We start from the raw sequence: 72,089 nt of genomic DNA, 5'->3' as shown, positions 1-72,089 counted from the left end.
CCCTAAAAATGTGCTATTAAGAAATTTTTAATGGCAGTTGCCATATAAATGTCATTCCACAAAATTTATGCAGGCATTTACTACATGCTTGCCACTTTCAATGTCTTTGCATATTCCGCGTGAGCTGGAGTAATTTGCAAAGCAGGAAGCTCAACATACTTGGTATTGACGCATTAATAAATAATATTATTTTATGCACAACAATACAGCTCATATTTTTAAGTACTTGGAAAATAATTTGATTTTAATAGTATTATCAATTAAAATGCTGCAAGGAATTAAATAAGAATGCGGTTAATTTCACAGAATTCAATTGAATATCATATGTCCAAAATATTAAGCGCACAATAATTTATATTCATCGCATTCTGTCTTTTCAAGGTTCGCCATAACGGAATGCACATAAATCTTTACTGCTGTGTGTTAACCTTCGTCTTTGTTGGTAGACACGAAGACACATAGAGACACCCAAAAGAGCGCTAAGAACAGTGGGTACGCTTAAGATAAAGTTTGAAACTTAAAAAACGGTTATTCTTATTCGTTCTTGATATGCAGGCAAGGAACTTACTTTCAGCATGAAAGTTAAAAGGTCGAAGGTTTTATAACCAATATCACAATATATATTAGGGTGGAGCAAAAAAAATCTCTTTTGGGCTGGCTTTTAGCTAGCGTTCTCTTGAGATCTGAAAACACGAAAGAGTCGCAAAAGGTCAGGAATGAAGAAAACGGTGAATGCAGAGGCAATGGGAGGCGTTTACATTGACTTGAGATTGATCGTCTCCAATGTGAGCACACACGGCATTCCCTATGAGCAAAATTCTTGAAAATTTCCTTTGATATCTTTAAAGTATCATTTATCTCAATTAAATTCATTTTTGGATAACCCAAAATCATTTTGTGGACGTCCGGATTCATCGCCGGGACTATTGTGGTTTGCTGTGTCTGGCATAGAGCTCAGGCGATACTCACTTAGCTACAGCATTTCTATTTACATTACAGACAATGATAAAAGAAATAGCTATAGAACATTAGACCAGGGTCAACAATTTTGGAATCATCTTTTTGAATTACCTACCTTTTATTTCGTAGTAGCAGTAGTAAAAAAGCAGTTTTGAATCGTTTTGAAGATTTTCTGAGAAAGCTTACCATAGAATATATATTTATTTTTTACATCAACAGAAAGTAGAGACTTAAAAAATATACAGAGACTTTAAAATAATACAGATATTATTACAAAAGAACTTTTTTCTGAAAATTAGGTTCCTCATCCGAAACTAAATTAAAATATGATTAAAATAAATATTTTAAATAAAAACAAATAAAACGTATTTGGAAAAAGATAAAAAACTGTTATTTGGTACCATAAAACGCTTTATTCACCTTCAGCTGTTATTTAACAATTCTTTAAAAAGTGGGCGTGGTTCGCCTAATTTTAGGTTTAATGGGCATATCTCCAAAACCACTGAAGCTGAATCAACGAAATTTTCCCAAACCATATATTTTTCTTATACCCTCCGACAGTGTAAAAATGCATAAAACCCGCCCACTCTCTTTATAACGGTTTTGTTAAAAACTAGTAAAAGTAAGATAAATCAGTAAATAAATGAGTTACAGATATTAAATTTTACAACCGAGATAATACAAGAGGGTTTTATAGAACCCAACGTCAAAATGACACGATGGTCGTGGTACCGCCCACGTTAAAGTGAAATTACATATCTGCGGTCCTACTAGACCAATATCGACTAAATTTAGTAGGTAATATTAGCCTGACATTTCCACATTACAGTGCAGAAATTGGCAAAATAGGACTATAAGCAGGTAAATCAACTTATAACCAAAAATAGTCAAAATCGTACTACAACTGTTCAAGCCTCTGATACCGAATATGTGACGCCAGTTCCCATTGCGAAATTTTTACCGAGAATATCGTACAACGTGTCAGATATATATTGAAATTTAGAAAGAATTTTCCGCTGATTTAATTTTTGCAAGTTGCGAGAGCATAAAATGTTCGGTAGCACCCGAACTTAGCCCCTTATGACTGGTTATTATTATTTCCCTTTCCTAATGGGTTTCATCTTATTATTACGTTTTATTATATATTATATAAAGGATAAGGCTGATGAGACGTGTTGAAATTCGATTGTTTTTTATCAAACAAAATTCATTTTTGTAAAAGGGCGTAACCCCATAACTGCCATGCCCACACAACGCCAATAATCGTCAAAACTGCCATCCATTCTCGATCTTGATTTTCATGCAGTCTCTGAAGAAATTATTCAGATCGGACCATTATAGTATATAGCTGCCATACAAACTAACTACTATATGCTACAGAGTCCGATTTGACCAATTTACAAAGGTGTCATTGACTCCATAAAATGTAAACAAAAGGGTAATTGGGCCCAATTGTTAATAAAGGTTGTTGATTTCGCTAAATCTAAAATAGGTTGTGGACTTGGCTAACTGTTAACAAAAGGTTCATTGACCTCATAAATGTAAACAAAGGGGTCATTGCCTTAGCAAAATGTAAACAATAAGGTCATTGACCCCATGTAAAGGGTCACTGACCATAAATGTAAACAAAAGGGTCGTTGATTGGCAAAATGTAAACAATAAGGTCATTGACTTCATAATGTATACAAAGGGGTCATTGATAACGTAAATGTAAACAAAAGGGTCACTGACCCTAAATGTAAACAAAGATTGTTGACTTCGCTAAATGTAAACAAATGGTTGTGGACTTCGCTAAATGTAAATAAAAGTTCATTGACCTCATAAATGTAAACAAAGGGGTCATTGACCTTGGAAAAACGTAAACAGTAAGGTCATTGACCTCATAATGTAAACAAAGTTGTCACTGACCTTATAAAATGTAAACAAAGGGTCATCGATTCCATAAAATGTAAAAAAAAGAATCCCAAATGTAAACAAATATTAGAGAATTGGTTAAATGTAAACAAAAGGATACCCCAAGAAGGGTATTAGTGCCTCGGTGCAGCTGAAATTAACATTTTTCTAATTTATTATAAAGTTCTGCTATATGTGAATGTATTTTCCTTACTTTGATCTTCGCAAGTTGCAAGAGTTTAAAATGTTCGGTTACACCCGAACTTAGCTCGTTTTTACTTGTTACCATTTACAAAGGCTTCAGCTCTGGTCTATATGCCAGTTTCAGAGAGTTATAATTATGAAATTATATCACTAATATCACAAATCGCAAATAAACTTTATTTTGTGAAGATAACTTAATAGTCAAGTATGTACAGCTCATGATTTTTGAGATTTTTTTTTCTCTTCAATTACATTTTTGATTCACTCTGTATTGTAATAAAGCCATTTTTTGCGGTGCCGAAATCAAGGTGTCATCTACCTTCAAATTTTTACATTTTCCTCTTCTTTGTGAGTTGAAGGGCTCCAGAAATAACACTTCACATGTCTGAGAAGTGTGCATCATCTTATATAATATTATATTCTGACTATTGTTTTGCGTTAAAATTTGTTGTGTTTACTGCTCGCCTTAAGCACACTGTGCACCGCGTCGAAAAAATATATTGCAGTTGCAATGAAGGAGATGATGTGCCAGCAAATTTATATTCTAACGAAACGCAACTCAATTTAGCAGAACCTTCACCAAATAAGACACACAATATTCTTCGCAAAAACACTCAAATGATACATATACATGCATAGACGTGTGCGGCAGCGTATGTGCGTGCAACTTCCACAAAGGCCAAATAAATAAGAATAGAAATTAAGCTGCAACTGCACATGCAACGGTAAATTTGGCTACTTTCCTTGCTTTGTCGGTGTACCTTGGAGATTTTCATTTCAGCAAGCAAACGTAATGCGAAGCGCAAGCGAAATAAGAAAGCAGCGCAAAAGACTGGAGGTGTGAAACGTTAGGTAGTCTTTGTGGGATTTAACTGTAAAGCACAAAATTTATTTGAGGAAATCCTTATCGCAGTTTGTATTAATGAAACCAAGCTCCTCTGCAGAGTGGCGCAAATAAACGAAAGATGCAAAAAAGTCTCCACCAGTGGAGCGTGAAAATAATTGTTGAACTCTTTGTTTTGCTTCTGCCGGTACGAGCTCAAGGAGACCAAACGAAAGCGCCAATAAAATAGCACAAAGTGATACAGTTAACGCAATCATTGCTGGGGAAAGAGTTCACATTGACCTTCGCGTTTATGTTTCATTTACTTTCATTTTTATTTGCAGCTGTTGGGTGTTGCATGCGATTTTAGCAGCTGCGAAGTCCGTATTTGGTATTAACCACCAAGGGTGTATCAGCATGTGTGTGCTTGAAGGCCACAAATTGAAGCGTTTGATTTATGATGTGCGGCGTATTAAACGAACCATTGCACGCAAGTAATGCAATAAGGACTTAGCGCCTTAAAGGGCAACGCTGCATTGTGGCCTTGTGGTCAGTCGATACAACAGCGCCAGTTTGAAGACCCATTTTCCTAAAAAAATACCACTATAAAAGTCATTCGGTTAAGCAATAAGCAGAAACATGAAAAAATATGCGAGAATCGAATGGTGATGATGATAGTATATGTATTTAATTTTATTAGGTAACTGTTATAACTTCGTGATGTCACTTGAATACATTTAGAATATTTTTGTGATTCTAAACTTTTCAAAGAAATCAAATACATAGCATCTGATCAAATTTGACATGAACTTACATAAAAACTACATTTTCACCTATTTTTCTACATATTCCTATTATCGCCTCCAAATAGACTTCTATTGAGTCCCTACAAGCATACCAATGCTTAATACTATTTTCCATACACTTGTCGTTATCCTCGGCCAGGATGGAGCTAAGTGCCCTCAGCAATTTTGGGTTTTTCGGTTTCGGTTAGTTTTGGATAGACGAATAAAACTGTGCAGAGGGCGTGCTTACAATGATACTAAATAATTGTTAGTAAGAAAAAGAATTTGCCACTTTCGTTAACGAAATACCAATATTGAAAGTAATTTAACACTCGCGTATAGGATTCACAAAACTATTTATTATTTGCGTTTGCGGTGAATGTCTAATTAAAATTCATTGCCATCGTTTCGACACAAAATCACGCTAATCAGCGATTAGGTGAATCAGCCAGAAGTTTACACACATACATACACAATCTTGTTAAGAAATGCCCATGCGTATAAGTAACCTCGACCACCACACTTAACAAAGGAGCGAGATGCTCTTTGCAAAAATGTAAAAAATACACGAAATGAACGATGGAAAAGGTAAAAGAAAATAAATTTCCATCCACCCTCGTAGTAAGAAACTTGTTTGGTAATGGCCAAATAACATTGGATAATGTGTACCCATATTTATGAGGGTGTTGCATATTTATGTGTGCAAGATATACAAACCTACGTATATGCTGAGCGAAAGCGAAATAAAATACTGCTCAATAATAACCACAATTCACCGAACAGTTCATACTTTCGAAACAAATACTACATATTTGGGCCATTGATTGTGCCATAAACAAATTTTAAGCAGCTCAAGCAGAGCTACAAACATACTTGGACGTACATGTATGTGTGGTTGTGTGTGTGTATGACAAACTTAGCAGCTAAATGTAGCACCATGATATCCTTGCTCCGTGCAACAACGTCTTGCCGCACTGCATTATTTACTGCTGCTGCCGCCACTGTTGCTTCCCACACGCACACACACAGACACATGTTCACTAGAAAACCGAAATAACAGCAATAAGTTGTTACTGGTTGTTAGTAGTATTATGCAGACATTGGCGTTTGTCGGCTCATCTGTATTTCTGTGTGTGCGTGTGTGTGTATGCGAGTGTTTGATAGCAATCCACACGCAATGTGGCCATTATATGCTCATTTTATACGTCTTATTACATACGATTATGCCGCTATGGTGCTGGCAAGACAAAACGTGCGCAGTTATATAACATCATTTGGGGGCCAAGGGATGACCAATAGGGCTTATGATGACGCTGCAAATGGATTTCGGTAAGCACTGTCCCAACAAACATACAAACAGCTATACACAGACATAAGCACATGTGGCAAGTATAGCAAAATCTAGAGTGCAAGCGCATAATCCTTGTGTGGCCGCCGTCTTTCCCTTTGCTTTCCCCATTTGAGTCGTTTATAAGATGCCCAATAAATAAGCTTTTTGCGGCTAAATGGCGCTACTGCCTCCAGTCCCCGCCCGCACCCGTGCTACGTTCGCCGCTCTGTGTCACAGCTGCCGTTCGCCCTGCTTTCGATTTCTTTTGCTGAAATTTGGTTTTCGCATTTTGCGATCATTTCGGTATTGATACGACAATTGAACAATTGTTATGGTTGTTGTTACTGTTGTATTATTATGCGATTATTGCGTTCGGGTGGCTATGAGCTGTAACATCTCGCACAGCCAACCCAACACTTGCACATATATATGCACATCCGCCTTTTCTTTTTTCGCTGCAACTCTGCTTTTTTAAATGTGTGTGTGTGTGTGTGCTTGGCAGATTCTTAGCACAAGCATTTGTCGTATTTGCAGCTCTTACGTAATAAATTTTTATTTTTACACAATCGTCCTTGTTAATCCGCTGGCCAAAGAGCATGTGACTGTCGCCTTTGGATGTGCGTACATGAGTGTGTGTGTGTGCACGTATATAAATGTGTGCATTAGTGTAGTTTTGGGTATGTTCATGGTATCAACTGATATTTATTGCGCCACACGCATTTGCAGCAACAGCTGCTTATGCCACTTTTCTGTCACCGACACAGTTAACTTTGTGTGTGTGCGTGTGTGTATACTGTATGCCCTGTATCTATGTTGAAGCCAAATTATCTCATATTTCACGTCAATAAATTTCAAGAAATTATTTTATTTTAATTTTGAATTCACTTGGGTATGACTATCAGGTTAACGGAAAAAATATAGTCCAGCTATACGGCCGTTATTTTATTACTATTTAGTATTTAGCGTGGAATATTAAGACATTTTGGTTAACAGTAAACTTAAGGACCCCTATACTTTCTACCCCGTGGAAGCTTTAGTACTATGAAAGTACTGAAAAGAACCCGTGAGGTACAACATATTTTTATGGATGCTGTAGTGATCCAATAATACCCATATCTATACCAAGCGCTTCAGAGTGCTCAAAGAATATTTATACCAAGTTCCACCAAGATACTTTGATTTTTTATGAATTTTGTCAATCTTCAACAAATAACCGTTATGTAAAAAATATTAGCATAAACTCAGCTCAGCTCTAACAACTTTTCACACACTTTCAAAACTAGTTGAAAAGCCAGTCCAATGAGCACAGCGTGCGTTTAGCATCGCTCACAAATACAATACACATGCCGCCACATCTTAGGAGTGTTTAGGAAGTAACCCTAATCGCCGAGTATCAATTGTGGTAGTTGTACTGCCAAAAACAGCAAAGCTGCTAACCGCAACCTCAAAACATTTCTTGGCGAAACCAGCCAAACCAGCGTTGCTGACAAAGCCAAGCCACCAACCAAATCAACGTGGCGTATACGTAACCTCAGTTTTCTTGTGGAATTGCCGTTACTGTCAGCAGCACTTGAGCGAGCACAAACACACTCACTACACATATTTATTTGGCTATGTAAAGCGAAGTGCGAACGCGTTTGACTCCTTTCACACACACGCATACGCGTGCAGTTGGCAATGGCGTACACGCAAAAAGGAAATGTGCGCAGACATTCCGCACTTGAGCCGAGTAAGATGAGCAGCTGAACGCGCGCCATTTGTTGCAGCTGTCAACGTTGTGCAGGCTGCGACAATGCTCTCCTATGCGGTCAATTGTTGCGGTGATCGTGTATATGTGTGCTGCTATGTTGGTGTTGCCAGCGCCAGGAGGTCACTGGGCCGCACAAGAATGCCATCATACATGGCAATTACATATGCGAATATGTATGTGAGTGTGTGGATTTATTTGGTAAACATTGTGCGCATAACTGCAGTTGTCCATACGCTTCCACAAACAACGACACTAACACACACATATGTACGTGGCATAAATTCTGGAAAATGTCAACGTCAGTGCTGTGGGTCTGTGCAATTGTTGCTGTTTTACGAAGAATTTTATTAAGCTGCAACAACGCGGCGTTTTTGTTGTTTTATGCTGCTGCTTCTTCGGTGCGCTGTAATTGCAAACAGACTTGCCACTTTCGCAATTACCGCTTGAATTTTATTCGCACGCAGTTACATAATTCTTTCATGGGCCTAGAACCCGTCGGTGTTGTGCGGCTCTTTGCAATATAAAACATTTTTATTCCACGGCAAGTATCGTGAGAGCAAATGACCAACTATTCATTTATTCATTTAAGTTAGAAATCTAAGTTGCACAGAGTTTTACTTTCTGATCCAATACTTTCTCACACATAAAAGAACATCCTCGATTTCCAACTTCTTATCATAGGTCTGGTGCAAATAGACCCCAAAGAAATGGATGAGCGCTCTAACTCTCTAAACAAGCTGGATGCAATTTGAGAGCTTTCTCGGATTCGCCGGTTTTGAGTAAGTTATGTTCGCAGACGAATTTATGTGTAATCGAAATATTTTTCAACACAATGTAGCTCTATTATTTAACCTCTAAAATTAGTGCTAATATACCATATAAGTATAATGCTATCTCACACGATTCGATGCATGCAGAGACAGATAAGCCAGCTTCGCAACTATCATGAAACAGTTATGCTGGTATTATGTTGGTATTGAACCATAGGTGACAACTGTATCGAAGTTTCCTCTACGAACTATCACAAAATACGTACTAATTATTCGCTTTTTAAATATAATTACTTTAATATATATATATAAATAGATGAAAAAATAGATATATATATACATACAGTATAAGATTAATATCTAAAAATTTTATTTGCTAACATTTATACTGGAAAGTTCGCATTTTTTCTATGAATTGTTGTTAGCTTGATTATCAAATGTATTCAAGTGGATACGCGCAGAAAAATAGGCCACTTTTTTGTGAGAGTAGTTGGCATTACCCAAAATGTGTGCTTGGTATATGTATCTACTCGAGCGAACAAAAAAGTCGATATTTCAAACCAATCAAGGTAGTTGCTTAAAACACATTCATATGTGTATATTAAGGTGGAGCGAAAAAAAATTTTTTTTTTTGCTTAGCCTCAGGGTAAAATTTGTAAATTTTAAAAAAAGAAAATTTATGGAAAAAAACGTTTAACATCTAGAGGCCCAATCACTTTTAAAGTAAAGTTTCGAGTTAAAATTTTTATTTCGTAAAAAGTTTTTTTGATAAGTGCTCTAGAAGCTGCGGAGAGTCCTCTTTCGGGCCAATTAAAAGTTATCAACTTAAAAAAAATTTTGTGATCATTATTGGAGTTTTAAAAAAAGTCTTAAATGACAACATGCTTTCCTTAAGCGTTAAAATCAATTTTAATTCAAAAACCGTTAAATTCCGTAATTTTTATATATGTAAATGTGAAGAGTTTAACCAAAAAAAATTTTTTTTGTCCTAAAAAAATTTTAACTTGAAATTTACTTCAAAAAAGAGTGGGCAGTCAGATGTTATAAAAAAAAAATGTTTAACAAAAATTTTCATTTTTATAATCTAGTAATTTTACCCTTAGGCTAAGCAAAAAAAAAAATTTGGTTTTCCGCTCCACCCTAGTACAAATGGACGAAAAAATTTTAGATGATAGATAAAAAGGTTACACTTTAAAAAATTAGTAGAACATAAGTATCTTAACTAAGTGCTAACAACGCTCTCGACAGACGCTTCAACCGTGCATGTATCAAATGACCAAACGCTTAGAAGTCAAACTTGACTGTCAACAAGCAAACTCTTTTAAAACTTTAACACTTTGCATTCTGCCGAAAGCAAAAATATGACAACGAAAACTAAAACGAAGGAGAAAACGAGAGTGATTGTAAACATGAAATCTCACTCGCAAGCCAAATTCGACAACAGCAAACGAGAGTGCGCGCTGAAGGTCGCACAAACTGGAGGCAAGTGAAGGGAAGTGAAGGGAAGAAAGTAGAGTTTTGAAATATCAAACGGACTAATCACTTTATTGGAAAGTTTTGCTCTTAAAGCGTGTTACAATCAAGTACATAGACAAACACAGAAAACGCACACAGGCAAAACCAACATGAAAGGCGTATAAATCAAGATGTTAGTGTGAATTTGACTTTCAGGCGTTTAGAAAAAATAATCTGACAACAAAACAGATAAATGTAGAAATTGATGATTTAAAAAGCCAGGGAACACCAGCGTTGCGATCGAGTAAACAGTATACATACAATAGAAGGGTCGATACGTCGTCTAGCGGTAAGATTATTCGGTATATGCCGCTTTTGGCGTTACAACCGGCGGAGCACACTGCCTCGACACAGTTGGAAGGTAACGGCCGCGCACTCCTCGATTCGTGCAATATATCCGGTGAGGCGGTGCCTAAGAAGAGCACCAACATAGCAGCGTTTACTAACATTTTAGTTTATGAAATAACCAACTTGTATGCTTTTGTTCAACTGATCGCTCGAATATAAATCTATAAATATTTATGAGATTTTATAAAGAGCATCACGATCCTATACGAACTTAATACTGTCAAACTCTCTTGCCTCTTCCAACAAGTATACCAGGTATAGTTTATACAAGTGTTCGTAAGTTGACTGTAGGCAAAGATAAGAAACGTTTTTTGCTGTTTTGATCATGATGTTTCTTAGTTAAATATAAACAAGTAAGGAAGCGCTAACATTAAAGTTTATACCCGCATAATTTGAGGGGTTCAGAGACAGGAAAAATTCAAAAAATTCCGCGTAATTTTGTCGAAGCATCTTGCATTGAAATGTATGTATAGGTGATACAATTCCAACTAAAATTGCAAAATGTAATATATTGGGTATATGAAGATATATAGTCAACCAGAATTAGTGTGGAAATCATTATATTATATTAGGGGTAAAGAAACTAGACTAATTTTAAGAAATTTCTCTATACAATATGATATTTTATGACGGCAACCAACAAAAAAATTAAATTTGTTATTTGAATATTAATAATATAATATAATTTTTAATAGCATACCGACAACCGCTAGATACGTTTGGTGTTTAGGGTGTAACAAAAGCCTGCGTAACCCACTAGACGTGATTGCTTCCAAGCTCTTGTTATCTCTTAAAATAATCAAGTTCTTAAGGCGCTCAAGTTACGAAATCTCAAAAAAAATGAGTATAATTTGAAATGCTCAAATGAATTGAATTCTTGTAAGATATTTTCAGTCTAGTATGCGAACTCTTTAAAAAAATTGCTTTCAACGCAATCGAGCAAACTTTATAAAGAGCCAGAAGTAGTTTTCTTTTCACATTCAACGCCGTCTACAACATAAAAGCCCCTTTCAAACATACAGACAACTATGCCTCGTGCCTGATAGCTCATATGACTAACGAATCGTTTTGTCGTCGCTACTCTAAAGTACTATTAAATGGTATAATAACTCAAGCAAAGGCAACCAAAATCTGTCACATGAAATAAGCAGAAAAGAGCACAGCACATGAGTCCACAACAGCCGACGGCCACTGTTTTTGTTTTGCATTATTTGCTCCGAATTTCTCGCTGAGGAAATTAAAAATAAAACGCATACATTATGGGTAGGAAAGAACTGGCAGGAGGCGTGTGAAGGTCAAGCGAGATAAATTTTATGCGGTATATGTGTGAGTAACACGCGTTGATGGGCCACAGCTGATACAGACGCTGATGACGGACGTGACACTTGCAGAATGAACGAAAATGAAAGCACAACCGCTTCAGCTTCAGCCCCGACCCACAACCGAATAATTGGGTTGCAGACAAATACTTGCCATGCACTATATGGTATATAAGGGTGCATCGCTTTGGACTTCAGAAAAGCAATTTTTGGACGTACTTAACACTACGTTTTCGAAAGGGAAATCTCGTAGAGTAGGTCTGGCATTTTATTGGTTTCGCTTTGACTACGTCCACCACCCGACCAATGCGCCGCTGTTTCGAGGCTCTACTGCAGCTCTAAAGTCTCTAACGTTATATTAAAGAAACCACACGATCAGAGGAGGTTGAGCTGTAACATTCCTTCACAACAAATGGAAAGAAAATATGATTTTCCTGCACACAATGAGAATTCTCGGCAACTCCTGATAATAATGTGATATGAGTAATACCTTGAATACCCTCGACATAACTAAATATATGCCTATCATTTTATCGATGGAATTGGGAGTGCAACCCTGCGTTTTGGCAGTCACAGCAGTTGCCGGTAGTGGTTTAACAAATGATTTTATTTGAATATGATACACCAGTCTACGAATGTTGTTGGCGCTCGACTTGTGCGCCCTCATTATATACATATGGTGCATATGTTAGCTGCCTGCGTCCATTCGTTTGCCCCGTTACTACTCCCCCCCATTTCGTAATTTTATGTACTTTTAGCACAACTTCGGCTGGTCAATGTAACACATTTCGTGTGAGTTAACTTTTCCCGAGCAAAAGTGAACATACCCTTTTTGGTTTTAGTTTTTTGTTTTGCATATTTTCGCTCGGGTCCATTTGAGTTTTTGCCCAGCGCAAGGACCACAGGTGGTCATGGCGAATTGATGTCAAGAATTACAATTACCGAAAGTCAAGACCGTGCAGTGGAAACTAATGAAAACGGCATATGAGCACATGGGCACAGTGCATGATTAATGAAATGCCAGCTGAAAGGGGCGCGGCGGTTTCGGTTTGCTACGAATATGACAGGTTATGCAAGGCAAATCATGTTTCAAGTTTCAAGAGCAAACAAGAAAATGACGAAGTGTGTTTTTACATTCTGACAGCCGTCGTTTGTCTAACGACATTTAAATGTTTTTTTTTTCATAATTTCTAAAATATGGAAAAACACAGCCAAATGACTGCGATATTAAGTCGTAGAAGCTTGCACACCTGCTTTGATTGCTATTATTATTTTCTAGTTTTCACGAGCATGCGAATTTTTAATTCGCTTGTACTAAGAAGTGCGGGGACGGAAGGAATTTTAATGTATTTTTAAACTAGACAAAAGTGGTTTTCAATTATAGCAGTACATTTACATAAGCACTTACACTTGCAGCTGGTAACGAGAGGTGTGCAGTGGATCGCATAGGTACACAAAGATTTGGCTCATTCAGCGTAAGGACTAAATACCAGTTGGATATCACTAAAGAATTGTATACGATGCAGTCAAAAGAACATATCGCAACTGATCCTTGGAGAGTCGCAGTTTTTTAGCTCTTATATCCGAGTTAGAACAAACTGTATGAGCTACGATTTGAAGTTATTAGACTGTCTTTTATTAACGGCTCTCTGAAATAGTCAAATTTTGTAAACAAACTATTAATCATTGAATACTGAGAAACTTAATAAAACAAATTTATCACGAGACCCTGACTAAGCTCTCGAAAAGCTAAAAGACGTACGTGTAATTTTCGCTCTTATGCTTGAAAGCGAGAATTTATATAGAATGTCCATTTCGGAGAATGTTCCAAGAGTATGCAACAAAAGTGCGATAAGTAATGCGGAAAAGCTTTTAATGTTAGAATACATATATTTTATATTTTTTTTTTTGTTTTTTTTCAAGTACAGTGAACCAAAAATGAAAACTATGCAATATATATAAGTTGTCTGAAATTATTGTTTTTATCGTCTGTTCCATAAATTCTACATCTTATACAGTCCATAGTGTGAGATGTAGAACTCATGAATGTATGTATATAAGCTTAAATGTGTGTATTTATTTGCATATGTTTATGTGATGATTTATATTCATTTATATTCCGTTATGTAAATATTGTTATTTAAACTCGTCACTAAGCCGATTATTTAGTTTGATTGCAGCATTATTAAAAGTGTGGCAATATGCCAGTGTTTAACTGAACGATAAGCGTATAAATATATATGTGTGTAGCTATGTTTGAAAATCTATTTATTTTATAATATAAAAGCTATAATATGATTGGTTACGGTTTTTTCTAATATTTTTTATTATTTCCATTTTGTTTTTTGTTCATATATATTTATTTATTGAATCATTTTTTGCTTCAAAACTTTTGTTTATGCTAATGTACACTGCACCATATTTTTTTATTTATTGGCTAGTATTTAATGAAAAAATAAAAATAATAACTGTATGTTTGAGTGTAACGAGTATTTATTATTAACAAAATAACTGTTATTTTTTGGAAAACACAACACCGTTTGATGGAAGTTATATGAATGAAGTAAATATATTTTTTAAGGAACTTATCTTAGATAATGCGATAACTTAGAAGCGAGTTTCGCTCTATTAAGTTTCGTCAGCTTATTTCGGAACGGTTGTGAGACGGTTTTGGCTTTTTATCTTAAATAATTTGGACCCCTACCATTATTATTATTATTATTGACGGACATTTTTGTGATTTCTTAATTAAAAGTTTTAAAATTTCATTGCGTTACCGTGTAATACATATGCTCCAACCAAAAGCTATCCTTAAACTAAGAGCGACCTGGCATTTGAACGGATATTACGCTTTTAAAACCATTCTACGTTAGTTTTTTGCAATAATTTTCCAACATTAAAAATAATAATATTGTACATAGGAGCTATTACAAAGTATCATCTTAGAAAGTCAAACATATGGGTAGATAATGATTTTTAGCCTTCCAATCACTTAAAATAAATTCACGCTTTATCTCGTTTATCTCGTTTGATTTCATACATTTCCTTTCGTTTTGACCGACCGAGTTTACTTTCACTAACCAACTATGAAAACTCACACACACACTTTATGGCATTTGTGTAATTGTGTGTGTGCATAACTTTTTGTGGAAATGCGGAGTTCTCTCGGATTTAATTTCTTCAAAACAAGTTTTGTATAAAAACTTTGCAAACGCTTGAATTTTGTGCTTCCAGAAGCTAGCTTCTTTCTCTTTGCGCCACCAAACTGATTTCGTATTTTATGCCAATATGTACAATCCAAAATGATGTGGTGCCCATTTGCCGCACTACAGCCATTAGTAACCAGCCACACGCGCATGCAAATAACCCTACGATATATGTATGCAAGTATATTAGCACCCAGACATAAACAATCGAGGGGTTTTGCCAACGTGTACGAGCTGCTTTTCTACTCCGCATTCTACTAAACAGCTGAGCACAAACAAATTCGCTAATATTTCAACTCAGCAACCACAATCGGTGATGTCTGATAGAACTAGTCTATTCAGATTGAGAAAGCCCTTAGGAGTGACAACAGCACTTTCGACCGTTAGGTTCAATGAGGATTTGCGAATAAGTAACGAATCTCTTTCAAATATTTTCTTATCGATTGCGAGTCATAGAGATGGGCTGCAGAGTCTTTATCTTAAGAGAAAATTTTTTTTAATAAAAATATAGCTATATTCTTCAGCATATTATACCCCTATAGCTGTAGAGTAAAGCTTTGCAGTAGCTAAAATCTAAAATTTTGTATCCGTTTCTGTGGTGCGAACTTCGAGGCCTTCAAAATAGGAGTGGAAATAAAGATGGAATTATCTCCGAATTAGAGTTTGGATTTTTCGCATCAAGCCAATTTTTGAGTTTCCTATTTCCACAGTTTGCAGTGTCTGAATCTAAAAATATTAGTGGTACCGTCACTTTGAGGACAATAAATTGAAAACCATTGGATAAAATGTCATGAAACTTTGACAGCACTCTAGTTAAGATTATTGCGCTATGAGAAAGACAGAGATTTTTTGGACTTTTCAGCCCATACAATAGTAATCATTTAGCTGGGAGCGATATCAAATCTCACAACTCTCTTTAAAATTCTTTATACAAAACAGAATATTATTGAACATAATGTATAGGCCAGAGGACCAAAAAATGCTACGACGTTGAACTACAAACTCATGTCAATTAGCAGGCGGTATAATAAAGAAACTGGATTTCACTTTGGAAAATCTTGACTGTAAAATAATTTAAAATTTCTATATTAATTAAATATTGATATAAACCACGAGTTTCTTAAACAAGCCACATTAAAGTTTTGATGAGTATGGGTAAAAATATAGAAAAAAAAATTTTAACTTCGGAAGCTGTAATACCTTTCATAAATATTAAATTTACTTACACGAATTTGATTTTGATCTTGTTCGTTCAGTTTGTATGACAGCTATAAGCTATATTGGTCCAATATCAGCCGTTCCGACAAATGAGCAGCTTCTTGGAAAATTGCAGTACAATACCTCAAAAACTGAGGGACTAGTGCGCGTATATACAGACAGACAGACGGACAGGGCTAAGTCGACTTGGCTCGTCATGCAAACATTTACATATACAAATATATATATATTTTATAGGATCTCCGACGTATCCTTTCAGGTGTAACAAACTTCGTGGTAAACTTAATATACCCTGTTCATGATATAAAAATGAAGTTTGTGTCTTCTCTTGAGTGTTTAAATAAGTCGAATTACTTTGACTTTATAGCGGCTTTGTTTCCAAGCGAATTCACTCGGCGCTTAAAACTCTGTACGCTGTTTGGCTCAATTTACATGATGTTATGATCTGCCTCAGTTGTAAAATATTGTTTGACGACGAACAAGTACTGCTTTCTTTGATATTACTAGAAAACTTGATTCGAACATCCGCTAAGCAAATCTTTATTCACTGCATCACTTTATTAGCTCGGCTGCTATGCATACACTCTTACATAGAGTGTTCGCTCTTAGAAATTAAAATCGTTTCAATTATGTCGGATTCTGCTTTTGTCTGTGATTTGAACCCACGACCAACTGTGTGTTAGTTACGCGTACGGTTACTGTGAGTTCACTTACTTACGTGAATTATTTACCTCGATAATATTAAAAAGCCGAACTGACTCATAATTTGTATTTGAATTGCTTTTTTATTACTTTCTTTAAATAATGATGCGAAAAAAGAGAACAGTACGAAAAAACTTAATTGTATGAATAAAATTCGTGAATTAATTATTAATATATTTGTCTGCATAAAAAATTACGCAATATTTTATACAAACATTTAAACATAAATATATTATATTTTTTGAGTGGCAAAATTATTGCGCGTCATTTGTGATTTATAAACCAAGAGCAGCAAAAAATATGGTCCACAAGCGATTATATTCTATATATATATATTATAGCTATTCTACAGTGATAATATCGGTCACACAGCGACACACATAAATTTTAATAATTTTTGGCACATAACTGACTACGTTACTTCGTTGGATTCTCACATTCGATGTGGAAATGGTTTGTACATAATTAATTTAATTACAAGTGCTGTCAAAAGGCAATGCGGAAATTATGGCATGTTTTCAAAATCACGCGTAAATCATTAGCGCACTACACACATACAACATACTAACTAGTCTACATTTGATTTAAATTTTTTTTTTTTGTTTCTTTTATGCTAATTTATAAACATTTTTACAACTTAATTTATTTACAACGTTTGTCGGTCAAAAGCGCAATTTTCGACACACACAGAACATAAATAAAATTATAAAATAATATATGCATACATTTACTTTTAAATAAACAATACAAATACACTTTGCAATATCAATTTTCTTTTTTATTTTCTGAAAAAGTCTTTGCGCGCACTTTTAGCAAGTAAAAGTGGCAAAAACTCGTTTACACTTCACCAGCTTCATTGGTAGTTCCTTTTGTATTCCTGAGCGCGCCTCACGTCAATGGCACCGCCAGTGCATTTGCGACGCTACATGCACGTTTGTCTCGAAAACACGACGTGAATCGGAAGAACACAAGCGGTAATTTTATTTACTGGACTAGCATCTGACTGACCGCAGAGCCAACGACTGTAATGGCCTAATGGCCCGAGGCGCTCAACGCCCAACGCGCCAAATACATTTGCAACTGTGTTGCATGCCACCCAAACAGCCACTCAGACGAAACTCTCCTGACGCGTCAAATTGAATTTGAAATTGCCTTTGCCACTACCGCTACCGCCATACGCGCCCGCAGTCGCTTGCGCGCCAGCACCATTTCCAGTAGAAGCAGTCAGCGCACCATCACGGCCGATCTGCTCGACAGTTTGCTCCTGCTTTTGCGCCTGTAGCAGTTGGCGCGCCAAAGCCGAAATGTCTCTGCCATGGCTACCGTCCAAGGACCATGCCTCCATACCCGCACTACAGCCACCAATAGACAGCGCCTGTCGGAAAAAGGCTGGCACGCGATGCTGCTCCAACAGTTCAATGCCCAGACTAGACTCGTGCACCAAGTGTGTCAATGTATGCAGAATCGCTTTGATAGTGCGACGTTGTGCATCGCTTTCGGCTCGCGATTTGTAGCTTTTATAGAACTCCGTTTGGTATGCGCACGTGATGAAATTTATGATGATGCCATTGGCCAAGTGACTGTGGCACTTCTTGTTTATCGACATGTTGTGCAACATCGCAACGATTTGTTCCTACAATGAAGAAGATGAAGAAGAAGACAACAGGCAACGAATTAGGATAAGTCGAAATTTGATTGCTAATATTCTAAGAGAAATGTGCCTCATGGCCACTAAATAAGCGTAAGCTTTCACACGCACACACTCTTAACGCACAAAAGGCTCAGAGCCCCTGCCGCTGAAGCATTTAAAGTGAAGAATTAGTTTGTGCCACAAAACAAAATGATAAATATATTGTAGTCTAAAAGAAAAAGGAAGAAGAAAAATTGCTTTACAAATTCGGAAATAAATTTCACCAGTTCTGATCTTTTCCCTGCACACATTTGGCAGGCGGAAGTAGCTGCACCTTTGCCGCCAACAACCACCAAACTGCTAAATGCTCATCGGCGTCGGTACAAAGCTTAAGCATTTTGTCATTTGGAATCCCAATCACTAGCAGTTGAGTGCGTTTGCCTACCAACTTGTGCCTACGCCCTTCTTTCCACGCAGCCATTTGCTTTTCGTTTCATTCTTCACCCAACCGCCACTTTAATATGCCATTTGAGAAAATGTTACTTGAAAAGCTTTCAATAAAATTAGAAATTGCATTTTAGTAGCGATTGACTGAGTGATTTATATACTCCAGCGGCCATCCGGCGCGGCCTACAACTGTACCCCTCAAACCCTCAAAACGGCTCGGCATCGATTAATGTCGTTCGTCAGTTCAATATCAACACACAGCACAGTTGGCACGGATCGTTGGGCGATTTAGAAGATTTTTAGTTCCTTCTTGTATGCCATTTCTCATTCAGATCTCATACTACTCGGCTTCTTATGGCATTTGAGCCGCATGCATCACCCTACCTACGTCACTTAAGAGTCTCATAAAAAACACATTCTAATAGAAAATAGATGTTGCCTTTTTGTTTTTGTTTTACTTTGAACTTGTGTTTTTCTGTGGTTAATATATGGTGGCATGTCCCGTTGAATTGAATGTTTTATTTGTCACTTCGAGCGACCGAAATTGGAACAGTTGAGGAAAGAGACTCAAAATGGGTATTTATTTTTCCATTGCCAATTGAATGTCACACTTATCTTACTAATATACTACTCTACACCAAGTTTATATAGTAATATCGTCTTCACTATATTATATATATATATTTTTCGTAGCCTCTACTTTTTTCCCATAACATACATTTATTCTGCACATAACAACCAAAAGGTTGTCAAGTTTTGATTTGGTATTATCTACTTACGTAAAGAAAAATAGATGCCTCTTCGCCAAGTGTCTGCAACACTTCGATCAATTTAAAGATTGCCTCATTTGACATTATCGAGTAATGTGACGTCACCTCGATGCGACTTAGATTATTCAAAGCGGCTGCACATAACAGCAACGTCTGCGCACAAGCAGTACTCGTTGTCAACTGTGTCAACCCTTCCACTATGATCTCTGCACACGCCTTCAGGCCATCAACGCGGTGTTCAAGGCCATGCCAAGCAGCAGTGATTTGCGTCAGCAGTGAGACCGCCTCGCGGCGCTCAATATCACCGCGCTTAAACTCGCCTTTGCGCTCTTTACCTGGCACTTGTATAATGTCGCGCACTATTTCAATGCCACCGCATGCGCCAAGCTGCGCAATCGCCGCTGGTGAACAGCAAACTGTAGCAAGTGCACGCAATGCTTGCGCGCGCACTGAGGATAACTTATTCTCAAGGCAGACGATGAATAAGGCGCGCACGGCTTCATTCTGCACGAACGCATCGGTGAGCGAAGCGAAGCCCTCGTAATCGATGTTCATTAGCGTCGCAATCATGTTGATGTTAGCGCGCAGCATGAGATCGCAATGGCCCTGTTCGACACTTTGTACGATAACGCGCACCATTTTCTCAAACAGCTGACGCAAACTAATCAGCAAGTAGCGCTTCAGCACGTGCACATCATCTAACAACGACTCTAGATTGATGTAGTGTTGGCGCTCGAGTGAGTAGCGTGTGTCCTTTGTTATTATACGCATCTGCTCAATATTTTCGTCATAATGCTTGCGATCGGAGCGCGACTCATTGAAGAAGACAGCGCGTCGCTCGAGCACCTGTGTAAACTCGGCGACATTCACCAACAGCTGTTCAGCGCTAGAGAGCGCCTCGTGTAGTGTGGCTTCCTGCGCGCCAGACAATATGCGCTCCACTCGCTCAAAATCCGATTGCATATAAAGAGCGCGCTGCTGCAACTGCCGTATCAATTTGGCTACGGTATTCGTCGTTATCGTTAAATTCTTGAAGGCTTCTTGCGCTATAGATTTAGTCTGTAGTGTAGACATCACTTCATGTTCATATGATGAACGCAAGTCATGCAACCAATGCTGCAGATCCGGTGCATGTCCATTTAACAATGGATTATCATACTCATGAGTGACGTGACGGAAAGACATCTGCGTCCAGGGCTTTGCACAACTGCCTTCTGAGGCTTTCGGTGTGCTCGTACTGGCCAAAAAGCGCTGTTCGGTCTCTTTCAGTGGCGATATCGTGTTATCCATATCGAGCGCTTCGTACTTAAGCATATTGTTGTTGCTATCTTCGTTGATGTTGCTCGCAATTTCACCAGCGGCGCCCAGTACCACTGTTTCATTGTTGTACGGCTTTGCGGTGGGAGTTGTGGCAGCCACACCAAGATAAACAGTTTCATTGTTGTAATCTGGCACAACGTGCAAACGCGTACGTGAACGATTATGTTCCGCTGAACGATCAAGCTCATCAAATGAATTGCTGTCTTTCACTGCGCTGCCGGCATCGCGCTCCTCATCACTGTTATTTGTTTCCTCGAGTAAGGTGCGGCGCTTTGTGGGTGACAAGGGTTTCGTGGGCTGACGTATGATACGGCGGCGTCGTTTCGGTTGCTGTTGTTGCGCTTCCTGCGGTGCGGGAACGGCCAGTCCACTGCTCGCATTGGCATCGTCGAAATTCAATTTCTTCGCAGCACTCACAGCCTCGTCCATCAACAGCTCATCAGCAGACAAGCATTTTGACAATGCTGACGTTGATTCTTGCTTCGCGGCTAATGCGGCATCCAGCGCAGTCGTTGTGGCAGGTGAACCGGAAAATGATATACGTCGCGATACGTTAACCAGCGGTGAATAGAATTCCGATTTGCCTACGCGTCTGATAACTGTGGGTGGGGTCTCAACCGCCGCTGAGTGCACTGAACTCGGCGAACTGGCCGCACTGCGCGCGCTGCCCATTGATTTGGCGCTGGGTGATGAGGGTTTCGACGAACGTCCTCCGAGACTGCGACCACTGTGCGACTCATCATTATCAGAGAAGCCGGAGTCCTGCAAATATTCGCCAAGCATTGAAATGTGCTGATTATTAACAATGCATATATAATATAAAGATATTTAGTATAGACTACAAGAGAATTATATACGATGAGTGTCATCTTATGATGTAATATCACTCACCTGACTGCGTAGACTGCCAGGACTGTCACGTTTGCCCCACGACAACTTTGAGTTGTTCTGTTCGTCATCGACTTCCTGTATACGCGACAAATTGCTCAAGTGCGAACGAAAGCTCCCCGAATCCAGCGAATGATACCCGCCACTGTGGTTGTTGTAACGCGAACGCTGCGCGTTCAGTTGTTGTGTCTTTTGTGTGAAGTAAGAGCCGTAGTAAAAACCGCCACTTGTCAAACTGCTGCCATCGCCGATGGAGGATGCGCCACCAGCCGCTGAGGATAGCGCCAAAGATGAGGGTAACTGTTGATTATCAGAGCCCCACCACACTTTGCTGTAGCTGCGTTGGAAAGCCATTTTTTGTTTGTTGATAATAAAGCTGAGCTGGAAAATTGGTTGATTTAGATGATCTGCAAGCAAGAGAGGAAAGTAGAATTAGTATGAACTTAATAACTTGAGTTGAAAATTTATAATCGTTATACTACAGTATAGCTACTGCACTCAAAATGTGAAAATAACTAGGAAGTTCAGAGCACAGCTAAATGGGAGTGTGTGGTTTTGGGTCAATTAAAATTAAATTTAAAATTAAAATTAAATTAAATTTAAAGTAAAAAAATAAAATGAATAAAATAAAAAAAATTAAAATTAAAGTAAAATTAAAACTATAATTAATAATAAATTCAAATTCAAATTACAATTAAAGTAAAAAATAATATTATACTTAAAATAGAAACTTAAATTAAAATGAAAATTAAAACTAAAATTAAAATTAAAACTAAATTAAACTAAAATTAAAACTAACATTAAAATTTAAGTTAAAATTAACACTAAAATTAAAATAAAAATTTAATTAGAACTAAAATTAAAATTAGAGTAAAAACTAAAATTAAAATTTAATTTAATTTAAAGTAAAAAATAAAAAAAAATGAATAAAATAAAAAAAATTAAAATTAAAGTTAAAAGTAAAATGTAAATTAAAATTAAATATAAAATTAACATTAAAAGTAAAGTTAAAATTAAAATTAAAATTAAAATACAAGTTTAACTTAAAATAAAAAATTTTAAATTATAATTTTAATATTGATTTGGTATACAACGCCACATTTAGCACAAGTTTGTCTCCCCCTATATAAATATGTGTAATAGGGTATAACGAAGCTTGCAATTAAATGTGCAAATATACCGTTATTTGTAGAAGTACTTAAAAGTGCATTTGTAATACACAAACAAACCCATGAGTTGAGTGCATTTACAAGTACAAATACTCTCGTTCCACCTGAATGACCGGAACAACTACGCACACACACACATTCACATCACAGTTACAAGTATAACTTACAGTTACACTTCTGATGTTGCAACAGTTATACAAGTACTCCACAACACAGTACTGCACTCAACTTTGATTCCAGGTAACTGGACACAGTCACACACCCACACAGGCACAGAACACACACATTGATAGCGCAAACGTCAACAGCTACAGCAATCGAACTTATTTAACGAGAATTACTGCAAAAATTGGCATTTTATTGGTTTCCACTATGCACCGTTTCGCATGCAGTGGTTGAGGCGAAAATGGAGGGAAACTGCTGGGCGTGCAATAAGTGTGTGTACACAGCCACAAACGACTGCGCCAGCCACGGCATGGTAGAGCAATATTTGTTTATGTGTGTGGATGTGTGTGTTTGTGTTATTACGTATTAGAAATCGTACATTGATTGCTGCCATTTATGAGTATTTGAAATGGGTCAACTCAGGTGTTTGACTTCTAACGCTGGTTTATAAGCATATCCTGAGTAGAGAGTTAGATTTTGAGTGTGCTCATAATAAGTGCAGTATGCTGCTATTTTTTACTTGATTGTGGGCAACTTTGCGTGTAAATATGCATGATACAAAGCTGCCCGCTCTTACAAAATATGATTGGTCCATCTTTACGCGCTTTGAATTTTTTTTGGTGGGTGAGTGAGTACTGAGTTGGGTAGTAATCCTCAGATTGTTGAGAAGTTCGCCAAATTAATACATTTCAAATTTGAAAAAATAAAACATTTTAAAACGGTAGCAAATCGTAGAGAATGGTTGCCATCTATTTTGAAGTTTTACTTAATTTTATTTATAATTTTTTTAATACATATCTTATTGAATTTTTTGTGCAAAGAGTTGCCAAACCTTTTAAATTATTACGTAGTTATATTTATCGAATTTAGAATTTATGTCTTTAAAAATTTAAGAATATTTTATGTTAAAAGAGTTGCCACCTGTTTTAAACAATAAAATAAATAGAGATCATCAGACGCATAAAGATTACTCTATAAAGCGGCTTTAAAACGCTGATTTTGGTGAGATGCCACTTTTCGGTATTTTACTATTTTCCCTAAGCGCATTTTGTTAATTGAAAAAGTAAAAAGCCATAAATTCAATTTGAAAATATGTATCGAAATCCCAACTATGTCTATGCAACATTAAATTGTCCATTTAACTATTTAATAATTCCAATTTCCCCCACTTCCTTAGCTTTGTACCTAACATTTAAGCTAGAGAATTGTTAAATATTACTATGAAAAAGAAACTGCACAGCAAACAATCACAATATCAATTTTATTACATTATACACATATTTTATTTTCCAAGGATATAGGCAAAGAGCTTAAGCGCTTTTTTACTATACTCGCTCCCTCCGCACAACACGTCTGCATTCAGTATACTTTTTAATTTGTAATATATTTGAAGCAACATTGATTGTAGCAATGTAACAATGCAACAATACATAACCGCATAAACAAACAACGTACAAATAATTTCCACTTACTTCGTGGAAAAAATGGAAACAGTGAAAGGCTAGTTGGACGCAAAAGGACACAGACCAGTTGCCAACCAGTTACTAAAACAATTGAAAGTAGAGCGATTTTAGATGTGATATTTAACAAAATACAGCTTTACTGAAGATAAAATGTTCTTAATGACCATATTTTAAAGAATGTCTTATATCATTTATAATTTTTAATATAAAGTTTCGTTCTATGCTAAAGTTTTTATAAAAATTATAAATAATGTTAGAGAAAAGCATAAACACAAAATTTCCTGCAGGGCATATAGTGGGTACTAGTTACTACTGTGTTGCGTATACGCCATGGCACATACGCACGCAATTTTAAAAGGTTGGATGCCATAAAAGACACACATATACACATGCACAAAAGCCGCACAAAAGCGAAATAGAGCAACACAAATAACAACGATTGTGTGTGTTTGTGTACAACAACAACAAGAGCACGCTGATTGTTGCCATATTGAAATATGACACAATTTTAATTTCCGCAAGAAAAAATTAAATTTCCGCTTTTACGTTGGCATTTTTGTGTCTCTTTTATAATATGAATAAATAATAAAATTATTTTAAAGTGTAAGCAATAAGCAAAAAGCAGTAAGCATTGTATGTAATATAAAGTAAATGCATTGAGTGTAAATCAATGAACAATGCGCTAGTATTTATATGGATTTTTATTAGTCTTTTGTGCGAACACGCACACACATGCGTACATGCATACACACAAACACATCGACATGTATAGAGAAGGTCGCGCATCAGGTCATACGCTAAAGCTTTTTGCTCCAGCTAATGCACGTACATGTGGCGCACGCTTATTCGTTGTTTGCAAATATTAAAATCTTTCATACTTAAATACGAAATCAATGTCGGTCAGTAGTCGGTGTATAAAAGTAAAATGTCAATGCGTTGAAACATAACTTCGCTTTAGGCCGTATGTAGAGTGGCTTTGTATATAAAAATATATTTAATAAAGAGTTCCGAGCGATTGCGTGTGGCTCATAAGCATACTACTGTGTATACTCGTGTGTACTCCAAGCTTAAATCCACTGACAACTAAATTTGCACAGTTCAGCATTTTTTAAAAATTTTTCTTTTTATGAGTGTGTTAAAGAAATAAGTATAATAAAATTGAGAAACAACATGCGTTGTTCGAAAAATAACATTTTTTCAACTTTTTTACACACTGCAGCTCGAATATATTTTTTACAATTGAAAATTGTTTTCTATACTCTCAACATTTTTTTATAATTCTAAATTGGTGTTAAATGTAAATTTTTCATTCCTTTAACCTACAATTCGAAATGCTTTTGACACAAATTGGAATAGTTAAGAACAACTTCATTGCCAAAGAATACATAAAATCACCAAAACAAGATTTGAGTGCAACACGGCGTATACGTAACACTTCGGAGACATACCATTCTACTTGATGTACGATGATATTAGATAGAATGCAAAGTGTATGCATGAGTAACACCAAAAATCCACAAGCTGCTGTCATCTCATATATATTCAAAAAATCAATGTATTTTCGACACCAATACGCATAAGCAGACCAGCACTCGCATAATCTTGTAAACACACACACACACCACATGCGCATCAAATATATGAAAAGTAAACTTTGTAAATATGTATGCATTTATTTATTTGACTGCACTTGTCTAAGGCAGATAGATGCTGATGTAAGCGCGCGTGTGTATATGTGTGGGTGTGTGTGGGTATTAAGTTACCGCAAATTCGAAAAGCACTCAATGAATTTTTGAAATGTCGGCAAGGCAAGCAAATACCAGCAAAGTTAGTGTGGCGAAATTTTGTGAAAATCTCAGCATAACAACTACTTATAAGCAGCTTAAAGCAAAAATAGACAAGGTACGTTTACTAAGTAGGTGATATTTTCAAATAAATAGTATAAATGCGAGCGCTGGAACCTTTACTATATATATATAAATTTCAAGTTGAGAGAGTTTAAAAAATGTGGAAAAATTAAATAAATATCAAAATTTATACATTTTCAATGAAAACGAAATGAAACGAATGAAGAATGAAAAAAATTTAAAAAAAGGAAAAATGTTTAATATTTGTCTTAATTAAACATTTAAACAAGACAAGATTAATCAAAAATACTAATAATTCTTTAAGCAAAATGTTTAAGACTAAGACAAGATTAATCAAAATTAATAATCATTTTTTTAAAAAAATTTTTAATTAAGACAAAACTCTTGGAATAAGCGCTTCCGATTTACTCAAAACATTTTAACTGCATTTAAATCGAGCTGTCCTCTTATATTACTACGTGTATAAGTCGCATTAAATTATATTCAGGTGGCATTTAAATGGCAACATTTCATAGCAGAACTTTACTGATTTCATTTTAAATAAACAAATAAACAACATTATTTCAGATGTAACAAATCGAATTAACACCAAGTATTGAAAAGTATTTAAATTTTATTTGAAACATATTTATTCAGCCTTTATATTTATATGCTGAAATAATAACGTAATTGATCTGAAAGCACGTCTGTATGTTTTGCGCATATTTGTGCTTGTGTGCATGTGTGTGTGTGTGTGTGTGTGTGTGGTGTAAATTTGAGAAATTAATTTCATTTTGAATTTAAGCTGACCACGGAAGTTCAACTGCTTTTCCTTGAAGCCACTTTAAAATGCCTACAATTCTACAAGCATATGTACATTTGTGTGTGTGTGTGTGTGTGTGCGTGCAAAGTGTATAATTCGGAGCCACTTTAGCTGAGCATTGCCAGCTTGTAAATTTTGTTGTTGTTTTATTGTTTGTTTAATATTTGATTAGGCATAATGCGGCTTAACACACAAATTTCAGCATGTTCATGTAATTTGGCATAATCAAATAAGAAATTTTCATAATTAATGTGAGCAGCCGACTGATCAACACACACATAAACGTGCATATATCTATATATTTAGTACATATATTATATATACATTATAAATATTGTACTTGTATTTGATGTCTGCCAAAAATATGTTCATATTAATTTAGTAAAGGAGTTTGTGGAAGATTCCACAAATTGAATTACGGTAAAGTATTTAAGTTTTATACAAAACTATTTGCATGTACACATACATAAGTGTAAATTAATGAATGTGCCTTTTGATTGTGCTTAAATATTTGTTGAGATTAACATTCACGATTAATAGTTTAAACTGAACATTTCTCGCTTTGTATGGAAAGTAAATATTAGTGCCGTTAGAAATTCCAAAAGAAAATAATTTTGAACTTATTATTAAATAACAAATATAACTAAACACTAAATACTGCATACCGAATATCAAATACCATATATCGTGTTCAAAATACCCAATTTGAAGTACTGAGTACCAAAAACCGAACATTGAATTCCGAATATCTTAAACCAAATAACCAATTTTAAATACCAAATACCAAATATGCAGAGCGAATACCAAAGACTGAATATCAAAAATTTATAACCGACTACCCAGTAATAAATACCAAAAATCATTTAACGAGTACCGAATGCCACAAATCGAATATCAAATACCAAATACCCAGTATAAAATACCGAATGTCGAATACCAAATTCCCAATATTAAATACTGAACTCCCAGTAATAAATACCAAGTATCATACTAAAAATTCCGAATATCAAATACTAAATACCGAATACCACATACCCGTATTAAATACCGTGTATCAAATATCAAGTACCGAATTTCAAATACCAAAAACCGAATATCAAATATTAAATACCGAATACCCAGTAATAAATACCGAATATCAAATACCAAATACGGAATTCAGAGTATCAAATATTGAATATCAAATACCATGTACCGATTACCAATTGCCAAAACCGAATGTAAAAAATCATGTATCGCAAAGCGAATACCAAATACACAGAATTACAGTTGCAAATTCTTTCTTCATTTGTAACACTACCTGAATACGTTCACTGGAGAAGCTAAAAAAATGGATTCAAGATAGATTAAATTTAAGCAGAATCTTTTGGAATGTTTTCGCTTAACTACAGCTGTGAAGAAAAAATATTTTTTTGCGAATGTACCGTTACAATTAACGTGGCAATGTAAGGACAGCGCCACAGCCAACTGGCAATCAGCATTTTGCCAACATTTCAGCGCATTTATCATTCAATATCTCAATTTTTCGGCCGCAGAAAATCGAAACGGACGCAAATTTTAACTAACGGCAAAAGTTTTTGCAAAAAATGCTTAATATATAATGAAAAAATTAGGAATATATATATTTCATGTATACCCTATTTGTACGTGCAGATAAAGCCGTATGTGACAGACAGTGAAATGTTGCATGCCGTTGACATATGTACCGTTAACATAAAAAGCCGCCAAAAGCAATCAAATTATTTTACATGTGTACCAACACAAAATGGGGTACAACTGTCAGGTGGAAATATATAGATTTACTGTTACATGGGCAACTGGAACTGTAGGTAGCTGCATCTGTGCTGGGAAGAGCAATTGTTATTGTTTTTATAGCCCAAAATGTCAAGCCTCATTCGCTATTAATTGACAGTCGAAGCGCAAAATATTACCAACGGCCAGCCAACTAACGAGTGGGCAGTGAAAAAATTGAGGCCAATGGCAGCGATATCGGTTTTTTGCTAACATATTTCCATCTTTTTTCGCTAATTTATTAACGCAAAGGTAAATGCGTGCAAAGAGTCACATGCAACGATAATAAAGTTGATTGCAGCGAGTAAACAAGCATCTGGTTTGAGCCAGCAGCGCTCTGTGAAAAAGTAGCGGCGCAAGTGTGTTTGTGTGTGCGTATGGGCAAATCGTGGATTTTCGTATGTTTATTTCGTATTTTTCACTTTTTCTGCAATTTCCGTTTCCAATATTTTTCAAGTTTTTTCACCCGCTTTCTTGGCTTTCATGAATTGTAGAAGAGCGAAAAGCATATTCCATGAGAATAATTCAATTATGTGCAAAATCGCGAGCTTAATGCAATTAGGCCGATAGCAGACTATAAAAAAAAAAATTTTCACAATGCAAATAATAAACGGAGAGTTTTAAATACTCCAGTTTTCAAGAGCATATTAAGAAAAAAAGTATTCTTAAAATTCTATGCCTACAAACCGAATCAAAAGAAACTAATATATTTCTACTCGCTAGTTATGCAAATCTGCGGTAACAAAGAAAGAATAACAACACCAACAACCAATTTGTGAAGATTTCTTTTATTTCGCCAATCAAATATATATAATAAATCTATATTGTTGCTCAGTTTGTGTAGAAAATTGCAGTTTTCTTTTATTTTGTAGCAATTTGCATTCAATCAAATCGAATTGTTGGCATACTCGTACTTTTGCCACACACAGTAAATGCCAATACAATGCAGAATTGTGTTTTTAAGAGCACTCTTAAATTTGCACAAATTTTCTGAAAACATAAATATTTTCCATGTGCTACACTAGTCAATGAGAATAACAAATATGAGTTGGAAGATATTCTTCTCGCCAACCCCACTCAACAGTGAAACGCATTAATATGCATTTATATGCGAATGTGTGCAACAAATTTGGGTTAAAACGAGCAAAGTTGAAATTTTTTATAAAATAAATTTTTTTTCAATAATATACCTGTATACTGTATATAACAACATAGTAAGTGTAGAAAAACATTTAAATCTCTGCTGTTTACAGTAGCTGCAAAGTTACCCAACACTAATGTGCCGCCTTAAGGTATGCTAGGGTTTTGCAACTCATTGTGTAATATTCTAAATATAATTTTCATTCCACAATGAACAGATTCATTAGTTTCAACTCAATTCTAATTATAAAATAAAAAAATTAAATACAAAAATAAAACAAAAATTGTATTTTAATTCTTTTAATTCATTACTGCTGTAATTCTGTTGATTATCAAGGATACATGTGGTTATTTAAAAGTATTTACTCAATATTTGCTTTCAATATTGCAGCTTCAATGCCACGAAATATGAAGAAAATAGGTTATCAAATACCGAATACACATTATTAAATAACAGATATCAAACATTCAAAACTAAATATCAAATAAAAAATACCGAATACCACACAAACAGTATTAAATATTGAATATCAAATACTGAATACCGAATACCAAATACCAAATACCGAAAATCAAATACTGAATATCGAGTACTAAATACCAATTTTAACTGCCGAATACTAAATACCGAATACCAAATACCGAATATCAAATACTGAATACCGAGTACCGAGAATCAAGTACCAAGTATTAAAACCAAATACCCTATATCAAATACCGAATACCAAGTACTGAATACCGGGCACCACGAATCAAGTACCTAATATTAAAACCGAATGCCCTTTATCAAATACCGAATATTTCGATTGGATTTTGCTGTGAGCAATCAAAATTACATAAAATCAAGTGAATTGAATGTGGTTTCCTTGTTTTCTCAAAGTTTTCGAGCGGTATTGAAAATTAAAAATATAAAATATGTTTGAAGCTTAAAAAAAGATTAAGCAGAAAGTATATTTCTTACTTCAAATAGATTTGTTGTAGTGCAAATTTTGCTTTTAAAAGTGCACGCAAATAATTCGTTACTTAAAAAATTAAATTATTTATTGAAAATCGTAAAAAAGCTTAAATGGAAAAACTAGCATCAAATTTTGAAAAAAATATCATACCAAAATTTTAAATGAATATTTCAAAAATATTTTTAGTTACAAACTAATGAGTATCCACTCAATTCAATCAGCTTCATCGGTTTATCTTTAAACGCGTTTTTTTTCAGAACTAAACTTTTTCAAATTTGCACTAAGCAGCAAATAAACACTTTTCAATCATTTTTTTTACTTGTTCCGTATATAGTTATCCATACAATGACCTACCAGTTTTTTAAGCTAATCACAAATCGATTTTGGCAAGATAAAAACGATGAAAATGTTGAATAAAATTAAATTTTTTTTTTAGAAACACGCTTCTGTCATTTTTAATTTTTGTTCGACTAAAGATTTAATGGAGAATATCTTTTTTTAAGCTTTTATCCATGGAGAAGGTCGAAATCTCCGCACTAGAAGAGGACCTTTATATTTAAGCCCGTCGGAGATCGCGTGTAACTCAAGAAATATTGAATTAATATTGAACTATATAATTGAATTTATAAATATTTTTCTGTGCATTCTTAAAACCGCTATATAAAAATACTTAATTAAAAATTTTAAATAATTTATAGCGATTTTTTTTAATCCCGAAAAATTATTTTAATTAGGCTGTAACAAAATTTAATAACATCAAATGAGTATGGGCCACTGCCTGCCACCTCAGCTTCCTCAGCTATAAACTAATTAGCTGTGCTGTCTTTTTTGGCGTGATGGCCAAAGAGCTCTACAATTAAAAACAAAGGGATGTTGAATTAAAGCAGAGAGCAAAGACACAGAGAGGGAGCGCTCATAAAATCCCATAAGCAGCGTAAATCATATCGAAACGATGAAGTCAATGGGCCATTTTATCGGGCAACTGCGCAGCGCACGCGAGAAGATTAATTAAGATTTCAACACTGCTATTGGCATGTGTTAAATTGTAGCCGAAATACGTCAGCGCTCACTGCGGTGTAATTGCGCTGCGTTTGCTTGCAACTGCATGGAGCTTCCGCTACATAAGATAGGCGAACTCGTTGTGAAGCAGGCACACACACACCACAAATAAGACAGCGAGCGCACAAGCCCTAGCGTATAAGGTTGTATGTTTGTGTCTGTATCCATGTGTACGTTGTTTAACAGCAGTTGTTTTTGGTTGCACGTGCCAGGCATGTTGTGGTCGCTGCACCTACACACTCCCACAACGTCGTGGCCACTCCGATATAGCCAATCACACCCAACAACAACAACGCGCAACATCAGTGGCAAGCAAAAACAACACACACTCTGTAAGAATGCTCATAATAACATACCAATACATGCGGCGCTTCCAAATTATAACGGATTTTATTATCGAAGAAAAATTAAATGGAAAAGGCGAAATGCGAAAATGAGGCCGCGCACTTGGCCATTGTTGTTGTTGCGTTTACTACAGAAACTTGCGGCGGCGAAACAATGTTTTTATCGCTGCAACTACAACAACAATAATAGTAGCCAATACATATTGTTACGCTCACACACACACACGCTTGCGCGCATTACTTTCTGCTTTACCACTTTTCAATTAATATTTACCGCTCTATTATGCTTAATGATTATTGCGCTGCCAGCCAGTTGTACAAAAGTAATATCAATCGACTGCCCCCTCTGTCGCCACCGCACACATGCAGCAGCGCACGAGGATGTGTGAATGTGTACGAACACAAGAGCTTGTCGAAAACCCTATTAATTTTGTTGATCCCGCGCAGAAATCAGCTCATATTATGTGCCGCAAAGTAGTTAAGCGCCAGTGCATGTGTGTGTGGGAGCATGAGTAAGTTGGTATGTGTGACTTGCGAAATTCACGCGCTGTCTACAACTCACGGCAAAGTACCAATTGTACGCGCTGCCATTGTGTTGGAATATGGCCGGTGTATGCATGAAAGCGGTCGTGCGACGGAGCGTATGAGTAATATATTAATTTATGCGCGCGGCCAACACCGATACGCCACGTACACGCATGCAGGCATGCAATTTGCAACTGTTGGCGCTCATAAAATTTTTCACTTTTCGTCCGAGTTTCAGCACAATACTACTTATTATTGAGTTTCCTCAATTAAATGGGGAAAAATATGAACAAAACGAAAATGCCGTTGAGCGAGTCAAAGGAAAATAAAATAGTTTCGTTGAATGCGATTGATCGTTTTGCGCTAGCAATCGCACACGAACGCACCTAGCTGGGCTTACACAGCCTTATGGCATATCCCCTACATACATATGTACTTGTGTATGTATGGCGGAGGGGAGGGGGAGTAAAAAAAGAGCTTAAGCGCAAGCGTAAACGACGCAAAGTCCTGTCGCTTCAATATGGTTTGCCGGATATGCGGCAATAATATTTTTTTTTAATTCACTGTAAACAATTGCATAAGAAATAATGCAATAATAATAAAATAATAACGCCACGCAATTGATGAAAACAAACTGTGGCGCACAATGAGCGCTGAAAGCTGGCAAATGCGTTCATAACTCAACTCAGAACTGTACATGAGGGTGGTCCAAAAAAATATCTTTTTCCTTATATACCGTGAAATACACGAATACGAACAATAAAAATATCTTAAGGAATATAAAAAATTATAAAATATATATGTATATAAAAAAATATGAAATATATATGTACATTAAAAAATAATAAAAAATATGAAATATATATGTACATTAAAAAATAATAAAAAATATTTATATTACAAAAATATATTAAAAAAATATATTAAAAAAATATATTAAAAAATATTTATGTTAAAAATATATATTAAAAAAAATATATTTAAAAATATATTAAAAAAATATATATAAAAAAAATTAACATCAAAATTAAAAAAAAAATTATAATAAAAAATAAATTATAATAAAAAAAATTATAATAAAAAGAAAATTATAACAAAAACAAAATTATAATAAAAAAAAAATTATAATAAAAAAAAAATTATAATAAAAAAAAAATTATAATAAAAACAAATTATAATAAAAAAAAATTTGAATAAAAAAAAAATTTTAATAAAAACAAAAATTATAATAAAAAAAAATAATATTAAAAAATTTAAAAAAAATATATAATATTAAACAATAAAAAACAATATAAATATTATTTACATAAATATAAATAAATATAAAAAAATTTAAATAAATACATTAAAAAAATATAAAAATATATTTAAAATTATCTTCTTCGGTGTAAGGTTGGAATTCGACCTCGAATAACTCTTGGACAAGTTGATTTAGCATGAAATCATATTAGACCTTTTTTGTAGATCGTTAAATTCACTACAAGAATATTACACAATAATTTGTTCAAATGCGCTAAACATCCAAGCAAACTAAGAAAATACTTCTGTGTTATGTGGGAAATCAAAAATCACAATGCGCCATCTATTAATATTAATATTAAGAGCTCAAACTTTAACAGCATCTATGATGCCTTGCTATACTGCCGCAGTGATTGAGACCACCCTAATGTGCATATTTGTATATTTATATATTTATGAGCAAGTGCAGCCACACAACAGCAAAAATTAATGGTTACTTTTTTATAATTTTTTATTGAAAAATTACATTCATTTATTTATAGCATATGTATGTACATAAAAATATAAAGATTGCGTTTTGTGTCGGTTCGCGGTGTAATACTATGATTATAATAGACTCTTAATGTTGTTTTACAATCAGTAGGATAAATACATTCTAAATAACTAATATTAGAGCTAAAATTTATAATAGCAAAGTAGTTAGATTATTACTAATACCAGTGATTAATCCGTTAGCTAACTTTACCGAACACCTTACTAGCGAAAATAGCTCGTGTAATTTTTCATATGAAAACGTTTTCTAACAACAAAAATCTGTATCACCGCAACACTTAAAAAATAAATATCATTTTTTTCTAATAGACGCAGTTACACTGCGCCTGCGCCATAAGTAAGTGCATGTATGTTAGCATATCATTATTTATTTATCATTCTAATCGCTCGTATTGGTCAATGAGTTTAAGATAGTCAACGAAAAGAAAACGTTTAAATAATATCGATGATAGGCACAAATAAGCATAAATTAAATAAAGCAGATATCGAAAGTAATACTCAAGGAAACATAAAGCTTAAAAGTAGATTGCTTTTTTCGATTCATAAGGCAGCAAGCACCAACGCAGCAACACTTTTGATAACTGAAATTATCAGGCACTAATCAGGCGAATAAAAACAACCGTTATTGCATGGAGCTATTCGCGCTTGCAACTCTGCACAATGGCCGCAGACTTCGAGTACATTTATTAGCTAACATTAATTCTAATAAATAAGCGATTTTTTATAGTAGTATTAAGCGCACTTGGTATATGATGGCTGGCATTTGCGCATGCCACGCTCGCTTCCACCCCAGACGTTTGACGTTTGTTCGTTTAGTTACTATTAGTGTTGTCGGCTGTCACGGCGTTCAACTTTTCGTCTGTTTCTTGCTAATCACACTGTCATTTTCATTACTACATGTGCTGGTTCTCCTGCTATCCCTGCATCACCGCCACCCAAAGCGCTACAGACGCTGCTCAGCACTCATCTGACATCGTTCAGCACCAAAGTGGTTGTGTAGGTTTGCGATTGGACCGCCTTCACGAGCGTTGTCTTTCGCGTTAATTGTTGTGTACCGTTAGCGTTGATTTCCTCGGTACTGTTCATGAGTACACCCGACTTGGTGTTTACGACGATGCCATTGTTGTCGCCGTCGTGCACATGAACCGGCGTGTCTTCAATGCAGCCAACGGTAGTCACCTGTACGTCGGTTTTGGAGAGCCTCGGCGATCGTGCACGGCGTGTGGGCGAACGCGCGCCACTGCTGGAGGCTACCTCATCGTCGCTGTAATCGTCGGTGGCGCTGCTTATGGCGCTGCGATTGGAACTTAGGTAGGAGCGTTGCGGCGCCAAGTTTGGACGTCCGCCACTTAGCGTCGAGTTGCGGTACATGCCGCCCGTCGTGGAGGGTGTAGCGGTAATATCCTCTTCGGAAATATCATCGAAGGCTGGTGGCGGCGTCGATGAACCGGACAACAGCGGTGGGCGTGTATGCGAGGCTAAATTCTGTGATGGCGTGCGTTGTGGTGTGCGCAACGTTGTCGAGCTCTTTCGCTTCGACGGGGAATGTTTCAGCGGAAAGGTGGGCGTCTTCTTGAACACAGTTTTACCCATGAAATTTTGGAAACGTTGCGCATAGAAAGATGGTCGGCACACCGACACCGTGTCGCCGTTGTAAATGATACTTTTGAAAGTGTGCTCGAGCTTTTTCTCCAAACGATACGATTGCAAGATATCGATTATACCAATGTAGAGAATCAAACGTTCATCGTTCTCGGAACGTGCTGGTATACCGCCCGCTGGCACATCTTCGTCCTCCTCCATGGGTATATCCATGTCGGCGGTGATGGATTCGAGTGCCGTAGAATGCGCTACCAAGCGCTGGCGGTTCATGCTGCGCGAGCGATTCAGTGCGGTGCCAGCCGATTGCAACGCTGTGGTTGAGCCGGCATTCATCGTTTGGTCGAAGTCTGGCGGCTCCGGTGCTTCGCGCACCTCTTCGGAGCGTTGCAGTTTGGCACGTGCATTACGTATGCGCTCCTCACGTTTTTCTTTTTGCGCCAAGTCCAGATTGTGTATGCCCACCAGCAGCGAGTAGTCCATTATCTGGAAACTCTCTAGAACCATACAATCTCGCTGAATTGTCTTTATGAGTGCGTTATATTTGTCTGTTTCGAGAAAAATACCATTCGGATGATGATCCATGAAGTCTAAATCTTTGAAGGTGGGACTGGCTTTCTGGCGTTCGGTTTTCGATGCCTTGCGACGAAATGTGGAGCCTTTCAAATCATATTTCGCGTGCATTTTGATATCAGAAGGCAATAGATTGTTCATCGCCACCAGGCGCACATTCTTCGCATTGTAGTGGAAGCAGTAGAGCCCGAAGAATTTTGGCAGTAGAGTGCGCGGATTCTGTGACAGGTTCATGTAGTAGCCTGGCAGTAGTTTTTGTAAAAATTCACATTCCTTCTTCTGCACTGTCTTTATGATAAACTCATCGTCGTCGGTCAAATAGAATATCGAGCCGGATGCACCTGGATTCGATAGTTGACGCAGCGGTGAAGCACACATTGACATGAGAAAATCGTCGGGTGCTATGCCGAACAAATCGCGAAAGTATCGAAAAGCAATTGGCGCATAAACTTTAAAACGAAATTCGCTATAATGATGAGCTGGCGTTATCGATGAACCGTCTGGTGGAAACGCTATTGTTTCCATTTCCCAAAAGTCTTTCATGAGCAGGTCCCGTTTAGGTTTGCTGGCCAAACTGCCAACCGTGTGTTGTATGCCCAACTGAATGGAGCCCATTATTTGCTTAGATTGTATACGTTTGTACGTCACCTCGCCACCTTCATCAACGCGCCGATGTCCAATTTTCTTCTCATGCTTACCCGCCGCTGACGGATTTCTCGATATACTGGCGTCTAATGTCGAACTGGCACTACGTAAGCGCTGCTGCTGTGCTGCGCTTATTTCCATTTCAGCCTGCATCAGTCGTGTAGACTCATCGCCGCCGTGCGCCGCAGCTGCCTCACTATAAAAGTTGCGTGACGTCGACGGCGCAGCAGGTAATATACTATTTACGACATTCGTGCTTTGATGTACGACCTGTAATTGTGCTAAGGTTTCATCAGCAGATAATTTCTTCGCCGGCGTGACAAGCGGCGTTGTGGTGACAGTGTTGACAAGTGGTGGCGGTGGTGTGGACGGCTTCGAAGTTGCAGGCGAGATGCTGGCAACATTATCAACTGTCGCCGGCCCAGTAGAGTTTTGTCGGTTAACCGTTTCCATTTCAATGGCATCCGCTCTCTCACCAGTTGCCATTATGCCGAGTATGTGTATGTGTTTTACACGTTTGTGTGGTGTGCAGGTCTCTGTATGCTACAGAGCGTCAGTTAGAGTTCTGAAAGTTGGTAAGAGAAAGTCAAAATTGGCAAACCTACTTTGCACTAAATTCAAAAGCAGGCAAAAAAAGTTGCAACATTTATATCAAATTTGGTTTTATTAATATTTTAAGCGTTTTATTTTCTAAGGCTCCTCAAATTTTTAAATTAGTCAGTAACTCCCAACTAAAATAGTAGCAGAATGACACTACTGAAAGTAGCAAAGCATTTGTATATTGTGTGCTAGTGTAAAGGTTACGTATTCAGCAAGTGAATATGTATGCAACGGCACACAGTCGAACGGTGGCCTGTCAACAGACAAGCCAATGAAGCATCTAAACTTTTGTTGTGCATTTCTCTTTCAACTCGAAAGCGCAGCAGAGAGTATATGGGCACCAATTGCCAAGCAAAATGTTCAGCATTAAAATGCCAGACGCGTACAAGTGTAATGCCGTTGCACCGTTTATGGGTATATGGTAAGGTGTGGTCGAAGCATTGTCAATCTCATGCGCACTCACCCACTTCATTGCCTGTCTGTTGGATGAGCAAGTGGCTGAAATCTCAACTGAAATTGATAATGTGTCATGCCAAGCGCCATACACAACAAATGCTAACGATTTCAGCAAACCATTAAAACTTATGCTCAGAGTTTGATTCGTAAATTTATAGAGAATGAAAGATAACTGTAGTTAATGCATATATAACTGCAAAATAATAAACTCATATATGCATATCTACATACACATTATATATGTAATGTGGCAGAAAATGTGTTATAATTTCGGCAAAAATTGCAACGTTAGAGTAATACTAGTTGATATCGCCATTCCAACCAGGAAACGCCACTTTTGCATAAGTAAAAAAATTTTAATACAAAAAACATGTAAAAACATATACAAAGGTGAGTATACTCTGTATATATGTTCATATGTATGTATATTGCCTTCGAAGCAAACACAAAACTAAACTAGCGCGAATGACAGTTTTCTGTGCTGCCGCTTACAACATCTGTACATACATCACTTGTTATGGAGTATAAGTATAGCTACCATATTTTTAAATGTTCATTTTAAATGCTTTTGTCAAAACAGACCGCGAGCAATATATTTGGAAACAGACTTCGCTACGTATGAGGTCAAAAACTATTTTTATGCACAGTTGGCGAGTCAAGTGGTCAACATTCTGAATTAGCTGTGAAGAAAATGGAGAAATTTCTCAAATTACATTAAAAAAAAATCGAAAACAAAACTGTTTATATGCTTATGGTAGCCATTGGTTGGCGGCGGATTTATGTAAGGCATAACGAAAACGTGCTACTTAGTAGCTTCACTATTTAACTAAAGGAAGAATGAATTGCTGTCAATTAGCGTTGCATACATATGTACACATATGATTATTAGTGCAAATGTGTATGAGCACATATTCGTATAAGCATTGAAGAGCATTAAAGCATTATTTTTATTGAAAATTCTTTTCATAATTGCTAGGAAGTCACAATCATACGGCAGTGGAATGTAATCTAATCTATCTTCCTGCTTGACTTATCGGCATTTTATTGGCTAGCCTCTTACGTAGCAGATATTTTATCTTTAATAATTTGCCGCTTATCTTGACGTATGGCAAGCGTCGTCTATGCACCAAGGGTAACGGCAGTGTATGGACTTTTGACACTTAAAAAATTTAAATACAGAATTTACAATAAATATATTTAATAGTAATTAAAAAAGCTTGTAACGGATAATTGTTTTAGCTCCTCTATATACTAAGCTACAAATACTTGAGCTTTCAATAAGCTTGGTTTAGCAAAGTAAATCAGTACATAATTTGGCATTGGAAGTATGTCGTCATTTCGTCGCGTTTCTATGGAATTCACAACTTTTCACCTTGAATAGCGCATAGTATATTGACACAAAAGCAAACAGCTGATATGATTGTTTATACAAGCGTTTGAAATTTCTACATAAACACAAATATATATATACATATATATATCTAAAGATAATGATTAAATGAAATATCTGTGGTATTAATCATCCGTCAAATATATGTTTGAAGATCGAGTAAACATGATGATTAACTGTTGCAACTTTTTTGTACTGTTTTTAATACTCACAATGTGAAAATATGCTAAAAATTTCTAAAACTTCAACATTAAAGTTGGTCTCCAAACGAAAAAAGCGCACTTGCTTACGCCCACAAACGAAAAGATATTGGAACGCGAACTGTTGAGGATCGATTTATTATTTTATTAAAAACTTTCCAGCCTCTTATAACAGAGAAATCAGCGTAATGCGCGTATCACCATCTGTTCCGACACGTACTCAGCTTACTCTTGCGGTTGTGCTCCAGCACCAAATTCCAATTTAGCACATAATTTACAAAATTTCGCTACACATTAATAATTCTAGCATTAATTTTTGCAATTAAAAATTAAAAGAACTTTTCTCCACCTGCTTTGCATATAAATTTATCCGCAAATTTAACTCAACACTTATTCACTGCTTATTCTATTCCAAAGTCGTCTGCGCTGATGAATTTTCACACTATTGTCAACGCCAATAGCTAAACACCGTAGTGCAACCGAAAAGGCAGCACTAACATACGAGTGGCCGAAAGTAGTGGGAGCGAAAAAGCTAACACTACAAACATGACATTATTATGAATCATAGGCGCAACTACTGTGAAGGGCGACATCACATGGCGACAATAAGCGATCAATTTACATTTCTAAACAGGGTGATGACTTTAAAAATATTCAATTATTTATGAGACTTACTGACAGTATTGTTGTCGACTCAAGCATGCATAAATATTTTTGGTTACTTGAAAAAGTAATATATATGTTTTTTGGTTGTAAATTTAACGTGTTTTAAATATGTTTTTATCATTTTACAGTTGGTTGTTGCCGCAAGTCCATATTTTAACTATATGAGTAATGAGCCAACATTACGAAAATTTTAAGTTAGCGGAACTTCCGTACAAAAATCCTTTTTGTTACCAAGTGGTAGCATCCTCTTGCGGCCATATTTTTAAACCCAGTTGTCATATTTTATTAAATCTTTTAATAAATTACATAAAATTCGCATAGACCAAGTGCATTATTAGTTATTTGTACACTCAACCTAATCAGATTGTCATATGCCAATTAGCAAAAGGAAAATGGCTTCATACACAAAAACCACAAACTAATAGACTTGTAAGTCCAAATGTCGGTCATTGCTGGCATTTTCCTTTTATAGATTTTTTATTTTTATTTATCCAAAGAAAGCGTAGAATAAGCGTCAAGCAAAAGCAAGTAGACAGTAAGAAGGCACTGAATGACCTATCTAAATTTACACCATACTCGTATTGGTGTCATTAGTAACAGCGCCTGGGTGTTGTTTTTTGCGGCCATTTGTGGTTTAATGACTCTTTGGCCATAATAAACCTGCTGCGCTCAACAGCAAATACTTACAACAAACAACATCGACAGCGCTTGCTACCGTTACCGCCGACACTGCATACTGCGGCAACGCTAGCTACTATTACTATGAGCGAATATTAATTGGATATTGGCAAGCACGTGAAGCTACATGGATTACACGAACGTCTTTAGCTTGATAATCCACAAAGCCGCTAAGGAACAGACGACCTAAATACTCAAGTGTTTGCTAGTTGGGCGAAGAAACTTCTTAATTAAAATTCGATAGGCATGCGCATTAACCAAATTAGTTATATTTTGTACTTAAGTGTACTTGAATGGCGACTAAAAAAAATTCGAAGATATTTAAGTATTTGTTGTGTTGTCTTTTTTAATTTTTGCTTTCAGCGTTTTTATTTTCTTAGCTAAAGTACGCAATTACTGCAAAATATTTCGTGCGGCCATGCTTACTTGTGTTGCCGTTGCTACTTGCCCGCGGCTTGTTATCTAAATTGTTGTCATTGACCACTCGAATCGCTTCCAGCTCATCTACACGACAAGTGCGTAAATTCGCAATTACGGCCAGCTAATTTGCAAATATTTCGATTTTTAAATTAGTTACAAAAATATAAACTTCAATTATTTCAGTTCCTCATTGCTCCACACCTCAAACCGGTTATAGTTATGTATATGAAAAGAACTTTGAACATCACCGCTCAATGAAGCACATCTCCGTCAACAAATATTATGGTGGCTGTGATGATTAAGCTATACTTAGTTGGAAACAAGTCGTTGTTGTAAGCGCACAGATATGCAGTGAGGGTCTACCAAAGCTGCTAGTAATTGAGCGAAGAGAGGGAAGCAAGTGATTGCAGCCGAGTGACCGCATTCAATACACCGAGTGTGTCATCTACTATAGAAACACAGTGACTATATGTATATATGTATACTTATATGTACATCTATATTGAATGTTTACATAATTGTCAACATTGTCTTCACCTCCAATCGCCTTGTTTCACTAATTCTATGCATTTTCATTCCGTTCTCGTTCACTTGCTCATATACATTGGCCGATCCGATCACGTTAACAGCAAAGGCGTAAGATATTTATTGTTTGAACGCTGAATACTGATGCTACTTTTGCTATTATTGTTGTCATTTATCTCCTTTTAGCGCTGTTGCCATCTTAGTTTATACTCTGCTGCATATATGTTTGTATGTGTGTCAGTGAGATTTTGCATTTACATAAATTGTTTTGCGCTTGAATGACTAAATTATATTAAATTTCAATTGCGCTTCGACTGGAATTTTGTTAAATATTGAGCTTTTAATTATCACCGATGCACAGCAGCGAAATTAGCTGTAATATTATATATTTATGGAAAACCCTACTAGGGGATTGTCGCAGGTGTGCTCGTGCAAAATGTGCTTATGTAAATACATGCATAGATGTATATTACTGAGTAATCAGCACTTGTCGAATGTATAAAACCCATTTAGAACATTTAATTTATTATAAGAAGATATAATTTATAATTCTTTCTTCTATTTCGCATGAACTCAATTACAAAAATTTCCGCCATCTTGAAAAACAAGCAAACAGCTTAAAATAAGTAAATAGTGTATAAAGATATCGTTAAATTTAAGTGGTAATACTTGGGCATGATTTTGAGATGGATTTATCTAATAACATATTTAATACTTACTTTTGTAAGTACATAAGTATATGTATGTATGTATGTACCTGACAGTTCAACATTCAATAGAGACGCATCTATTTGGCGTCGAACGCAAACATAGCAGCACGTGCTTAACAGAGATAACAGTGAGAATAACAAAAACAATGTTGAAGTGGATAAAGTTAATATATTTTGTAGTGCAGCTGATATAACAAAAAAGACAAGCAATAAAAAGAAGAAATATAGAGCATGGAAGTAGGTACCTACGCCGGAAGTTGTTACTTAAAGGTAAAAAAGCATTAAATATTATTTTTTCTCTCTACTTAAGTACAGCTATGATGCAAGAAGCCAGCTATTGGCATCCTATCTAGATTAGCTCTCGACATTTTGTATAAAAAAGTTTTTCAATGTCTTAAATTTGTCGGCGAACTTAGCGCCAAAATCAATGAGACTCTTTGTGGGTAAAACAAGAAAAAACGTTAACTTCGGTTGCATACGCTTAATAAATACAAGATTTTGCCATACAAGAACTTGCTTGTGATCGTTTGGTTTATATCGCAGCTATATGCTTTAAGGGCTCGATATCAGCGATGTCGACAAATGAGCAGTTTCTTAAAGAGTAAAGAACATGATTGCAGATCGATATTTCGAAAAATGAGGCAGCTCGCGTGTATACAGACAGACGGACATGCTCAGTGCGTCACGCTGATCATTTATATATGTATATATATATATTTTTTCGTAGCCAATTTAATATGCGCTGTTCAGGGTACAAAAATGAGTTTTCAGTTTGCCCATAAATACGTACATATATAGTATATATATGTATGCACGTATTTTTTACCATCCATACCAACTAGAGTAGCATATTATTTATTTATTTTTAATAGAATAGTGTGAACATACAAAAATATTTTCAGTTTGGACATTCTCTACAGAATAAAATTGCTGCGGGATCAGTTTGTGGTTTAAGCTGTTAGAGAAAAGCCTAGCTGAATATTTTCATTATTCTATTTTATTTTCCGTAACACATTCCATTCTAACGTATAGTTCACTGCTGTGTTTGAATTGTGTTTTCTTTTTTTCATTTTTATTTTATTTTATTGTGTTGTTTTTTTCGTTTTTTCCCTTTCCGACACATTCACACGCATTCAGCAAATGGCCGAAATGAATGCACAAATGTGGTGTCATTTGATTTGCTTTCGACTTTTGGTCAGCAACAATTTCAAGCTATCAGTTGAAGTTCGTAAATGTCATTTAAGCTCAACAAAAAAGACAAAATACCTCAGAGCAATTAGTATATATTTTATTACTTGCAGATAACTAAAATAGACACATTTCAAAGTACGCAAATTTGTTGCGTTAAATTGGATACGGTATACTTATTTTAGAAATAACAGTAACTGACATAGAACTAAAACGAAGGCAGCCGAGAAGAAAGTGGCAAAACGAGTAATAATGCTACACAACAGCAGATTGTTGGAGTTTTGTGTCAAAAAAAAAAAAAAAGAAAAAATTATCGCCCATGGGTCATTGGCTTCTAGTGCTGCACCAGCTAACCAGTCAATATTACAGTTATACAGAAATTAGCAACAAAACTTGAGTTTCTATACGTCGAACTGTCAGCGTTATTTGAGCTCGCACTGATTGTTGACACTGACCGTGCATTGTCAAACGTCAGCTGCATAGAGTACCGTTACATGTAGCGTTGGCATGTGTCTAGCAGTCCGCAAGCTGCTGCTGCTGCATTTCCAACAATTATGCGTTAACTGTATAACGTTCGTACACATAATGACACTAATCGTAATGACAATAGCTTGTCAAGGCGACGATAAGAAAGTCATAGCAACTGATGTTGACTGCTGTCTGATGCATCAGCTGTTGATTATGCGTACATTGAAGTGCGCGCCGAGTTAATAGAATCAAACGTCACATGAAGCTTGAAACGTCACATGCAGCTTGTTTGGACTACTTAAAAGGAAGACTACATCAAGCTTGCTAAACACGTTTTACGGTGGCGGAGCGTTTCTTCTGCGGCGGTAAGCGTTAGAGCGACACGCATGTAACGGAATCACAAGCACAGCAAACGAAAAGGCTACCGGGCGAGGGAAACGCCCACAGTCAACACCAACTTCGCATTAGGTGGTGAGGCGTTGGTCAGCGTTGACAGTTATGGCCAATCGTCACTGCAATTGTCGTGCTCGTAAATGCGCATCAGTGCGCACACAATTGGCAATTAAGTTTAGTTGCTGTCATAAGTCTAATTGTATTGATATAGCATTTGCGCTTGTAAATCTCTACAAAATGATCAGCAATTCGCCATAAATGAAATGCAATGAGTCAATGAGTCGCTTAAATGCTACCGAAATGGTCACGATAATGTTAGCGCTTTCGCATGCAACTTGCCACATTTCACACAATTTCAATGGAAAACTAAATGGCGGTGGAATTTTATAAAGTTATTCCACTTTTTTGTCTGATTTCAGCTTTATTGTTAGTGTTTTGTGTGTGTGTGTGGATTTGCAGGAAATCGCTTTTATTTAGTAGTTGATATTTGTTGAGGCCATTTGTGTAATACATAATGTTGTGCACTTTGTTGTTGTTGCTTGCTGTAAATAAGTGTTGCAATAATTGTGTCAATCGTTAACACTTTTCCGCGCTTTATGGCACTTATGTTAGCACGCAAGTGTACACATTACGGTGGTTCTTAAATAGCAAATACACGATTTTTCTTTCAGTCTTATTAAACAAATTTTTAAAGCAGTTAATATGAACAACAGCTAGCTCAGCCTAGCTAAGTTAGCCGAATGTCTGTGTAACGAGATATTTCAATCTCAGTCGGGACAATAGCGGAGAAAGTGACGAGATGATTCCACCTCGACAAATCCTTCATACAGGTACCCTTCAGATATCAGATATTTTACATATGTACAAGTATAAGTTTTGATTCACTTTGCAGACGGTAATGCGCGTTCCATCGGCGCTAAGTTCAGAGTTCATCTGCAGACTCATGAAACAAAAATTAATTGTGGAATTTAATAAAAATATTTTTTGAATATTCAAACGCTTGTTGGAGTGATTTTTTTTTATTAATTTTTTGTGTCGCTGTAGAGAAATCTGAATCTTGACACCCTGGCGCCACGCCCTAACATTTAAGTGCCACTTTAGCGCACATATAAACGCTTACATTAGTTTAAGTATTATGCATGATTTTTACAATTTTACTTGCATTATTAAATATGCTGCATTATTTACCGCATAATTATGACTTAATTGCGTTACCTATTTCATTCCAATAATTAATAACGGTATTGTTGTATTGCGCAATTTTAATGCCACGTTTTCCAATATTTTCCAATTAGTTTAAAATATGTATGTATTTATTTTTATAGCGCACTAAGTTCAGTAAACTTATTGCAGCGATAAAGCAGCTATTCATTCCGGAATTAAATAGCTGTATTTGTTGTAAAATCACGTGATTAATTTGCCTTTCTGACTTTTAATTTATTTTTTTTTTTAATGGTCACACAAATCAATACAAACCGTTTTCAATCATATTATTTTAGCCAATAAAAATATATTTTATAAATACAATAATTAACCTTTTTTATCAAATTTTTTTTTTTTTAAAGTGACTATATTTAAAAAAAAAAGAAAGGGGTAAAAGGAAAAGCAATTGTTTTCGAATATAAAAATATGTATGCTCTAATTTGTTACATATTATCTTCTAAAGTTTATAGACCATAGAATTTCTTAATACTAGTAATCAAATAGTTAAAGATTTTGCTTCGCCATTCTTCCGCCAGCTGTTTTGAGCATGCATATGTATGGGAGTCGCGTATGTGTAAAGTACAAGTGAACGGCGTGTCCGCGATCTATGGCGCTTACGCATAGCTACCTATGTATGTATGCATATGTATTTCCAGCGAAGTCAGAAATGAGTCACAAGCGACAGCGCTAATCCAGCAGTCAGGAAAGCATAGGAAAACAAGCAACTTCCAGCTGCACAAAGAACCTAAGGAATGCCGCACAGACCCCAGCACGCATAGGAAATTACCGACTGATATTTTAGCGTATAATTACCAGCATACACTTAGTCTAACAAGGCTAGCTAAAGTGTGCGCACAATTGTCGTCACTCAACAAGTAAGTAGAACAATTTTGATTATTATTTTGCTTTGACAAGTTGACAGTGCAAATTAAGCAATAAATTATAGTCAAGCTGTAGTAAAACAGATAGTGATTGTTTGTACATATGTTTGTATGTATAGATATACTTAATATAATCAAGGTCTTTAGAATTTCATAATTATATCACGCATGCGAAGAATAGTTACTTTTTTTAGAAACTCTCTCAATTAGCACTTTCTTTTGTTTATTTTTAAAGCACTCAGCATTGTAGAAAGAGATAAGCAATTAAAAGCTTAAAACAATGGACACTCACACGCTCGCAAATGCAGACAAATTGATAAGGTTTGACAGTATTTATTGAAGGGAATTGTGATATATTTGAACAGTGGTGTGCACAAAAATGCGGTTAATTAATGAGTGCGAGTTTAATTATTTTTGCAGAACAGTAAAGTGAAAGTGAACAGAGAAAGAAAGACAGAGTATAAAATTTGACTCAGGGTGACAACAGCTAAATAAAAGAGCACTTTAAATAATTCTAAAAAATTGCTTAAATTACGTTCTTCAGCTAGAACCAGCATTAAATGTAAAATTTTGTGCAAAAATATGATAAAAACACAGCTTACAAACATAACATTATTCCTACTACAAGTAGGATTGCATAATAATCTTTTATGAACAATTTGCTTTCATAATCATAAAGAATGGTTGACGTAAGTTTGATATTTTAAAAAGTTCTATAAAATATGACAACATTGTTAGTATCTTTACATGCTGTTGTAAAAAGCTATTAAGTGTTTGCTTTAAGTTTTTCATTTCAACACTGAGATATAAAGTTCAGGAAGTATATCAAGTTAAGACTTTTAAGATTTTTAAGCGCAAATATCCGTCGCCTTAGTGAGCTGATGTCTCTCGCATTTCTGTGCCTTTCCACACAAAGTTTACCTGCCATGCCTTCTTAACACAGTTTTCCAATTTTTAGTTCGCCTAAATGTGCAGACAGTTATTTCCGCCGTCCTTAACCCGTCATCAGCCAATGTATATATTAAAGCTTACTTACCAGTATTGCTTCCACAGCCGTTGCACTTTGTAGAGCTTTGGAAATGTATCGAGTACACGTTATACAAATATGTCGGTGTTCGAAATCGTAAAAGGCGGCGTTTATACAGTGAAAAAATGTCAGTAGCCAAAATTATTGGCAATTGTGCTTCAATCGGGAAGCACTTAAAAATGTGTGACGACTTTACAAAGTCAAAGGCTTTGTTTTCTTACGAACACTTTTTTGTAAGCTTTCGTTTTATTTTTCAGAATTACACACACTTCTTTTTGTTTTGAACTTTCTGTTTTGTTTTGTGTTGACTTTCTTAGACTGTCTTATTCGAAACACGCACCAAACGAATTGTGGTCAACTGTGATTTTCTGTTGCTGTTCATAAGATTATTGTTGTTTTTTTCATGTCATCACAATTACTACTCTTGTTAGTAGCAATTAGCAAGTTCTACTTCGATTTGGAACTTTCATAGGCGAGACACTACTTTTGCGTAAATTTGTTTATGCTTTTCCGACACGAAACAATGCCACTTTTCAGTACAACTAATTTTTGGTATAGGAAATGCTGGTTTTGTGCGACTTTGAAGTTTAACGCGCGATAATAATTTTTAATAAATGAAGCACACGTATAAAATTCTTCAACATATGCACTTTCTCAACACTTATTTACTTGCTTTGCTAAACTATTCGTTTTTGTTTATTATTTTCGCTTAGAGTCCAGTTTTCTTCACAAAATCATATATCATTTGCTTGCATTTGTTTACTTCGTTCACCCCCACACGTCATTTGTTCGCGCCCGTCTCTGCCCAACTACTGCCACTAACTGATATACACGTCTTAAACGCTACGATCATTCTGTGTCTTTACCTTATCGTCTTACGTAGCTTTTGTCGAATGCGCGCACGTTGTCTCGCACCACAAGTCAAACGCGTTTCTTGTCAACAATTCACGAAAGACTGCCAATAGGCTACAGGTAAACAACTCACAGCCGCTCTCAGTTCTCGTGAGCACTATCATATGAGTCAAAGCAGTAAACTGAGTCGAACTGGTAAAAAGTATGTCGTCTGACTGACTCATGGCGTGCTGCTAGTGACTAAGCCGGCAGCCAGGCAGTTGCATTCCTCACTCGAGTTTTTCACTGAGTCGCTTGCGCGCTTAGCCAAACCGCTGGCCTCTCTTGGTTACTTTGTAATCACTTTGAGTGCAGGCTTTATCAGCAAAGTCTGCAGCTAGCGCAGCAATTGTGGCTTTAGCGCGCTAAACAGCTGTGCACGCATAACCGTAAGAGAGTCAGAAGAAACAATATTGCGCACCGGTCGCTTCAGTTGGACTGTCGGTAAGTGGCACGTTGGTTAACGGCTGAGTCTTCGGCCGATATTGTTAGGTGCTGTATGTGCTACTTTCTATGTCGTGTGTTCTGAGTTGTGCAGCTGTCGTTTTGTTTTGCCAGACGTTAATGCGCTGCCTTCTCGCCGCACTGCAACCCCCTTATGGCACTACCGCTGTCGTTGTAGTTGTTTTTGTTGTTTCATATTTGTGTACATTTACCCATAAGTGACGCGTTCCACATAATGCACCGTATTGTTACATCGTGTTATATTTGTGATACGCATGCTTCTATGTACATATATTAGTATGTGTGTGTGTGTGCGCATAAATTCCATTTAGTCGCGTACATTTTTATTGCTCTTTCAACTGAGTAATGTTGTAGATGGTTGTTGGAACCGCGAAGTAGCGCCAAAATAACACAACTGCCGTTTTACGCTTGTTTGTTTTGGGTTTGTTGAGTTTGCGCACGCGCTCCTCCCAAACATCCCTCGTAGAGAGCGCGTTGCACTGCGCGCCGATTGACACCTATGACGGAGTGACGCAGCGCTGCACAGCGCATTATGGCTAAGCGGCGCTAGCCCGCATCTGCTGCAAACAGTAACGTTCACCAGATGCTCGGCTTACTCATCAAAGTCATTATCCACATATATGTGTGTGCGTGTGTGTGTATTGCGCATACTATTTGATAGCCATCGGCGCGCATGCGTCATTACCATTGTTTTGTTGGTTGTCGGCGACAAAGCAGGGGTAGCTCATGCCGATGATGACAAGCACCCGCAGCACCGATGGGCGCTACACACATGCATATTAATAATTATATTATACTTCGAGGGGTGCTTTGTAAGTAACGTTTATTTTGCTTTTGTGGCGACGCAGATGAATATGTGGCTGCTATAATCCAACTTTTGGTGAACTGCTGGAAAGTCGGTATGTTTTTCTTCTACATATGTACTCGTATGTACATTTGTATGAGATTTATAAAAATTGTATCACTCATTAGGTTATGAAATTAAACATATCTAAAGCTAGACTATCTGCGGGGAGACATAAAAACTACCATACTTCGCTCTCAAACTCCATCAACGTCTTTAGTGAGCGCAAAAATTAAGAAATCTCAGCTCTGCTTACTTTGCATATCGGATTTTGCATAACTTGTTCACAATTCATTCATAAATACATCTCCGGCAACCTTTGCCTGAAAAATAACTTTGAACCCTTATAACCTGTTTTCAAGCTGCGCTGTTTGTCCGTCTCAACATAAGGTTTTCAAAGCAGGTTTTACAAAGTTTTGTTAAATTATGTGACCAACTTTTCGTCTTGTAAAAAACGGCGGCAAAACACACACTAATTGGCATATGGTCATCATACTTCACACGAACATATAAAATGGTTGTACCGATCTATAAAAAGTATTTTACGATTCGACCAGTTCGTGTCAAATTTTATACAATTTTGCTCTAAGTAAGCTCTAAGGTGAAATTTGGAGGAGTAAAGTGCGAAGTTCTGATTCCTTCGCAGAATCTTATTTACTCTCTTTAAAGAATCTGATCCATTTCAATTACTATCTACACATCATAATCGCTGAAACATACTTTATTTCTTCCAACTTTATTTCGGCAAATCATTTTGACTAGGAATTACACTATTTATCCTTACACAAATAGAACATTTCCATTGCTTATCATATTCATTTGGAGTTAATAGTTTGGCATTGACACAAAATAGAGCTCTTTACCAGTCGTTACTTTAATGAACTTATCGGTTTTTGTGTCGACACTGTCACTGTCGTTTAGGAGTGAAAGTCGATTGCGGTGTTTCATCACCCCAATGAATTTGGTTTCATGCATTTTTTGTTGTCAAAAAAGATAAGAAACGGAGTTGAGCAACTTACACTTGAGTAAATAGCAACAGTTATGCGTCTATTTGCATTGCGATAAGATAACTGTTATAGTATTGAGATAGTGCTAGTGTCAACACACAAAAGCTCACATATTGGGGGGGATTTAAAACGAAGTATTGATTTTGATAAATTGACGGAAGTATAATGTGGATAATTTCGAATGAATTGCCCATTACATGTGCCGATAAGATGTTTAAATTATAATTTTTTTTTATATTTTTGGTGGATAAGTTTCATAAGTGTCTAGTTCATGTTTGTACTTTTCGAAATTTCACGCGTTAAGAAATTGCTGTTCGAAAGGTAAAGTTGGTTGGACTATCGGAAAAAGGTATATATCTATCGCATATCGGCATTCGGTATTCTTGCCGTACCATATTAATGGCACGATCATCGAAGGTGAAATGGAAAACCTTAAAATCACCCAAACAAGTGAGCGCACCAAGTCGTCATATCCATATAAATGTAGTTATTATGTATGGATATTAGGGAGGATGGTGCTGCTTTAATAAAAATTAAAGCATAAGCTATCAAAATGACGTTATCAAACCAAATACACACAATTCCACCAATATGTTTCATTTACTAAAGGATTTCTCAGTGCAACCCTGATGTTGGACCACTTTCCGAGTCATATGGAAATGTGCAGAGATAAGCATGATCCTTCCAATGGATGAACTTCGAATCATTCTGAAGCAATTTATATTTATGAGAGCCCATGAAAACCTTGAGCACCACAAACTTGCTAACCAAGTCACATCGGCTATTGCGCTTGGCTATAGCTGATCATAAATGAATGAAACGAGAGATTATATTTTTATTTGCGCAACCACAACAAGCCATTAATTTACGCATTACATGCTTTGTAGCGGAAAACTTTAATGGCATACATTTAACATACACATGAATAAATCCTGATTTTACTTCACAAAAATGCCTTAATATTTAATCATAAATTCAAATCTATAATAATTGAGGTAAATAATTTTAATTCCACACAGCCAAGTCTACCATTCATTCGCAACCGATTATTGACCGGTGATTTGGTTAAATAACTTTGTACATATGTAATTAAAATTTAGGCAACTTGCCGTTTATTAAATGCATCAACACCAGCAAATACTTTAAATGCATGTAGCATATTTTAAGGCGTTTGAACGCATAGGTCTGTGACTTTGCTGTGATTGCCTCTGCATTTGACAATTTTGTGTTTAAATATATATATATAAACATGTTATGCTTAAATAATTTTGCATTTAAATAACATTGTGGAGCCAAGCCGATGATGAATGAACGGATTTGTCGACTATGCCGGGTGAATTATCCTCAGAGCGAAGCGAGCATAAATCTACAAAAATCGCTCCGGCTTTTCAGTTGTGCATGCAGAGCATTACAAGTCAGCAAATCATTGTGAACACTAAAGTGTTTGTACATTGATGCACTGCTTTAATCCTGCCAAACATGCCACACTCATACACACACACAAAAACACTTGAACGCTTCCATGCACCGGATCTGTGCCACACACAACTGTATTGATGACATCATGATACGCTCATACATATTTATTTGGAAGCCATGCCACCAAATGTGATGCTTCAGCATGATTCAAACCGCACGGAGTTACACATAAAATCCATAAAAGTGAAAATAAAAAATGATTTATGTAGTTCAAGTGTTAGGCAGTCGGGTAGCCAACATGCCAGGCAAAATCACTGGTTGAGAATTGCTGCGCTCTGAGTGAAATTATGCCATTACTGATTGGCATTCGCTTATTCTTCAAGAAAAAAGGGCCACATACACATACATATTGAAGCCTATAAAAGTTCATTTCAATAAGGTTGAGGTTTCCAACTATGAAGAATAATTTCAAATATTTTCTACACAGGGTTGCAATCAATGCATTAAAAAATAATTGAATTAACATTCGATTTAATTCTTTTTTATGACTTTTTTTTTGTAATCCCAAATACGGAATTAAAAAAAAAAAATTTTAATTCCACATACCAAAAACCGGATTAAAAATTAAATTCCCAACTACCGAAAAATTTTAATCTAAAGCATTAAAAAAACGATTTTGTTTTAGAATTAACATTTTTTCCAATTCACTCAAATCAAAAAGTAATATTTTCAATTTTTAATCCAAACATTTTGGTTTAAAAAAAAAAAAACCAAATTTTTAATCCCAACAACGGTATTGAAAAATCAAAATCTAATTTTTGGTACCAAATTTTTTAACTAAAAATTTCGCAACCCTGGCAGAAGAATCTGCTGTTAGTTCAAAAGTTAGAATTTCATTTACAGGTGTGTGTATGAACTTTGGACCTCCAAAATATGAAGAAAGAGAAGACAACAGCTGAATGAGCTTCTACTATTTTATATGATTGTAGACCGAGACCGATCTGTGAACGCACAACTTGTACTGTCGATCTCTGGCAGCCTCTGAATTAGTACTATAAATATAGATATAGAATGTTTTTGAAGATAATTTCGGTATTTTAGTTATAAGAGACTTACTTGGATGTATTAATGTTTAGAATATCTTTCTTACTTAGACAGAGTAATTAAGTATATATTATTCTTAGGGTTTTCGCAATTTGTAGGAAGGTAGGTTAGTGCTTCGGATTTGAAAATGACAGATCTTTTTCAAAAATTGTATTGTAAGATATTTCGAAAGTAAGAATGACGTAAAGAATCATTTAACAACAAAATTGTAAAGCTAAACATCTCAGTTTGATTTCAGTTTCTTAATTATTGCTAAAAAATAACTCTTTGTTGAGTCTTCAAGCCGCCCACTCTCTCTTTCTACCTATAGATGTCAGTATAGTAATTCTCTTCGAAGATTACGTATTACAAGCGAGTGCTTCACTGCAAAATCACATGTAGAGGCACCACAATGACTTCTCGAGTGTTGAAATTCGAAATTTTAGAAAAGTTAAGCACTGCGCTACTTCCTGGTTACTTTTGGAGTGGTCAGTAAAGCAGAGCTTCTCGTCGATAGATTACTCCTGGATTCCTCTGCTAGTCATATTCACATTTGCTCTGCAAAATAGTCAGCCATTTAGCAAGTATGTTTGTGTGTGGGCGTGCTATATTTGAGGTATCCACTCAGATGCATTCAAATCGGGCATTGCTGCGACAGCTTTCGTGATGCTAGCAAGCGGATTGACACAGTTAAACTGCCGCACACGCACGCACTCACACACACACACTCACACATACATGCATTTGCAACCGCAGCAAGTAGTTGGCTGTGCTAAGTAAGTATAAATAAATAGTGAATGCGAACACGTAGGATTGCATATTTGTAAAAACCATAAAAACGAATTTTGTAAGAGATATAAGGACATCAGATAAGCAGCAGGAGCAGCAGCAAGTCCAAGAGGCGGTGTGGCGCTCAAATGCAAACTCAAACTAATGGACACCGAAGTAAATGAAAACTCGAAAAAAAAATTTAAAAAAAGCAGTGCTGTCACACAGCCGTGGAACGCCAAGCACACAACATGCAACCAACTGAGCTGCTTGTTGTTGCACACATTAAGCTTCAAATAAAATATAACGACTGGAAAATCATAAAAATAGACAAATAAAATAAATGCACTAAAAGGATATGCAATAAATATTATGTAACGGCGCGGAGTGGCAGTGGCACAACAGCAAAACAGCGTTGACGAGTGGGGCGCTCACGAAGGAGCAGCAACGCTGATAGCTGGCTCGTAGGTATTCATAGACGACGACAGGAATTATGTGCCCGCAAACATATGTATTTGTGTGCTATGCCTGTGTGGCATGTGTGCGCGCACTTGGCGCAGCTGTGGCAGCTTGATGACAAGAGATACGGGCGAGCAAGTCGTGATTGGACGCGACTGGCATTCCTAATTTCTAAGTGGCGCTCGATATGAAGCGAACAAGCAGCAATTTACCGACATGCTGCTACTGTTGTCATTGCTGTTGTTGTTGCTGCTGTTGTTGTCAACATTCAATGCAATGCGGATAAGGACAAGGCCGGGCGCAGACCGCGAAGACATCGCAGCACTGAATGCACCTGTGCTTGCACACACATATGCTGAAATGTACACAGTTATGCGCTGACAAGAAAAGCGCCAGATCAACAGACTAATGAAAAAGCCGAAAGGACGCTGGCAAAGCAGCTGCACTCAGCATTCCAACGCCTGCAAGGAGATGCCAAGGAAAAAGTGGCATTTCTTCACATATGCGCTGCCAGACTGCCGACATGAATGCCTGTGCGAATGTGTGCATGTGTGAGTAAGTGAGTTAGCTGCCTGACGGGGTGACTTATTTGACTGTCTGCTTGTCTCTGCAGGCATTTACTCAACACCGTTGCCAAGCAGCGGCGGCGGCGGCAGCAGCAAAAATCACGATTCCTAAGTAAGCCGTCCTTTGATATGCATTTGAGTTCCACAATGCTCAAATGCTTCCTCTTGCCGTTTCTTATTTGATACTTCGCGCTGACTGCCTGCCAACAAGGGACAAGTACATAACATAGGCAACAACGGCAAAAAGTGAGGCATAATTTATGTGTTACGCGAGACATGTCGGAGACGTTGATGATGACGACGCGTTGGCCGGAAGCGTCGGGCGCTGACATGGAGGCAATGCCGCGCTGCCGCCTTGACTGTCGCTCTCAGTTGGTTAGTAGTGGCAGCGAAATTTGTGGCACTGTTGTGAATAACAATGGCAGCGCAATTTTTCTCATGTAATTGCATACCTTTGTACATGAATACAAATCTACAAACACACATACACGCTTACATGAATGTTATTTACAAGACATTCGTAATTTAAGAATACGAAGCTCGAAATTGCAAACAATTTTAGAATGAAAAAATATACTAAATCCACCATGCTTGCTTACAATGACACAGTGCTGAGGTCATTCAACTAATAAAGTCGCGTTTCACCCTGTGATCAGAGTAATAACAGTTTTCCATTATGAATATTACTGTGCGACAGTTTTAATATTTTAAATTGTGCTTTTAGCGTTGCAAATAAATGACGATTTATGATTTAAAAAATGAGTAAACGTAAGCGTCAATATGTACATTCGTAGTTTTACAGGGTGAGTCAGAAAAAAAACATTGGAGAATTCTGACATTTGCTAACAATTTGAGTTGGTTAAATATTTTAGAGATGATGAAAAATCTTTCGTAAAAGTTTTCAAAGCTCTTGAGATGACTAGTTTCAGCAGAACGTTGCGCCACATCACACTATCAATGAAACTTTTCGATGTCTGCTACAACAATTACCAGGGTAACTAATGTTCAATAGAGGTGACATTTACAGGCCATCTAGAGTTCCAAATTTGAGACATAAAGGTGTCTATTTAATATATGTTGTATTCAAAAAAGAAAAACTGTTGATTTAGGTTGCACCGAAGCTATAATACACTTCACAAATACAAAAGATTCCTTACAAGAACATTGATCGTTCACTTTGTATAGCAGCTATAAGCTATAGAGACTCGATCTGAACAATTTTTTCGAAGATTACATTGTTGCCATAGAAAATAACTCATACCAAATTGCGTGAAGATATCTCGTCAAATGAAAAAGCTTTCCATATCAGCACTTTATTCTGATAGTTCAGTTGGCAGCTTTATGCTATAGTGTTCCGATATCGGCCGTTCCGAAAAATGATTATCTATTCAACTAAAGAATCAATTTGAAAAGCTGACTTAGAAATGTTTTGTAAGAATTCTGTAAGAACTGTACTTATCAGCAAATACTATTAGTGGTATTTTTAAAAAAAATATATAATATATATATATATGTATGTATATTTCTCAACTGAGAAATATTCGCCACTGTCAATATTTTTCTCAACTTTGTTACATTGGTCGAATTGTAACATACTTAAATGCGAAAGGTGGCAAGAAGGTTAGCACACAGATCAACGACTGCGATCAAAACAATATTTCTTTCAAAAAAATAAAGTTTAAATTTTTCTGCAATTGATAGCAGTTATATATGTTATATGTAAGATATATAAATACAGTATATATTTCATTTAATTTCAAAGCATTCCGCCATTCGTAGCAGCCAACTATGAGTCAGCCAAAAAAGTGCACAGGAAGTGTTGCTGATTGGATTTATTGCCGCGTTTTTAATTTATTTGCAATTCAGCATTTTATATAATACATATGTGCATATTAGGGTGCAGCGAAAAAAAATTGTTCCACAGCTTCTAGAACACTTATCACAAATTTTTTACGAAATAAAAATTTTAATTCGAAAATTTACTTTAGAACTGAGTTTAAAAATTTTCTTATTTTATAAGCTACAAATTTACCCTCAGGCTAAGCAAAAAAAAAATTTTTTTTTCGTTCCACCCTAGTGCATATATACATAGATTTATAGATATAGGCAGAATGCACTCATAAAAAATGTATTTGCCATCGATGCTCGCAAATATTTATTTGTTTGTAAATATTTATGCAATTGAACTTGACACCCTTTTTATGAGCTTTTTTAGACATAAGTAGCGTATACAATTTAACTTTGCGGAGAATGCAAAAAAAATCAATTAAATTCGCATTCAGCAATTTTCAGCATATACGAAAACGACAGCTTAGCCATTTCACTTCTAATTTAGGGCTTCCAATTTTGGAGTTGCCATCAATTGCTTGAACACTTTTGCCCAAATAAGGCTGTGTGGCTTCAAAAGCTGCCCACAGCCAATGTCGGACGCTTAGAGATAATTTGTAAACATTTAATTGTGATTTTATTTCTCTCTTTTTCACTTTCACTCAGCACTTGTTCGACGATGAAAACAGCATAAGAGATGTCGAGCAGCAATGAGTAAATAAATGCGTAAGGTAAGGCCAGAAAATACTGGTATGTTTAGTGCATATTAAAACTACCTATACATACAAACATATGTATATGAATATATAGTACCATTAATTCTTTGCGCAGACAGGGTTCGACTAGTTAGAAGTGTCCAGTATTGCCACGGTGACCTGATATTCCTCACATTTTTTTATGTTTGTAACATCTCGAAGGAAACGTCTGAGACTCTATAAAATGCATACCTTAATGGTCAGTGTGATCAGCTGCGTCGATTTAGCCATGTCCGTCGCGAACTAGTCTTTTAGTTTTTGAGATATAACTCTGAAATTTTGCACACATTCTTTTCTCCCCAAGAAACTGCTCGTTTGTTGGAATCGATATCGGAGCACTATTGCATATAGTTGTCGCACAAACTGAACAATCGGGATCCAGTTTTTTTTCTTTTGTATTAGTGAAGGGTATAAAGCTTCGGTGCAAGCGAAGTTTACGCTTTTTCTTGTTAACTATTCAATTTAATTCACTTGCATTAGAATTGAACTGCAATCTCCTTATAAATTAAATGGCATGACGAATTCAACAATTTCAAAATAAGAACTTGCATTATACCATAAAACTTGTAAAGGTTTTTTTTGAATATAAGTATGTCTGTATACAACAATTTTGTACAACATTCCACAATATTCAAAAAATTTGTATTAGTCAAAAGTTTCTCGCTTCACACCTTATCACAATGCTCTTTCTGACAGTTTACTGGGTGCCATAGACAATCACAAGATATAATCAGTTAAATGTTGGCATATGTATGTGTGTATGTATCCGACGACTGAGCGAAATTTTTATTTTTACAAGTGATAATTGCCTTTGTAGGCTTGACAATCTAAGCTCAGATCTCAAATGTCCGCTATAAACGCAACAAATAAATCACTTTTATTTTATTTTATTTTATTTGCCTCTTTTTTATCTTTAATATAATATTCATAAGCATTCATAAAACCACACAGGAGTTGTTCTGGTTTTCTAGTAGGCTTGTAGATGTAGGAAGAGAGAGCACGCAAGAGAGGTAGTGTTTATTTCGTTTAACTCATTTTTTTGTGGCATCATAATTCATTATTCATCAGCGGTAGCGGCGAGCGATTACACGTCACAGCTGATATATTTAACTGACACAAAGCAAAAAGAAACGAAGAACACCATATTAAAAGAGAAAACAAGAAAAAACATTAACTTGGGTTGCACCAAAGCTATAATACCCTTCACAAATACAAAGGCTCCTTACAAGAATTTGATTACGATTGTTCAGTTTGTATGGCAGCTAGATGCTATAGTCATCCGATCTAAACAATTGTTTTCGGAGATTACATTGTTGCCGTAGAAAATATCTCATGTCAAATTTTGTAAAGATATGACGTCAAAGAAAAAAGTTTCCTATAAAAGTATTTGATTCCGATTGTTCAGTTTGTATGGCAGCTAGATGCTATAGTGAGCCGATATCGGCCGTTCCGACAAACGAGCAGGACTAGTTTGTATAATATATATACAGACAGACGGACAGACAGACGGACCTGGCTAAATCAACTCAGCTGATCATGCTGATCATTTATGTATATCTTTTATAGCGTCTCCGACGTTTCCTTCTGGGTGTTAAAAACTTCGTGGCAGACTGAATATCCCCTGTTCAGGGTATAAATAATATGCTTTGTAGGGCAAGAACGAGGTGATGCGCACGAAATAAAAGTAAGAGTAAAATGTATACAGATAAGAAAAAGAAGAATGACAAACAGCAATATAAGTAATTATATTGGACAGTCATAGAAATATATCTTACATATATTCATATATGGTACATTAGGGTGAGCCAAAACCTAAACTAACGAATTCATGGGTTCGATTGAGCTTATATGGTATAAAGAGAAATAAAATATCCCTGCAAAAAAAATTTGTTTAGCTTACCACAAATTTTAATCAAAGCTTTTAAATGCACGAGTTTTACAATTGAAAGAATGCCACTCAAGTAGATTTTTAGGAAATTTTATTGTTCACAAGAATCCGCTATGTAAAACGGTTCAAAAATCATAGTATTTTAAATGAGAACATATTAACACGTAAATAACACTTTGAAATTAAGCAACATTTTTTTTTTGCAGGGATACTTTTTTCTCTGTATACAGGCTCATTTAGTGTTAAGATAGTTTTTGGTTCGCCATAATATACATATTGAAGTTATGTATACATGCTACATTACATAAATGTTCGCAACTGTGTATGAGTCACATTACTTTGCTAATAATCGGAATTTGAAACTCATATTGTGTTCTAGTAATATGCTTGAATGGAACTAAGCTGATGTAATATTGTTGGCAAGCGAAGCATGTTGTGTGCGCCTTATATTTTATATTAGTCTCGTATTTATACCATTTATATATGTATGTTGCATTACAGAGCTTTCTTAATTTAACGGTTGTTTCTAACACCCTAAAAGAACAGAAGTATATATATATAGGGTTGCACTCTAACATCAAAATAATCAGAGTCACAAGGCGTATTGATTGCCGAACACAAAGTGCTAGAACTCTCTACCCATTGAAACTGGATCATATATGGTAATGGAAGTTTCAACGTAGAATTTTTATCAAAGCTACTGATAGTGCGCTAACTTAAAAAAAACACACACACAAATAAAATATAAAAGTAAGTTAGGAGAATTATATTTAGACTTATACCGGCTCGCTAAAGAGGGAAAAGCGCTGAAAAGCGAAAAAGAAGAATCAGTAGCCGATGTATTACCGAATATAAAGAATATATGAAAACTTCTATATGTTATATGGTATACCATGTTTTATTGTACAAATGGTTTTAATTTCTAGAAATTTATTAGAAAGCTAAGTGAATGTGTTCCTAAACACTTCAGCCTGTATTCCGTGCAAGTTTAGTTTCTTGTGTATACCGCAATTACCTCCATTAGCACCGATAACTACAGTTTCCGGCCTATGACCAGAAATATTTTGACATATGATATGTATATTAATTTTTAACGCTTTCTTGTGCAGCTTATTGACGGTTTATTACACGAATAATGGTATTACAATATTCTTTGACTTTTTTGAAGTCACTACTTCTTCGAAATCATACTGATATGATCTAAGCTTTCTTCACCGAAAAACCAAAAACAAAAAATGCAACTACTGCGTCATCTGCGCGGGGTCTCGATTAATAATATACCATAACTAACTAAATTTAGATAAGTCAGCCTTAATTAAGGTTTAAGTCAAACATTTTGCACAATAAAAATACTATGACATTTAATATATGCGTCGTTGTGATAAACCAAACAATATCAATTTATCACTTTTGCATCATGTTGCATGATACTAAATATCTCTCTGCTCATTAACTTTTACCGTTATATTGTCAACAAGTTCTTTGCGCAATTGCAATAGAAATCGGCAAGCAAGTCAGAGCATTATCTTTCGTTATTTACTTGCAATCGCCAGTGAATGGGCTAAAACAAATACAATTACAATAAAATCCGACAAAAGCAACTAATAACGAATTAAGCAAACAGCATTGATGCAACTAGTTTACATACAAGTGTTGCATGTAGAAGACTTAGCAAAGCGGTCCACCAAAGACGACTTTGAGTTGTTGTTCGCCTTTTACTTCTAACGGCAACAAGTCCGCTTGCCCAACTACCGAACGAAGCCAACATAGTGGAAACCAGTGAGTAGCCGTCAATCACCTCTAAAATGGAAACAAAAACACAAAAATAGCAGAGCGTAGACAAAGATAACCAACATTGTTGCAAAAACGGCAGACAGCTTCTATCCCGCGCAATTCACTTTTGTTTTTCGCCCTTTTTGCGCTTGAGTTACACAAAAAGCGCCAATGTCCGAAGTGCGAAGATGCTTTCTGTGCAGATGTTTTCACAGCAAGGGCGAGTCGTAGCTGGCTGAGGGTGAGGCGTAAATAGGCCAAGCGCGTCAAATTAAATAAAAAATACCTGAGTGTTGTTGCTGTCGAGAAGTGGCCAACGATACTTGAGTGAGTTAAGCTGGCGCTTTGGCAGCATCACTCAAAGTAAACAAATTGGGCTTGAATGCTGGTGATTAGGCTGACTCGCAACGGTCAGTGGCTTTTAGAAAATGCAATTCATTTTGTGTTGCTCTTGATTCTCCGACACTGATGCTCCGAAATGTTGAGATAAGAAAAAAGGGGTCTGAATTAAATTGAGGTAAATTTCTTAAAAGAAAAGGTGTTTCAATGAATTATCTTGTTATCTAGCCCCTTGTTCGCGGAATTTGTAAAAGTTAACTGTTTTAAATTGTATATATATATATGTTTATGAGTTTTCGTTTATATTTTGAATAAGTGCACTTTTCTCAGAAAACCGCTCATTCCTTTTTTATAGTTTAGCTAATAAATTCCTCGAATATGAGGTGAAAATTCCAGACTTTATGTAGGTCGTAGCGGATTTAAATAAAAAGTATGTTTTTTTTTGTACATTTGAACATTGCCGACACAGCACTGAATCACTTAAAGGTGAAAGAGTCTACAAATCTACTTTAATATCATTATCGATTTCTTTTTGCTTGATTTTTCATCTGCCTTTGCAATAATATTAAATCTTTACCCACCTTGAGTCCATCTGCATTATCTTTTATAGAGACCACAAAACCCTAAATAAGGCGTTAAAATCATAGAAACCTATTTCAAAACGCACTGAGCCAATCAAATTTGTGGTATTCTTTCTTTGAATCAAGTACTTAATGGATAATGCGACAGTGCAAATACATATCTCGACAACTGCTCCCTGACGACTTCGACGGAAAATCACTACGTTATAAGTTTAACAGACCCATTAGGGCAGCTGATAGTATAAATATTGTCCAACTAGTCTCCACATGACTGTTTTTTAATTTCGTGTCTTGAATCTAAGTAGATGCGATTTGGATAGAATACGAGTACTTCTAGTAAACCTTTCACAGCACACATGTAATTTTCTTAAATTCTCTCTTCCATCGCATAGTAATTTGCTTCGCAATGAAATGAGCTTTTCAAGTACTTTACATTTTTTCTAAGAGAAAAAGCAACAGCCTGCTAATTGCCGGCATTTTTCTCCGTTTTCCACTTACACGCTTTTGCACAAATTTACGCTTTGCTGCATGCTTTAAGTTTAAGGCTTTTGTTGATTCTCAGCATTGCTCATTGTTATGGCCAAGGCTGTATGCTGACTTAGTTGGTTAAATAACCGAGACGCAGTCATGGTAGTTCACATGTGTGAAAATTTCAGAACATGTTGGTATACGAATCCATATGTGTTATTCTTAGATATAAAGCATGTGTATATAATTATTTTTTGTGTTGAATATACTTGTATCTATTTAAATTTCATTGAAGACAAGGTCAAAAATGTAAAAATGTGGTGTACTCGGAAATAAGCAGAGGACATAAAAAAGTATTTTAAGTCAGTATGAGACTCCCCAAAAACCCAAGTCCGCTACCTTATTATTGTCTATAATTGTAATTTCTTACATATTCTTATATAAGAAAATCTGAATATTTCTTGAGTTTCCTTGAAATTGTAAATGTTTTCAGGAAAACTTTCGAGTACGAAAATATTCTTCAAAAAGTTTTTAGTAACAGGCCGCCTTGACCGACGGATAAAAATCTGGGTCTGTTCAGGTTATGTAGACTCTACTGACGTGAGTCTGGCTTATAATAGACGCTCACATAGACCACCACAAATTTCCGTTTTCTGATATTGGGTGGCTTCTATAAGTGTAGGATTTCCAGGGAGATCGCCTTCAAACCAGCTGTCAAAGTGAACGCATGAATTTGACATTTATGTTAAATATACTCTGGATCAAAGAGATTCTCTACTAAAGTTCACTTTCTGTTTTGGTTTACATTCCGAAAGCTTTGCGTCCCTGCTGAAGGATTTCTTAGTTCGTTTTTAAAACTGAAGATGAAGGCTACGATATAGCCAATGATATATGAATTATAAAGGGTGATCCATTTCGTTCCAGTTCCCTACTTTAAAAAAAAAATTCAAAAAAATCGAATTTATTGGGGAATGTTTATTATCATTCGAAAGAACATTCTTTGACATTTATTTTTTGAAGATTATCTCTTTCAAATGTTGGACGCGTCTTTGTTTCAGATGGTCTATCCGTTGAGTGCAATTTTCGATGACTCGTTCGAGCATTTCGGCTGGTAACTGGTAAATGACACGCGTGATTTTTTGCTCCAAAATCTGAATCGAAGCGGGATTGTCCGCATAGAATTAAGACTTTACATATCACAAAGCAAAAGTCCCAGCAAAAAGTCGAACGGTGTGATATCATACGATCTTGGTGGCCAATCGACCGGCCCAAACGTGAAATTATCTGCTCACCGAAGTGTTCTCTAAATGGCACTAAATGCCATGTAATTTTAGAACCAATATGGCCCAAATATTGAACACTACATTCACTTTTCTGTTTTTTATTGAAGCTTATGTTGTTTCTATACATATGTAAATACAAAAAGCAGCGCTGCAACAATTTCCCGGCATATAATTGTGCCCCTTTCTGCTTCTGTATGCAAAAATAAAACCTAGCACGTTTCTTACTACAATTTAAAGAAGCATTAATAACAAATAATAAATATATACCTATATACTTGTATTACATTGACATACATATACATTAACATATATTATATTTAAGAATATATTTATACATGCCTTCGTGAGCAGCGCGCATGGTAGGAACTATCGGCGAGTCAGCTGTATTTGCTGTATTTTAAGACGGCAGCAAAATATCTGGCGCACACACACATACACACAACATATGCACATGCATTTGCAGCAAGAAAACTAACAAACCAGCAGCAGAAGTCAAAGAAGTTCGTTGCAGCATTTTAATACTTCTGCATAAGTATTCTTACAACTTCTGCGCTCTGGCACGGCTTTCACAGTTGATTGCACCGCATACTTAGGTTGCATTGTGACAAGAGTAACGGCAGTTAGCTGGGCGCTTGTTGCACCCCGGGTGCATGTGTTGTCTGGCATATTGTTGCGCGTTGAGGCCAACCACCCTTTAATTTCGTTTAATTTATGGCGCGAAGAAGTAAATGTCAGCGCAACTTGAGGAGCCGCCTAAAGGGATGTACATTTACTACTATAATACAGCATATACATATGTGTGTCTGTGGGAACATTATGGTATAGAAATGCATTTGAACCCGCGGCGGTTAGAGAACTTCATTTCGCTGTGTTCCTAACGTCATGTCAAGGCACACATATGAATAGCTGTATATATAAGTATGTATGTGTAGTATATTATGAGTAAGTGTGTTTTCGTGTCTGCGCTTAAGTGTGTGTGCAATTGCTTTTTACCTGGCGGACAACTTAAAATGCTACATTTAATTCCATACTGATAATTTTGGCCAACGCTTGCGAAGTGAACGTACCTACATATACAGGGTGTATAGGCAAGTGAGTTTTGTTGGCTGCGCTGGTTAATGCAATAGTGCTGTTCATGCTAGTGAATTTTTTTTGGAGAGCCACCTTAACCAACAGCCATCAATAACTCCTCGAACATTCAGTTCCAGTATCAGATGCTTTGAGTTCGGCTTTTAATGCCGTTTGGAACCCTACATTTTAATGTTAAACGAAGCGCGTATTCCAAAGAGATCTACGTTGCGTCACTGAGTAAGATAACTACATTGCTGACGTCACTGTATGCTATGCAAACATCTGTTTTACAAAAACAATGATTTTATGTTAGTACACCGCCATTCTCTCTCAGATAAACGCTAATTTGACAAACTTTAAAACTCATTTCAGTACATACGTGTATATGCTTTTTACGTCTGCCTATTAAGCAACATACTACTTCTTAATTTTATTCATAAACGATTTCTGCGCACACAAATTACACTCATAAACACAACTGCCATTACAAAACCAAAAACGTAGCTGCAATCGGCATTTAAACGAACTTGTGCCGCAACCAGCGGTGGCATGTAACTATAATGCAATACCGTGAATATACAATGGCTTTTCAGTGATGCCAAACTATCCGCTTGGTCGAAACATAGATTCATTAAATCATTCAAATATTCTAGACCGAAATTGAAGCAATAAAACATCGTTGGTTTCGATTGGATCTGTTTTTTTCTCGCGCATGTCAGCGTCATATTTTCATTGATATCAATCCAAGTGCAATTCTGTAAATCCGAATCGAAGAAGGTGATCAGGAAAGCAGTTTTTTGCTTTTCCAGGCTCATAATCTTATAAGGTGTGCCGACTGTTGTCAATTGATCTTTGTATTTGATTTTTATTTCCTTTGTTATAACCCCATTGCACAGATGTAGCCAAATTGACTTGAGCAGAGGCTCACAGCCTTCCCTCAGCTTTGCCGTATCGGTCACAGTGCACAGACAGCAGATAATAAGTAGAAAATTTGCGAAACTACTATTCATTTGACCGTTGAGTCTGCTGCTCACAACACAAAAATAAAAGAAAGAAAATAAAGTTTCACAACGTATGAAGGAAATGAAAAAATATTTCATGTTGGAGTTCGACTTTCGATAAGGGTATTCAATGATTTGCGTTAATAATTTGAAACTATGAAAATATGAGTATGAAAATCTAAATTTATAAAAAGAGTAATTTGTCCATAGAGAACAAGCTATTTCAGAAACTGAAACAGCTTAATGCTGTCCAATTTCACTTTCTAGATCCAATTTTGACGTGGATCGTTCTTTCCCGCATGTTTCATAAGGCTAGGGCCCCAGATGTCATTATTCGCTGAATATCTGAGTCTGGAGCTTTTGTTTGAAGGCACGGTGTTGAAGAAGAGAAACTAAAATAGTTTCTGTTTGGCGTGTATGAAATTTAGGACAAAAAAAAGTTAAACTCAAAGTCGACTGGGTTAAACATCTTATCTTTTATGGAGATCAAAAATAAAATAATATTAATATTTAATTTCAGAAACTTTGAACGAAGTGAATTGTGACACGTTCTCCATAATTGTTGTAACGACAATTAAACATCATGAATAACAACCACCCTGTATATTCATCAAAATTGCGTGCCATTAGACATATTAATATAATATTTTTATTTAAATCATAGGTTTATATATACACATATAACCATGTTTGTTTACATTATCCACACCAGAATAGCGGCGATTAAATAAAGTACCCATTTTGCTGCTATATCTAAAGGAACTTGACCCGCTTTAATCGGTGGTTTGTATGCATAATGTAGTGCTGCAAATAGCGGCGTTGTTGGTGATCGTGCCTTCAAATCAGCCGGGTCGTAGCATATTCGCATCAATTCATCTACATAAAACAGAAAAAATTCAAAACAATGAACCATAGATCGCTTTATCGTATAGTTCCCCTTATTTTCGCACGTGGCCACCGAATTCGTGTCGATATGAAGCGAGCTACAATTTCGAATATATGAATCATAAAAAGTCACCAACGCGCCCGTGTTCGTATTTTCGGAGATCATTACTTTGAAGGGCGTTCCAATGCTTGTCAACTGATCTTTGTATTTAAGTTTCATCTCGCTCGTTATAGTTCCGTGGCACACATCAACCCACTTTCCGGTTGTCAAAAGCCTACAGGTGTGATCAATCGTTTCACTCGCGCCCAAAGTCAGCACATTTAAGAAGATTATAATGTTTAATATGATTGTGTTTCTTTCTACCATTTCTTCCTACAATACATTTTGCTGCTTTTTACGATATTGAAAACAAATTTCTAAATGAAAAGCAATGACAAACTGATATGGCTGGGGTTACAAACTTTTATAAAGTTTTCGGTTAATTAAAAGGTTTTAAATTTTTCTATTTGGGTCGGATTGGAAACCAAGATAGTTGGCAACATGATTAAAACACTAGGTGAGCAGAAGCCTTCAACCTAATTTTCTACTAATGCAACGGTTGAGGTATATGAATACTTAGTTGGGATACTAGAGGAAACTTGAGATTTTGAAGATTTTTGCTATGGACCTGCCGCACGATGCTTCAAGAAGTGTCGGGTTGGGAAAAATTCACCTCGTGTATCCTCGATGCGGAGTGACTGTTGTAATCAATTGCCGTTTTGTGGCATATATCGTAAGTAGAAGGACTTTTTCGTAAGTTACTAGAATAGTGGTGCCATATGCTGACTGAATCATGATTTGGTAACGAAAAGTGTGGAACACAAAAACATGGACATGTAACTTTTGCTCTGTTGATCGCTGTTGCCAAAAGTAATTGTAATGTGATTCCATGGCTTCGAAACCAGCATAACTATAATTCGCAACGAAAATACTTTTTTCTAGCGGTGCCTTTTCAATTGTTGGCAATAGTGTTAACCAGTGAATTCCTGTATAGATAGGTTCCCCAATTATCTAAAATTTCTTTTTCTTAATAACCCATAACCCGAATCACGGTAAGTCAGAGGACCATTAAGACGGGCATCATTAAATATGGGAACAGATGCGCATAGTTTTCGGTAAAAATACTGAGTCCCTTTAATAGTTGGTCACGACCGACACAAGACTGTCGACTTGTATGTCAGTATGACGTAGCATGTGTTGTCATTGGCATGCCACAATGTGCTGCTCACATTTTCTGGTCGTGCAGATAGCAAAGGAAAGCGCACATCTGTCGAGCGCCCACATACACATGCACCAAAGGCGAGTCTCAACATTCCAAAGCGCCGATTTGTGATGTAGGTGTGGTTAGGTGCCGGCTGTTATGCCCTATGTTCATTGCCTTGTAAGCATGCTACACGCATATATCGTGTGAAAGCCGTCTGAATGTGTAGGTGTGCATGTGTGTGCGTGTATGTGCCAGCAGAGCAATGCTTTGGCCGACATTCCTTTACTACGCTCGCTTGCCATAGTTTTGCTTCGGTTTTTTTGTTCACTTCATATCTTAACTCGTTTTCGTAAGTTTGTGTACATTCGCTTTGCTTGCTTGCTTGCTTTTTGGCGCGCGTTTTTATAAAATGTTACTCTAGCGGTTTTGTTCGCTAAGTTGCACACACACACCACCACACACATCTGCAGCAGCAGAGACATTGAAAATGGCGCAAGTAATGCGTGTAAAATAGTAAATTATGACGTTGAGCAAGCTTAAAATGTAAGCATACTTTTGTGGGCCATGTGAAGCCACATGTGTAAACAAGTAAGCTAACCAAACGAAAGTGTATATGTATTTGTATACATATATGTACGTAAGTAGGTGCTTTTATCTACCCAACATAGCCCTTGCTACGCTTAAAAGTGGAACATACACAGCGGGCTGCGCTCTTGCCAAGTTTACCTTTGGACTACCAGTGTTCGACTTGTGAGTAGTTAGCGCAAAGCAGTGAGTAGTTAGCAGCACCACTAGTTAATAAAGCGCCCTTTATTATATGAACAAACACAAAAAAAAGTCAGCATCAAAGTGTGAAGTGCTTAGACTAAACTCAAAAATTTTTATTGAGAATTGAGGTTATTGTCTTACTTAGTAAATACTTCGATAGTAATAAATTCTACATGAATCCACAAGTGTACTTCAAGCTACCACTGGGTAGGCGCAAAGTTCCGCATGTCTACAGCAAAGTCGCTAATTCACAACTGCAATAACTTTTACTTTGCTTAACTTTCACGCAACTCTAGCTGCGCACCGCATCGTTGCGTCCTATACCGCCGAAAACTTAGAGCTCCTTACCCGTTTACCAGACTTACTTATGCTCATATTTGCGCAGCATAAACCAATAGACAAAAACAGCTTTGCTTGTTAGTTTGCAAATAAGCATGAAATGCCATTATTATAGTGAAATATGTAGTACTATGTGCTGTGGTTATAGCGCCTAAATGCATGCTACGCGCTCGCAATAAAACGCAAAATTCATAACTTAAAATGTAAATTCTATCAAATGTGCCATGGAACTGCATCCGATTTAAGCAACCGACAACTCGGACTCTACCACACACATACACGCAAATGTATGTGTGTGTGTGTGTGTGTGTGTTTGTAACAAACTATATACACTGCTGTGTCCGCGAATGCACAAATCCAGCAGAAATGCAATTTCAGTGCGCTCATATGTTAAATTAGTGTAAGCGCTTTAACGGCGAAATGGTTGTGAAAAATGGCAACGACACTCATTATCCCTTTGGCAGTGAAGTAGCAGGAATTTCTTAGTGCGGAGAACATTCGAAGTTGATCTTCATTTTCGACTCTCTTTGACTCACTCCGTCTCGTGTTCCAAAATTACGCGATTAAAGATCTGAGATGATGTCTTATTCTGCACTGTAAGCGTACAGCCAAAATCCAAAAAAGTTTTGTTTTTGACAAAAGTACATTTCCGAAAGCTTAAATCAAGCTTATCCGATCTAAGCTCTCATAAAATAAACTAATACATATATCGACACAGACATGGAGTGAGTGTTATTTTGCAAATCTTCTCAAAATTCATAGAACTTACTTCAGCTTCAGTCCCGCGTATACATTTTGTATGTAGATATATTTTGAGATATATAGATTTGGCTTTCTGAAGACAAGCAACGTCGACAAAAAGTAATTCTTGTAAAAGAAATACAGTGATTCAATCAAAATACACTTCTAACGATGGCATAGCTTCTAGCAGTTAGTCATCTGACATATTTCTCTTACAGACCTGCTAAACTTTTTATACTCCTCTAAAATATCACTCATCGAGATTTGACATAAACTCTCACGTTTTAATACTTATTTTTCCTGGCTGCCGAATTCTCCCTTAATGTACCTACCATAAACTATCCGAAAAAGTGACAGGACGACTTTCTGCAGTACTTTTAGAAATAAAATGGCAAAATGAGTCAACTTACGAGTATATATAGAGCGGGGTCTAATTATGTTGCCAAAAGTTCTCATATTATTCGATTTTTTTTTAAACACCTTCCAATCTGTGTTACAGATTTTAAAAACTGTTATACTTTTGAACCTCTCAAGAGCTCAAGATTATATTTCTGGATTATATACCAGAGACACATGCTAGTTTTGTGGTTTGTGGAAATCCGCTTCACCCCTCATATTATTAACATAAACAACTTAAGCTTCAGCTACCGCTAACTGCCGTGTATATGGTGTGACCACAAGTGCTAAGCGCAAAAATGTATTTGTGTATGTGTGTATGTGTTGGTGCACTCTGTATATCCCAAATTGTCCGTGCAGACGGTCCCCTCAATGTATATGTTATTGTAGGTATGTGTCGCACGCGCTCCAATCCTGCCTCACATTTCATTGTGCAGATTATCAACTTCCTCCTTTTGACTCTGTACTCAGTTTGTGGAAATTAGTGTGTGGAAAATGTAAGTAAATTCATTAGAAATTTTGCTAAAATTTGAAATTATCCCCAGCATTTATTTCGCAATGAAAATTGTACAAACGATTATAATTTCTCTGGCTGTCGTAATGGGAATGGAAGCCCTGAATGCTTTTTCACACACACACACACACACATACTTAC

At 36.2% G+C, this 72,089-nt stretch overlaps 3 protein-coding genes, 2 long non-coding RNA genes and 1 other non-coding gene across 8 annotated transcripts; 2 read left to right on the top strand and 4 right to left on the bottom strand.

Annotated features, from left to right (window-relative positions):
* Positions 1–16,886: 16,886 nt before the first annotated feature.
* On the bottom strand, positions 16,887–48,714 carry insc (inscuteable). The gene is made up of 4 exons (XM_014247474.3): positions 48,583–48,714; positions 21,882–22,285; positions 19,680–21,752; positions 16,887–18,456 (listed from the first exon to the last, which is right to left on the bottom strand). Exons 2-4 carry the CDS (start codon positions 22,230–22,232, stop codon positions 17,932–17,934), a joined length of 2,949 nt encoding a protein of 982 aa, XP_014102949.2. The 5' UTR covers positions 22,233–22,285; positions 48,583–48,714; the 3' UTR covers positions 16,887–17,931.
* On the bottom strand, positions 34,893–48,716 carry sktl (skittles). 3 transcript variants are annotated; one of them, XM_036367372.2, is made up of 3 exons: positions 40,764–40,901; positions 40,427–40,701; positions 34,893–38,333 (listed from the first exon to the last, which is right to left on the bottom strand). In XM_036367372.2, exon 3 carries the CDS (start codon positions 38,252–38,254, stop codon positions 35,915–35,917), a length of 2,340 nt encoding a protein of 779 aa, XP_036223265.1. In that variant the 5' UTR covers positions 38,255–38,333; positions 40,427–40,701; positions 40,764–40,901; the 3' UTR covers positions 34,893–35,914. The 3 variants fall into 3 exon arrangements, with proteins under 3 accessions (XP_036223265.1, XP_069964533.1, XP_036223266.1); XM_070108432.1 differs by lacking the exons at positions 40,427–40,701; positions 40,764–40,901 and adding an exon at positions 48,583–48,716; XM_036367373.2 differs by lacking the exons at positions 40,427–40,701; positions 40,764–40,901 and adding an exon at positions 38,832–38,936.
* LOC118681725 (uncharacterized) lies at positions 42,123–42,899 on the top strand. The gene is made up of 2 exons (XR_004977425.2): positions 42,123–42,273; positions 42,362–42,899. It is a non-coding gene; the product is annotated as an uncharacterized lncRNA (long non-coding RNA).
* LOC138857035 (uncharacterized) lies at positions 45,911–46,459 on the top strand. The gene is made up of 2 exons (XR_011396030.1): positions 45,911–46,292; positions 46,355–46,459. It is a non-coding gene; the product is annotated as an uncharacterized lncRNA (long non-coding RNA).
* Positions 48,717–66,426: 17,710 nt separating the features above from the next.
* On the bottom strand, positions 66,427–67,160 carry LOC106621514 (uncharacterized). Its single transcript, XM_014240450.3, has one exon. It carries the CDS (start codon positions 67,158–67,160, stop codon positions 66,495–66,497), a length of 666 nt encoding a protein of 221 aa, XP_014095925.2. The 3' UTR covers positions 66,427–66,494.
* A 527-nt stretch (positions 67,161–67,687) lies between these two features.
* Positions 67,688–68,424, bottom strand: LOC106621374 (uncharacterized; the record flags this gene model as incomplete). Its single annotated transcript, XR_011396075.1, has 1 exon — positions 67,688–68,424. It is a non-coding gene; the product is annotated as an uncharacterized protein (transcript).
* Positions 68,425–72,089: the final 3,665 nt, after the last annotated feature.

The sequence above is a fragment of the Bactrocera oleae genome, chromosome 4 (assembly GCF_042242935.1).
Source record: "Bactrocera oleae isolate idBacOlea1 chromosome 4, idBacOlea1, whole genome shotgun sequence".
NCBI lineage: Eukaryota > Metazoa > Arthropoda > Insecta > Diptera > Tephritidae > Bactrocera > Bactrocera oleae.
This window is presented reverse-complemented; position numbering and strand designations above follow the sequence as displayed.

What these genes read in the sequence shown, in the direction of transcription:
- insc (XM_014247474.3), bottom strand. Translation starts at nt 22,232, where the DNA reads ATGGCTTTCCAACGCAGCTACAGCAAAGTGTGGTGGGGCTCTGATAAT. An exon ending in CTGGCAGTCTACGCAGTCAG is followed by an intron (nt 21,753 to 21,881) that starts GTGAGTGATATT and finishes GAATATTTGCAG; the next exon opens with GACTCCGGCTTCTCTGATAA. An exon ending in AGGCATCTATTTTTCTTTAC is followed by an intron (nt 18,457 to 19,679) that starts GTAAGTAGATAA and finishes TCTTCATTGTAG; the next exon opens with GAACAAATCGTTGCGATGTT.
- sktl (XM_070108432.1), bottom strand. Translation starts at nt 38,254, where the DNA reads ATGGCAACTGGTGAGAGAGCGGATGCCATTGAAATGGAAACGGTTAAC.
- LOC106621514 (XM_014240450.3), bottom strand. Translation starts at nt 67,160, where the DNA reads ATGAAATATTTTTTCATTTCCTTCATACGTTGTGAAACTTTATTTTCT.